Source organism: Sesamum indicum, linkage group LG13 (assembly GCF_000512975.1).
Source record: "Sesamum indicum cultivar Zhongzhi No. 13 linkage group LG13, S_indicum_v1.0, whole genome shotgun sequence".
Lineage (NCBI taxonomy): Eukaryota > Viridiplantae > Streptophyta > Magnoliopsida > Lamiales > Pedaliaceae > Sesamum > Sesamum indicum.
This window is the reverse complement of record NC_026157.1, coordinates 403878-474942: the sequence shown is the minus strand read 5'-3', so window position 1 is coordinate 474942 and position 71065 is coordinate 403878. Positions and strand designations below refer to the sequence as shown.

The 71065-nt window shown below is 34.9% G+C and overlaps 6 protein-coding genes across 9 annotated transcripts; 4 read left to right on the top strand and 2 right to left on the bottom strand.

The window, feature by feature from the left end:
- LOC105175993 (probable gamma-secretase subunit PEN-2) lies at positions 2085-7418 on the bottom strand. The gene is made up of 2 exons (XM_011098648.2): positions 7030-7418; positions 2085-2406 (listed from the first exon to the last, which is right to left on the bottom strand). Exons 1-2 carry the CDS (start codon positions 7322-7324, stop codon positions 2246-2248), a joined length of 456 nt encoding a protein of 151 aa, XP_011096950.1. The 5' UTR covers positions 7325-7418; the 3' UTR covers positions 2085-2245.
- LOC105175992 (NAD(P)H-quinone oxidoreductase subunit O, chloroplastic) lies at positions 12940-17778 on the top strand. Its single transcript, XM_011098647.2, has 6 exons — positions 12940-13243; positions 13373-13428; positions 14119-14184; positions 14500-14541; positions 16848-16907; positions 17554-17778. The coding sequence occupies exons 1-6, from the start codon at positions 13018-13020 to the stop codon at positions 17581-17583; spliced, it is 480 nt and encodes a 159-aa protein (XP_011096949.1). The 5' UTR covers positions 12940-13017; the 3' UTR covers positions 17584-17778.
- On the top strand, positions 18718-24865 carry LOC105175991 (calmodulin-lysine N-methyltransferase). Of its 2 annotated transcripts, none has more exons than XM_011098646.2 (7): positions 18718-18895; positions 18979-19141; positions 19902-19981; positions 22525-22585; positions 22672-22787; positions 23345-23477; positions 24306-24865. In XM_011098646.2, exons 1-7 carry the CDS (start codon positions 18799-18801, stop codon positions 24583-24585), a joined length of 930 nt encoding a protein of 309 aa, XP_011096948.1. In that variant the 5' UTR covers positions 18718-18798; the 3' UTR covers positions 24586-24865. The 2 variants fall into 2 exon arrangements, with proteins under 2 accessions (XP_011096948.1, XP_011096946.1); XM_011098644.2 differs by having other exon boundaries at positions 18964-19141; positions 24306-24864.
- LOC105175990 (thaumatin-like protein 1) lies at positions 41035-42921 on the bottom strand. Its single transcript, XM_011098643.2, has 3 exons — positions 42556-42921; positions 41577-42234; positions 41035-41470 (listed from the first exon to the last, which is right to left on the bottom strand). Exons 1-3 carry the CDS (start codon positions 42611-42613, stop codon positions 41227-41229), a joined length of 960 nt encoding a protein of 319 aa, XP_011096945.1. The 5' UTR covers positions 42614-42921; the 3' UTR covers positions 41035-41226.
- Positions 51873-63822, top strand: LOC105175989 (probable acyl-activating enzyme 17, peroxisomal). 3 transcript variants are annotated; one of them, XM_011098641.2, is made up of 14 exons: positions 51873-52299; positions 53245-53374; positions 53470-53720; positions 55276-55480; positions 55852-55892; positions 57169-57294; positions 59066-59139; positions 60086-60306; positions 61187-61281; positions 61749-61965; positions 62551-62676; positions 62777-62875; positions 63061-63273; positions 63346-63822. In XM_011098641.2, exons 1-14 carry the CDS (start codon positions 52037-52039, stop codon positions 63454-63456), a joined length of 2172 nt encoding a protein of 723 aa, XP_011096943.1. In that variant the 5' UTR covers positions 51873-52036; the 3' UTR covers positions 63457-63822. The 3 variants fall into 3 exon arrangements, with proteins under 3 accessions (XP_011096943.1, XP_011096944.1, XP_020554236.1); XM_011098642.2 differs by having other exon boundaries at positions 51880-52299; positions 62557-62676; XM_020698577.1 differs by lacking the exon at positions 51873-52299 and adding an exon at positions 52384-52525.
- LOC105175988 (protein CHAPERONE-LIKE PROTEIN OF POR1, chloroplastic) lies at positions 64427-68459 on the top strand. The gene is made up of 5 exons (XM_011098640.2): positions 64427-64703; positions 64830-64915; positions 65429-65811; positions 67961-68037; positions 68134-68459. Exons 1-5 carry the CDS (start codon positions 64645-64647, stop codon positions 68282-68284), a joined length of 756 nt encoding a protein of 251 aa, XP_011096942.1. The 5' UTR covers positions 64427-64644; the 3' UTR covers positions 68285-68459.

Sequence of the window (71065 nt, the reverse complement as noted above, 5' to 3'; positions counted from 1 at the left end):
TGTCACTAGCTGTTGGACTTCTTTAGAAGTAAGTTGACTGTCTTTCGTCTATGATTCGACTCCTTCAGTATAGTTTTGGAAGACGAGTCATTCACATGGAATGAGGCCACGAATCGAATGCTCGGCCAACGTGTGGACTGGAAGACACTGATCCGGGTATGTAGATGTGGGTATGTCATATATAAATATAGTTGATGTGATTTGAATAAGGATGTTTTCATGTGAAAACATAAACATTGCAGCAATGCCCTTTCGCAAAAGCATATCATTACATCGACGAGTCGAGTGGGAGCAATTGTAGGAAATCTTCCAGCCGTCGCCAAACAGAATGTAGTTTGTACTTTGATCATAACAATGGATATCGAGAGTGTATCGAGAAGGCGCTGCATAGCAGTCAAGATAACTCTTTAGTACCTGAATAAGGATTTAAGAAACGTTCTTGATGCAAGTCAATGGAGAGTTCATTCTGGAAAGCTATGGCGATACTAGCTTTCAGTTATATGTGAATAGTTATTAGTCCCAATTTGAATGTATATTCAAACTTAATGGTGATATGGTGGCTTGGAATAGTTTCAAGCGGGAAGCCACAATGGTTTTCGCCATGGAAGTCAAAAGTATAGTGACTTTAATAGTTGAATGTGGAGCCTAGCATGGCCAAGCCAGTAGTTACTTGGACAACTAGGCAATGACACAAGCAAAAGGATCGAAATCTCATCACAAATCCAAGAAATATTCTTAGACGCCGCAATCAGTTTGGAACGATGGTAGGAAGAGGTGACGTGCAGTTGGACCGCGTCATTTCAGCAGAAAAAATGGTAGACCCGTGAGACCGAGCAGGTTTCGCAGATTGCTCACTCAAATAGGTCTAAGTGGTATGGGCAATTGCTTTAGGTCAAATGGAAGATTGTTAGAGATGATGACCAGAAAGCCAATTGAATTAGCGGTTTTGAAAATCATTTAACAATCATTATGAATGTGATATTATCTTGATGAATGTAGTAAGCATTCATTTGTGGCATTGTGTGTTTGTTGTGTTTACTATTTACGTTGAACGGTAGTTTAACGTTACAATAAATGCCCACAGACCAATTGAATAACCCATGTAGTTGGGTTGCGCATTAGATGGCAACTATGAAACCAATTTCTGAGGGTTGGTCTGAAACTTTCCAAGTCGAGGATCTCGAGACTAGGCATTGAGAATCTTATAGAGACTTGCACTAAATTTTGCATTCATTGGATGAGCGTCGTGTTTTATCACCGTAAAATGTCGGATGTCAATGCAACTATAGTGGGTGGTTGACAAGGTTGTTAAAGAAGTTGAATTGACTTGCGGGAGTTGATATATGGAAGCCTTTGAGACTTGATCAGTATGACTAGAATTCCTCGCTCTGATAGTATGGGAGTAGTCCTGGGACTTGAGGAATCACAACAGTCACAAACATGGGATGTCTATGTAATTTTAGTGCATTAGTTGACAAGGTTGTTAGTTGATTGAACTGACTCGCAGGAATCGTCATATGGAAGCCTTGGAGGCTTGGTCAGTATGATTTGAATTCCCGGCTCCGATAGTACAATATTAGTTCTTGAACTTGAGGACTCATGACAGTCGCATGCATATGATAGCTATATCTTGGATCTGGCGAGAGATGACTGTTTCTTCGATGTGGTCATTATAAGTCTTTTCCAGTGTAGTCGAATTATGTATTGAGGATGGTGGATTTCAAGATAGAATCCATCCCCTATCATTATATGATAGATATATCTCCTATGCGCTTTGAGATGGATTAGACTCTCTAAGTCTATGGCCATAGCGATTGGTCGAATAGGAAATGATTTCCTTTATCGATCAATAGAGGACATTAAATTTCTCAATAACTATAAGAATATTAATTTCATGGCAATTTGTTTTCCACAACCGTTTGCCCTGTTAAGTATCCTTTCCAAGGATGCACCAAAATACTATTTTCCCTTCTATAATTGTATTTGTCATCGTAGAGCTTCATTACTGTCTTCCAACATAATCAAGGAAGAAAGCCAAGCTTTGACATCCTTTTATCCGACGTGGTCATCAAAGTACCCGTGTATCAAAGAAAAAGCACTTCATAACACCAGAATTCCAATGAAAAATCAAAAAAAAAAAAAAAAAAAATTAAAATGCACTTACTTAACATCCAGGTCCTTTCCATAAAACGAAATACATACTCTTTTCATGTAGATAACGAACAGATAAAAGTACAGGATAGATCTAGATCCATCCTGTCAAGCCATATTTCTCTGCTACATTGTACATTACCAACTCCTTCCAAACATCGCCAAATAGATGCTCCCCTCCAATGGCAAAGGTAAGAGCCCATGAAGACAGAATAGCTGCGAACAGGAGGAAACCAATTGCAGACCCAACAAGATCTGGAGAAACCAGCCATTGATATAAAATTTAGAATACATGAATTGCCAGCCAGGATTGGCAAAAGTTACATAGCAATAACTAACAGGGGTAATGAGACTTAATAAAGCAATTAAAGGAAAAGTCAAAGGCTCAAAGCTAGAAGTCATATGAAAGTTAAGTTTGCACTGCTGTGACCATATGTAAAAAAGGTAGGCCCATCCAGGATGGCTCTTGCCCACCCATTGGGAGAACAATCTTACACAGGCCCACCTCGAGGCAGGTACTCAGTGATAAGATAAACATGGGATTCCTTGTTTTTGCTTCGATAAGATATTTCTGTAAGAAAAAGTCAGTAGTGCCTAAAATGAATGCTCTCTGAAAACAAACATGAAGTCCAAATTCTTCAATCCATTTGTGTGAAACTATTCTTGGCATCATCATTGAAGATAAACATGGAGTTCTTTCAATGACTTCAGAAACCAAACAAATATCAATTTATTTCATTAACACATACTTCTCCATAGCAAATACCAATGGCAACCAAATATTCAACTAAAGTTTGGGCAACGCTGCAACAGTTATGAAATTGTAAAAGATGTAAAATGACAGAATTAGTCCAATACCAATCAGGAAGGCACTAGAAAGTAAGCTCTCATGCAACCCATGGATCCCATGTGAAAGCTACAACTTAATGTGGTTCTGTAATTGGGTTCGTGGTTGTCATTCTTATATATAAAATCTTAAAACATAGTCAGCACTTAATAGTTTGATTATCATGAAACATTTTCGTTATGCTTTTAACTTTCCTGTTCAGTTAGTACTTCATTAATTCAACAATGCTGTCATGTACTTTTGGGATGCAAGCTCTTGTATGCATGCAGAATACATATTAGTTCTTTTGTAAATCTGCAATTTTGACAATAATGTCGAATGCAATTTTCAGAGAAGATTTTCAAGGGAAGATTACAAGTCATAAAGACCATCTTCGTGGATGCTTTCATGATGCAAAAATCTGTCCTGAATATCCTTAATATGTAAGCAAAGACATCAGAAGTTTTGTGGCCAAAGTAGTTGTTGAAGAACAAGAGTACTAGAACCTAATTAACAAAATACAAGACATGCAAACGTCATCTATACTGCTCTCCCATTGAGGGCACATCTTTCGTGCTGAAATTGCCCGAGAAGCTGAAACAGTTGGTTCTATCAATTTGTATTTCACGCAAGATGCTGTTAGAATTATAAAACAAATAAAGAAGAGAAATGGAGAAATATTTTAAGAGGGCAAGGAGAAATGAAACAGTAGCAGGTCAAAAGCGTTGCTGGTGGATATATGATGTCAGCATTCTGTCGATGCCATAACTGTGACAGCTTCAGGCCAACACTTGAAGCCCTTGGCTGATATAGTCACGGTATAAGCCTCCTAACTATCATCATGTCAGGTCAATTATTTGGAGGAGTGGGAAGACACAAATTCAATTTTGAATAACCATGAAGAGTATCAGCTAAGCGTCATTGCTCATTAATGCCACAAGGTTGGGAGCAACTGCTAGAACCCATGGATGCATTAGGCAATATTTGAGTTGCTTATAAGTTAATGCAATGCATCACCAAAAAGGAACATGTGATTCAGTAACCTTGTCAGTTTTAATATTTAATTTAACTGGGAAGGAGGTTATAACCCTAGCCGGCCACTGCCCTACATGTGTGCTGCCACGCTGCTCCTCTGAAACCCTACTAGCACTATCACCTTGCCATTGCATCCGCTTGCCGACATGCCTCTCTTCAGCACAACACACATGGCTGAGCCAACACTGGTCTTCATGACCTTCTTCCAAGCTTCCATTCTCAGAGGCATATTAACCTCGCCTTGCTGCTTCTAAGCTTGAGCTATACACTGTCTCCACCAAGCCATTACTGCGGATGTTCTACACCTAAACTGTAGTCGGTCTCATTCTCTAACCGATCTTTCTACTTGTGATGGGCTGAGTCCCTTCCACTGCTAATGGTGTTCTAAAAATTGTCTGCGGTTCCTTTTCTAGTCGACCTTGCTTTTGATGGACTAAGTGCCTTCTACTGGTGTTTTGCACCTAAAACTAGTTGTCTCACTTGATGTTTCTATTTACACTACTGTGGATGTGCGTGCATGGCATGACGACGCCTTGACCTTCGGTGACCTCCCTTGTCACACTGAAAGACATTCAGAACCTGAAGAAAAGTTTTGACTTCTATTTTTCAAGTTGAACATTCCAATCAAGATCTCCATGTCCAACTTAAGGGGGAGTGCTGAGAATCATGAATTGATTCTCCAAATAATTGTAAAAATCTAAGTGACTTTTGTCATATCTATATGATTTGATTTTGGAGATATTTCCTCCATTTTGTGTTATCCACATATGTAATTGACGTATATAAATAGGTGGAGGTCATATCATTAAACTAAGAGGAGAATAATATGATTTAGGGGCATTTGTCTCGTGGACATCGGTCATATGACCAAACCATGTAAATGTTCGTCTTCTGTTTCTCTCTTCACTTATCTAAAACTCTCGCATAGATCATTGACAACAAGTGGAAAATCCAACTCCATGAAGCCTTGCATACAGCTGGCTACTTCCTGAACTCAGTTCTTTTATAAAATCCAAATATATAACATGATGCAGAGGTTATCCGGGTTCATATAGTTGTGCAATAAGGTAGGTGTCAAGTATTGATGTGCAAGATAAGTTTGTCGTGGAGCTCCCAATGTAAAAAAAATAACAGGTTGAATGCCCATAACAAGAAGAAAAATGACCTTAACAACAAGAAAAATAACAAGAAGGGGCGGCTTATTTGTGTTGCTTTTGGAAGGGAAGTCCTTTAGGACATTCATAACATCTTCTATAAAAGGAGTGCACCAAAGGCTGTTTTCCTAAACCAATTCAATTGACTCTCTTATTAGCATGAGATCCACATCGTAGTAGCAACAAGATCCGCACTTAGATCATTTTGTTTTCTGATTAAATTAAAAAAATTTATTTCCACCACTGTTAGAATCTCGGGGCATATACGAAATTTTGAGAAGACCCCTAATTTCTAGCAGTTTCTTCTTTATTTCTTCTTCCCTCTCCCTCCTTCTACCATGCTGATATTGCCTTCTCTTTCTCTATTCTCTTCTTCTTTGTCCTTTCTTCTTTTTCTTATGTCAAAGGATACTATTCTACTTATTATTTATCCTTTTCTTTGTCTTTTTTTTACTTGAAACTTTGGTAGCTTGTTGATTACTTTATTATGGTTTAATTTACAGTTACTATTTAATGTCATAACTTAATTTTCTAGCTATAATAAAATAAATTTGCTAAAAGGATAAATTTGTGATTTTTCTTGCTAAAATTCTTGTTACAATTTGCTTTTTCTGGAACTTCTGCTAAAACATTGAATACCTAAATCTTAAACTTGTTGATTTTGGTAAAAATACTAATTGTATAAATAAATATATATATATATATATCTCATTTCTGCAAACCTGCGCCATGGTTCAAAAAGGCGCACAACATTGCTGTTAAAAACTATATAATTATCAAAAGATGTTTTGAAGCAATACTTCTAGCAATAGTAAAAATCACAGCATGGGATGAAAATTATGGCGCCTTACACAAAAAGTCATAATAAAATAAAATAAAAAAAGGGATCCCATTCAAGTCTACTCTTATTCTACAAAGAATAAATCAAACCACAGGTTTCAATGGAACCAAAATCTTAAGTTGAATACAGTAGTCCGTAACAATAGGCAGCTCTTTGGGAGCCGTTATATTAGATTTCAATCTGTTATTCAATTTATTTCATCCATATTCATCAGAAGATCTCAATTTGCCTGCTAATACTCAGGTTAGGTGCATCCATCCGCATCGATAATTAGTTTTCCTTATAAAAATTATTGAGCTCTAAATAGTGATAGGGTAGTTGTTGAAGCCTCTTATGAACATACGAGCCTGAACAGGCATAAAAAGCCACACAAGTAATTGAGAGTGATGAATGCTTTAAGTAAATTAAAGAAAAAACTTGTCTCAGGACTGATAAACCACTTGTGTGAATTCTCTTGTTTTCCACTAATTCTTTGTTGCTTTACATTAGAGCTGTACTCCATTCAGTAGTACTGATAGGTAAAGTGTAATGCTAAGAACCGTAGGATGACAAGTATAGATTCCAACCATGACAATTTATTATTATTGCAACCATGGATACGATCTTGATTTCGAATTTTGCAGTGAGTACTAAATCCAGATGTGCAATCAAAATTAGAATAATTTGCTTTTGTGGCAAATTTACTAAAAGGATGATGTTATATGAATCCATGACCCTTCTGATCCCAAAGATTGCTAATAACAACATACAAATACAGGCAATCGCAGCTATAACTTCGTGCAAAAGTCCAACAGATACACGGAAATGTGTGTATAACGTGCATATACTGACCAAGAATTAAATTGTTGACTTTAATTAGGTGGACACCATTTGTCAAAAACAACTTTTTCCCAACAAAATGTTAGAAGAAATTCAGCTCGAACAGTATATACACCAAAGAACGAGTAAATTTATGAAAAACTGGGGAAAAAAACATAATCTAAAAATCACAATGATGTATAAAGAGAGGGAGAGAACCTTACAGCGGCGGAGGTCGGGGTGTGAATCATGAGCATTCGGATGGCGAAGGACAGGCCAGAAATAGAAGCAATTTACGGCCCAGAGGAAAGGCAGGCACAAAAATCCCAATTTGAAAAATCTGCGGGCATGCTCCAGCGAGTCATCGTGGGAGAGGCCGAGCGGGCCATCGATCGTGGGCCATTCGGCCGGCCCCAATCTTCTCCTTGAAGACGAAGTCCCAGGGCTGGTTGATGAGGTTGGAAGAATGCTGGCGGCGGCAGGATTAGAATAGCGGTCGGTTCCTGATTGGTTGTCCATTAGGAGCAATATTCGTGAAAACTGCAAAACTAGTTGCTCAATCCTAGCAAGCTCATCTATTTTGACGGCTGCTTTGGTGGTCTTAGGAACAAAGGATCATTATATTTACCCCTTATGATTTATTTTATGTAAAGTATTGCTGTTTTTTAAATAATTATATATATATATTTATTAGAAGTGTGATTATTATTTTTATATATTATTCTTCTATTTTTAAAAAATTCTTATATATTTTCAATGGTCAACGTAATTATAAAAATTAGGGGTGAATTACAATTTACCTTCTTGTATTAACTAAAAATAGCAAAGATCCTGTGATAGAAGGGTTTAGTAGTCTTCTAAAGTGATTGTTTTCACTTAAAGGGGGGATTAGACGTGATACGGAAAGTGAGGAAAGCTAGCCAAGTAAGGAAGCGAACCCAAGCATAGAAGCGAACCAAGTGGGGAAGCTAAGCCAAGACTATCTCATTCAGAAAGAGGGCGTTAGCTTCTTAGTAGCTACAGGCTCTTGTTACAATTCATTCCCAATCAAAGAGCTGAAAGACCGTGTCCGGTGTGACTTCCTTCACAGTGTTCTAGTGGAGCGTGGCTTCTCTAACAAGTGGGTTTCCCCCCTAATGAGCTGTGTGACTGCTTCTAGCCTCTCCGTCCTTTGGAATGGGGAGCGCACTGCCGCTTTGCTTGCGATTCGCCCTAGTCCGTAAAGAAGCAGAAACAGGCTAGGGTCGGGAAAGAAGCAGCCCCCCTTGCTTATAGCCCACTCGTGCTTTCCAATTAGGAAATCACTCGTTGCGGTAGCTGCCCGGAGTTCGAATCTCTTTCTGGTGAAATGAAAATTCCCATTCGGATAAAGAGATTTCATTTTTACGATGATTTTATTTTTTAACGAAAAGTTGTTAATAGCTATATCCCTTAATTGTGCTTGCTGCTTAGGGGTTGCTGGTGACGATGTCGTCCTATTCGGCTTCTAGCTTCAGCCTCAAATTTGTGCTGCCTTTCGTCCTTCGCTTGCATCTAATAGCTTATAGGCTTCTTTTTAAATAAACTGGAGTACATATAGGATACACCGGTGCTAAAACCTTTTCTCAAGATATCTTCCAAACTCTTGGGGTCGTTGCTCCTATCTAGTACTGGATGCAGTAGAAGGTGCTCTCGAGCGAATTCCCTTTTTCCCCATATAAAAAATAAATTAGCTATTTATCCCCCTCAAAATATAAAAGAAGAGCAAAATACTCCCTTAAGTCATATAGTGTGCAACACGTGCTGCATCCGTATTTTTGCTTAATTTTTTCTTATAAAATGACTTTATGCCTTAAACTTGAACCATTAGATCTTATTTTATATATATTTCTCAACGGTTGAGATTTGATAATCAAATCAATGACTTGCTTCTTTCTTGATTTAGATCAACGATCTATAATGATGTATAAATAAATGGTTCAGATCTATTTGAATTCGATCAATGACCCATATTTATGCAAGATATAAAAAAATTATAAACTATAAAAATAAAATTTTGTAATAATTAAATTGTAAAGTATATATAACATATACATACATATGTAATTAGTAAAAAAAATTAAAAATATGTAAAAAATTCTAGATTGTTGGTTCGCGATTGAAGACGCATGAGGTGGCGACAACAAGGGCGCAGTGGGGCGCGGGGGGGGGGGAGGTCGACGCTGGAAGAGAGGGGAGGCGACATTAGGGTAGGGGGAGAGCTAGACGACGGCAACGACGAGGAAGGGAGGCGGTCGACTGTGTAGGGGAGGAGAGAGAAGTTTATATATAGATATATTATATGTATATGCATATATATATTATAAATATATATATTTATATAAATTATATATATATGAAATATACTTTTACTTTTTGTGTATATTGTATATGTAAAATAAAATCTGGCCCGCTTATCTATAAGATAAGATTCAATAGTTGATAACAAATATACAATAAAAAGTTGATAAAAATAAGAAAAAAAATGTGTATTACACTAGCTTTTGACAGAATGAATTTCAGTCTCCATGCATTAAAAAAAAAAAAAGGTGTAGGCCAATCATAGGACTTGATGGCTGTTTTTTAAAAATTGTTTATGGGGGTCAGTTGCTTGTAGCAGTGGGAAGGGATAAGAATGATAATATGTTCCCAATTGCAATGGTTGTAACACAAATAGAAAACAGGGACACTTGAGGTTGGTTTGTGGGGGAGCTTTTATTTCTGCAAGACAGAAAAGCCTTGTTGAGGCCTTAAAAGATTTAGTGGCAGAAGCTGAGCAGAGATTTTATTTGAGACACATGTACGAAAATTTCAAAGTGAAATTCAAATATGTTGAATTGAAAGAGTACTTCTGAAAAGCAGCCTCAACTGCTAACAAAAGGGAATTTGTGGATTTTATGAAAAAATTGAAGAACTTGATCCAAAAATCAACATTGAAGTGGAACAGATTCTGAATGGCTTAGAAAGATAAATCCACAAGATTGAGCAAGATCCCATTTTTCAATTCATAGCAAATATAATATTTTGGTGAATAACTTATGTGAAAGCTTTAATAATTACATACTTGAGGCAATAGACAAACCGATTATAAGTATATTTGAGTTTATTAGAACAAGATTGATGTCTAGGTTGCAAATGAAAAGAGAGAGAATGAAAAAGTATGGAGGATCAATTTGCCCTAACACCTTAAAAAAGATAAACAAGCAAGTAGCAACAAATGGCTGCAAGAAATTATTTCATTAGGTGGTGGGGTAGAGTATGAAATTGAACACTTCTTAAACAAGTTTGTGGTTGGCTTAGAGAAGAAAATATGTAGTTGTGACATGTTTCAGTTAACAAGATACCCATGTTGTCATGCTTGTGTAGCAATTGTTTCAAAAAAAGTTAGACTAGATGATTATGTCGATGATTTTTATAAGAATTCAGTGTTCTTAAAAGTGTATAATGACATGATACATGATATTCCTAGAGCACAAGATTACATAAAAATCAGATTTCAGCCCTTTAAACCTCCAAAGATTTAAAAGAAAAGGGACAGACCCAAGAAACTCAGGAGAAAGGGCCATAATGAGCTGCAGTCAAAGATATCAATAAAAAAAAGGTTGACACATACCTACAGTAAACGCCTTCAAACAGCCACAACAAGGACAATTGCAAGAATGAAATACATCCAATTTTTTTATTTGTTATGTAACAAAATTATACTTTTTTGTAACAAAATTATACTTTTTTGCAGGCAAATGATGCTGCTTCTGAAGAAATTCCACATAGATCTCAACCTCCCCCCCCCTTAAGCCAGGAGCAACCAAGTACAAAGGTAATTTCAATATCAAGCCAGTAAAATAGAATTGTGCTCTTTTTTTTATCACTGAACCTTTTTTTTCAACTGAATTGTGATCAGAATTTGCAGGCTGCAACAACAGGAACAAGACAAAGCAAAAATGTAATACAACCACCTGCACTAAGCTCCGTAACCCAAGTGTGTTCTTATTTTTTAAATTAAATTTAAACCAACTGAAAGAAAAAATAAATAAGTAATTTACTAAAAATGTATTCCAAATTTAATTCAACAATAAGTAGGTTATCAAGGCCCCAAAAATGCATCCTTATTTGGAAATTTTACTACAACAACTTCTTCAGTACCTACAATTAGGAGATACAACAAGAGGTCAACTATTTCATAAGTCTTGGACAAAATGAAAGAAAGACAAAAGAGAAGACAACATGAGTAGTTTAGACTAGCCTGTTCTTTTTGTAAATGTGGATTTTACTAGTAATATGACAAAACTTGTCTGTAATATAACACTCAATGGCCTATTTTTTTTGTAGATATGGATTTCACTCAAAATTTGTAATATGGCACTTTGTATCAGGTTGCAATCTGTTCTAATGGAATCCAATTTTATATTTTTGTCAATTTTGTTTAGTGTTTGTGTTCAGTTTTTCGGCACATTTCCACTTTCTATTTCAGCTTCAAGAATCCAATTTTAGCTTAATGTTTCTGGAATACAATTTTGTTTATGTTTCTGGAATTCAATTTCAACTTAATTTCAGTGTTAGTGTTCAATTGTCAATTCTTTTTTCGTGTTAAGTGTTTGTGTTCAATTTCTGTATACTCAAAGATTATGTGGAAACAACCTTTGAACATTCACTTTTATTTTCCAGTCACAAAAATTCTAAAAAAGTTAAAATATTACAAATCAATATATGACACAACATATATACTACAATAAAGGTCAATACTTAAACAATAGAGTTTTACAAGTTTAGTTTACATTATCTTCATTTTAACAACAAAACTAACTCTAACACAAAAAGAACACTGCTAACACCAATCCAGAAATTTATCATAATGTTTGGTTTTGTTTTTAACTTGTTTTTGGGTATTTTGTGGAGATAGAGAGAAAAAAACAAAAATAAATAAAAATAAGTTAGAGATAGTGTGTATGTTTGGATTTATTTTTGGAGATAATATAAAATAAGTTTGGTATATTTGATGTTGGGTAATTAGGAGACAAAAAGTACTGTTTATTATCAAATCATATCTTTTTTATATATATTTATATATATATATGTATAAAAATGTATATAGTTTATTTGTAAATGAAGCGAGAGAAATTTTAGTTTTGTCCCCCACTCACTGTTACAAAATACCTAGAAACGAGATAAAAATTGACAAAATATTGAATGCCAAACATTGCTTCGATTTTGGGCCATCTCCGAGATGGCCCAAAAACAAAGCCGAACATAATGTATATTTCTAGCAAATGTTTCTTCTTTGACATTTATACCAATAGATCCACCGGTCTGCAAGTTTAACTCTACTTTCTCACATTGTTTCAATCATACTGTTCATGAAAGCCACGGAAAATTTTTTTACCATTGTGTACTTGAGCATGAAATTTTAGAGGAATCCCACTAGGTGCCCATGTAGCTCTTTCAGACTCCAACCAACGAAAAAATTTATAAACTTGATATCTGCAACAATAATATAATTTAAAAAAATTCAAGGGCTTTGTTTGTGACTCCACTACTCTAATTTCGGCCTTCAAATTGCACCCATATAAAAGTTTAGTTGAGAAACTAAAATCTAGTGATTGTGTGTTTTGTCTTGATTTGCTTTTTTGAAATGAGGAGCTTGGCATTTTCTCTCTTTTTGGAGATAAAACCATGAGAAACAAGTTGAAAAAGGAGGAATTGTAATAGCAGATGAGCTACTACAGTTTTATTTGATGAAGGAGGTGCATAATTGTCAAAGTACAGCATAAATATGGTCCCTCAACTACAACATTCGCGAGTGTGGTACACCTTCGACACGCAGGGGTCTAATTGCTACAATAAAAATTTCACAAGGAGGTAATTTTGCATTTTTTATATCACAAGGGGTATCATCCACATTACTCATATCACATGGGCGCCCTGCATTTTTTTCTAATTAAATATAATAATAATTTTAAATTAAAGTAAGTATTTTTAAAGAGATAGATAATAAATTTTATAATATACACCACAAACAAATTTTGTAATATAAAAATCAATAAACATTTTAACTTTTACTGTAGTGAACTCGCCAGTTCAAACTTGGACAAGCAAACTAACTCATAAAAACTAAGAACACATATACAGATAGAAAACCTTATCCACATAGAAGTCATAAACAGCAGACAGTGAAGAACTCCGCGGCCCAATTTCCCATGGCATTCTCAGCAGCTCTGTCTCAGGGCGCCTTCTCCACCACTTCAACATTCTTACACAACCCAAAGAGGATCCCAATTCCATCACCTCTTATCAGAGCTGTAAAATCCTCAGAACAACCAGCGAATGAGAAGCCTGCAGAGGCCGCCAACGCCCAGAAGCCTCCATCCGGTGCTCAACCCACACCTACAGCAGCTCCCAGGCCCAAGAAACCTGTCTACTCCAGTCAGTATATATATATATATATATATTAATTATATATACGTATATTGATACACACTCTCTTCGTCAAACATGTACATATGATCATCTGCATGCATTCACAATGTGTTTAAATTCTTCTGCTTTGGTCAGTGAAGAAAGGCCAGATTGTGAGAGTTGACAAGGAAAAGTACCTCAACAGTGTGAATGTGAGTTGGTTGTCCTTGCAAAAGTTTGAAGTACAGAGTCAGATTATTATCTTTAACTTTTCTATTTTGTGCTTTGTTTTAAGGTTTAATTAGGGTAAATTAGGTTGATGTCTTGTGAAGTTGCGTCTGGTGATACAAATACCTCATTTTTTTTTGTAAAATTATAAAAGGTAAATTACAACGAATTTTTCTAAAATTTGTTATAATTATAAATACTTTTATTGTTTGAAAAATTATAAATATCTTATTAAATTACAAATATATTAATAAATATTCCTAATGATAGCTCATTGGAAGGAGTATTTGTTGGGATATTTGTAATTCCAGAAAGTATTACTTTTGTAGTTTATCAAACAATGAGGAGGTATTTGTAATTAAGACAAAATTTCAGGAGAGCCTTTTGTAATTTACCCAATTATAAATAATAGTTGTAATTGCAAATAAACACTCTGTTCAATGGTGCAATTCTTTTACAAACACCCCATGAAGTACATCATATTAACACCTCTTAAGGGTAATTTTATAATGGGCATGAGGAGTTTACGTAATTATATCTGACCTCAAAAAGTGCTGGATTCAAAATTCATAATTTAAAATTCATTTATAAAAATATAACCTAAAGGAAAATAACCAACATCTATGAATATTGGATTTACTGATCTCCAGAACTCAATTTGTGTATGTTTTCAGTATTTATCTGTTGGACATCCACCATACTACAAAGGCCTGGACTATATATACGAAGACCGGGGCGAGGTATTGTACTGAGAAATACATCTTCAGCTCAGATAGAAAATGAGCTCTCATGAAATTTATCATAATCACAAATACTTTTCATTGTTTGAAAAATTACAAATACCCTTCTAAAATTACAAAAAAATCCTAATAAAAATCTTCTTATGACAACTTATTATAAAAAATATTTATAATTTTCAAAACAATAAAAAAATATTTATGATCATTACAAACTTCAAAAAGTCCATTGCAATTTACACTTACAAGTTAAGTTTAGTTTTTAACATTTGATTTTAAGACTTGGGATCTCCCAACTGAGACATCATCTTACATCAGGTGTTGGACTTGCGCATATTTGAGACCGGCGAATATGCACTTGTAAGTTTTATTTTTGCATTTTGTTTCTGTTTTCCTTCTATTTTCATGCCTTTATCTTTCTCTTTAACCATATATTGATCATAGTTCAAACTTCAAAGTATCCACTGACATATATAAATAGTAAAAGTTATTTTTTTCCTTTTTTTAATTTTACCCTTTATTAGATTTAGTCGTATAAGTATACTGGTTAATTAATTAGCCCTGTAAATTTGCAAAATGATGGCAAATAGTCCTCTGGTGGTCGAGAATTTGTATTTTGCTCGAAAAATATGGCATGGTAGTTGAGTTGTATAATTTTCTGGGGATTTTAATATTATGTGGCTTTGAACATGACTCAAAAGTATGTAGAACATGTTTTGGAGGAAAAAAAATCTCTTTTTCTCTCCCACCAAAACTCCTTTGCTAACTAACAAAATCCGTCTTCTCCCCCACCGTTCTTCAAAATCGGTTGAATATGTCTTCCATAGAAGGATTCCTTTTCTGCTGTTGTGAAAAGAGGGCAATAGTAAAAACTTTTTTGACTAATGAAAACTCGGGAAGAAGATTCACAATAAAACCCTAAATCGGACTTATTTTTATTATTTTGCAAATTTATAGGACTACTTAGTTAATGGGAATACTTATAGGAATAAATTTAATAGAGGGCAAAATTAAAGGACGAAAAAATAATTTTTCCTATATAAATACGGGGAAAATTGTATTTTTCGTGCTATCTTTTATGATCAGTACAATTTTCTTCACACTAGTTATAAAATTCTCATTAATGAACCTTTAAGTTACAGAAACTCTCACTTTTATGAAAGATTGAATCAGTATTTTGACGAAAAAGACACATGCTCCAATGTGGCCTTTGTCCAGGATACTAACAGAATCTGACGAAATATCAATATGTTGGAATAAGGTTCGAACTCAAAATCCCTTATTGACTTGCATCTAATATCATATTAAATAACTATTCTATCTTCATGCTGTTAGAGAGGAAAAATATTTAATATTTAATATTTTAATATAGTATTCTAAATGACTTATGCCGATTATATCGATTATAATATTTTAATATTAATTCTAAATGAATCATTATTATTTTTTAGTAATATATCGATTTAACAAATACATTAATATGACGAAGCAAATTACATCTATTCAATAAATACATAACTATGATTAAGAATATTAACAAAGTACAAGAACTCAATAGCTCACATAAAGTGATATTATGTGGGACAAATACCCATACGTACTTGAATTCATGATTTTGAACTTGTTCATAAAATCTCATTTTGAGCCTTAACTACTAGACTAAGACATCTTTGGTTCATAATTGCTTTTTCTCACACCTGCAATTCTTAGTAACTTTGGTACTAAGAGAATAGGAAATTCACATCTCATCTATCGGTCACTTGGACAAACTGATTAACCCCTAATTATATGTTTTACATTTCAACTAAATCTGTGACAGACATACTCTGGAGGGCATAATTGCACTTTTGACTTTTTAATTATATTTTTTTGGTATTTTTAGTTCTTTTAAAATTGTTAGAATTACAAAATAGCCTACATATTTTCAATTTCGAGAATTTAATAGAAGTCATTCCACTGAAAAATTTAAAAGCAATTGGAAAGTTTCGTGTGCCTTGCACGTGCTAGTTGAAGAACGACAACGGGTGTTTAAATTTTTTGGCCAAATGTGTCCTAAGTTTACGAAAATTATAAGTATGCAGGACTATTTTGCAATCCTAATAATATAAAGAATAAAAATGTGAAAAATGCATAATTAAAGGATGTAAATTGTAATTAAGCTTACTCTGTAGCATAATTCTTGGGTTACTCGGGTGAAATTCAAATCAGCCTGTCATAAAATAGAAATAGGTACAAAATCTCGTGAAGTAAAAAAAATATTAAAAAGCGTCTTAACATTTTGAAAAAGAAGCATTTAAACCCCGTTTCACCTTGTCGGTTTCTCTACCCATGCAATTTGTGATCGAGTTTCATGTTTCGACCTTTATCTTATCTATTGTGTCCTCATTTATTAACTAAAAGGAGAGTAACTTTAATGGTAGTTAACAAAGGCACATATCGACCCAAAGCCACAAAGGCACAGATCAATCCAGAGCCACTTAGGCACAGCTCCATCCAGGGATCAGTTACCAAACCATAAAAGTTAGTTCACTAAGAACTTTTAATCGAAAGAACAGAGAAGAAGAGATGTCAGGGTATAAGATTTCAGGTTCTTATTGAACCGGAATGGAACCTGGTATTTATAGGGACAAGCCAAACTTTTCAGTGAGTTTTGGTTTATGATGCAGATTGCATGGGTTGGAATACCAACTGCACCAGCTTGGCTTCCGACAGACATGCTTATCAAGGTAATTAATTGGGATAATTACACTCCGTTCTCCTTAGGTTTGGTGTAATTACACCTAATCTTTTATGACTTGAGAAATTAGCACCCTTAAGATTTCTTTATGTATAACAAATAAGTCCCTTTGTTAGTTAAAATTCAGCAAATTTGCTGATATTAACAAAAAAGTCAGAAAAAATCTATATTTACTCCCAATTGACTTATTACTAATTTATTGTAGATTAGATGAGTCATTTTATAACCAAATTATCCTCATATGTTTTCACGCGTTAATGCATGTGAGAAGGTATATCTTCACTGTTATAAGTGTAATTTAGAAAAAAAATTATTTGACCTGCAATGAGTCAGTAATACGTCAATCGAGGATAAATATCAAATTTTATTCAACTTTTTTGTTAATATCAGCAAATTCAGTGAATTTTTACTAATAAATAGACTTATTTGTTAGACGAAAACAAACCTCAGGGGTGCTAAATATAATTTTTCAAATCACAGAAAATCTAGATTTAATTATACCATACCTTAGGAAAAGGAAGTATAATTATCCCTAATAAATTAGTAGTTTGAAATTATAATTGACTCTTCATATCTACAAACTTTGTTTTTCTTACTCTGTTAAATCTTCATTAATTTTGGTTGTCTTCCTGCAGTCAGATAAGCTCGACTACGAAAGAATCTAACAGAGAGGGGTTCAAGACCTATAACTTTGTATTTTACAGGAGACAGATGTCAGAGTTGTGGTGTACTTGAACTTTTATCCAATTAAAAAAGGATATCGGGTAAACTATATAGCCCGCATGTTAAGTACCCATGAACATATCAACAATGGTAATATTTTGAAAATAGCATATAGAGTTCCTACCCAATTTACAATACTGAATATTCCAAATTCTATTACTTTTTTCTAGATAATTACATTAAAACTCCTCTATACTATGTGAAATTAGCTGAAAACTTCCATATGTCGATGAAATAAGTAAAAGAACTCCTGTATTATTATAAACCCTACTAAAAACTTTCTTCCCGATAATAATAAAAGAAGAGTGCATTACACGCGTCAGTTATGCGAATATGGATATTATCTTTTCAACTTTTAACAATTACTACAGTGAAAAATGATCAAAATACTCCCTTTGGCCTCTATTACACTTTATCACAAAAAATAAAATAAAATTCGAGCTTGTAATTTGGTGTAAGGTAATTCTTACAAACTTCTTTCTTTTTCCTCAACTCGCACTATATTTGTGTCGATATATGTATTAAAATGAACCAAAATACATAATTTAAACACATCGATTGTTATATATTAATACTTTGGATAAATTACATAGAAACCCCTTGAGGTTAGACCAGTTTACACAACACTCCCCATCTTTTGTAAAATTACATCTACACCCCTATTAGTGTGTTAGTGTAATATTTTTCACGTTTGTGTAGATTTTACATTTGTAGGAGTATAATTCTAATTACAATTATAACTTGTATTTTGCAAAAAAAAAGAGAGTGTTTATGTAATTTGACTTAATCTTAAGCGATGTCAACAATATTAATATACAATAATCGATGGGTTTCTATGTCAACAACACCCCCCACGCAATTTAGTGTTGCGTTCTCATACTGTAACAAAAGATTGCAAAAAGACATTGCCGCTATGAGTGCTTCCTTCCGCGTAATAGGATACAAATTATTATTTTATTCATAGTTTGGTCAAATAAAAAACATATGTTTGAATTAATAAATTGTTAATTAATCAATTAATTAATGCCTTTTTAAATTAATAAATTTATGTGATCCAACGTTATTAAGGTTTTACTCTATTCTGCAAAATTAAATTCAAGTTCACAATACAACAAACGGCGTCGCTTGTCAGTAGCAGCATCCAAGAAACGCCAGCAATGGATACCGATCACTCGCAACCAAACCGGAAGCCTTCGTCTTTGCGATGGCAAATCCTACGCCGTGCCCTTATCCGCCGTCCTTCATCTGATCCTGGTAAGCATGCGATACCCACACTTACTCCCTAAAGATTTGATTTTCTGTTTACTCGCAAAGATTTGCAGAGAACCTGTTTGAAGAAATACGTTTGAATAAAGTATCACGAAGAACAAGAATTGGGTTTAATTTGATACCATGGCACGTGGTGAATGAAGTCGGGGAAGATTCAGATTCTTTTCCGAAAAGAGACGCTTGGTTTTGCTACACATTGCCTCTTCCTAATGCTCCTAAGCTTTTCCTACGGTAAGTCCTTGCTTCAATGTGTATGTTCATTCTTCTTTTTGCTTTTTCTCTTAATTTTATTTGTCCTTCCCGTGCTTTCAATTTGTTGAGCTTGAGGTGGGATCTTAATTAGTTTTATTTCGCATTCTTCTTTTCTTTTTTTTAGATGATGAAAGTACATTTGGGCTGTTAGGTTCATGCCTTATATCCTCCACTTTTTCTGTACTTGCTGTGAGTTTGTTTTCTTTCATTTTGTTGGCTTGTTTATCCTCTTTTCTTTTTCTTTTAATTGTTTTCTGGTGGGGTGGAGTTGTAAAGGGCGACGGTTCGGGTGGGGATTAAGCCTTTCAATTTTCATTTTGTATAATTTTTTTCTTTTGGACAAGAGAAGTATAGTTACACAGAGGTGCAGATGCACACAGAGAGCCATGCACATGCTTTAATATTGGAAGTATTTGAAATTTGAGTTCACTGAGAATGGCTTTTGTCTGAAATAACTTGCTATATATTTGGTTTGTGCTGGTGAAAAAAAAACTAGTGATTTTTTTGTTGGTGTGGTATTAATGTGCTCATTTTGCGTTTTATGCTGTAATAATCATTAACTTCTTAAGCATTTTGTTTCTTGTTTTATCCGTCTCTCTGTATCTCAACAAAGATTAGTCCTTGTGGAAAACTTTGTAATTGGTCATAGCTTGTGGCTGTAGTTATTTCATAATCAGAGAAAGTATAGTTAAGTTTCTGTTGGGAATGTAACAACTGCTATCATGTGGAGCTCGTGCAGTCAAAGATGTGAAGATTGTGTCGATCTCAATGATTTTGAAGTCTGTAATAGATATGACATTGACAACACGGGACTTGTCTGTAAGTAGAAAGCATCTCATTCTTTCATCTGTTTCATAGAACAATTTGCCCCTGGGGCAATCCCTCTGATTTGAGCGACACAAATTATTTCTTCAATCTATATGGCTTGTGGTAATTACAGTTTTTAAATCTGTTTTTGTTGAGTATCAACTACGTTCATTGGAGTATTAGGATGCTAAAAAAGATAACAAATAATCTCAACTACAAATAATGATGTTCACACATCCAATAGGGGGAATATTAACCATTTTGTAACATAATAAATGTGAAGATATGCCTCTGGACTTAATTCAAAACATCTGAATCTTCTACTTTCTTTAAGTCGCTAACCTTGGTCCCTACTACTCTGTGTTCACATGCTTGCATCAGTGAATTTTTCTTTTTCAACAGTCTCGAGTTGAAGAGCACAATTTTCAAGGTCAAACTTAGTTAGCACTAGTGCAAATTGATATATTACAACCAAATTTCAGTTTTGTAGGTGAAACATATAATGACTGCAATCCATATCCACCCCTCAGTAACGTTGTAATTGGTTCATTTTTGGAGACCTCTCAAATACTAAGAACGTTCCTTTTGCTTATGTTTCTGCCTAGCCCATTTTTGTTTTCCATTGTTTGGAAAAATAAAATTGCATTTGGGAGCCCCCTTCCTAGTGGAATGACCCATTTGCCAGACTTGTTTAGTAAGATAGGCTAGGAGCTGAAACCTGCTCGCTTTCAAACCTAACACCCTAACTAAAAAAACCTTCTGCAAATAGCGTTTTCCTTCTCCTAAGTCCAACACCTCTTTCATAGCCTTGAACCGTTTCACATCAATGCTGCGCGTCTTCATCTTTCCTTGTGCCCTTTCATCTCACTCTCTCATACCAATGGCCAATCCAAGCAAGACCACTTTGACCACTCCCCTTTCCTCCACAGACCCCAAATTCCTCCCACCGGAGCTGTCCATTTATTTCCCTTTCAGGAGTCCTCCAGTAAGAACGCCATTCCTCATCCGTTGCCAAAACAACTCAAGGTACTTTAGAAGGGATGCGATTTTGGTTATACCCAAATGGACTAGGTCAGTTTCTGATAGAAGTTTATGTAATTATCAAACCCAAACGGTTGAATTAATTCACTCAAGGGTAAAATTGGATATCCATTACCTATGTTGACATGATAAACTCTGTTGTTTATCATCAACGGTTGGGTCTATTGTTAGATAATAACAAATAATAAGGGTATTACATGTAAATTCCTACACTTGACAAACCTCAAGGGAGCATGCTATAATTATCCCTTTTTAGAATGTGGTAGAGGAAGGGTTGAATTTAGAGGCACATTGTCCTAACCTTTGATGCTACTGATGACTTTTTAAAAAAAATCATTTTCTTCATTGATTCTTCCATCTTGTGGTTAGAATCCTCCAGTTGCTTTTGAATCTCAAGCTGATCACTAACCTAGTTCTGATGTCCCTCCATCATTTCGGCTATTTGTTGCTCCAGTATTTCCACCCAAAATATGTCTCCAATGCCATTATTATGATACCAGAAATCTCCAAACACATGTCACTACCTAAACATATGTTGCTAACTTAGTGTGAGAGGAATTAGGGAGAAGCATGAGAAGAAGTTGAGAGGGAAGAAGAGTAGAAGACGAATAGAAGGAGAGGAAGGACCACAGAAAGAAGTATTATTACTTTCTAGAAATTGCTATCACATGCGTGAATCCCGTTTTTATACATTTGTACCGGTACAACCTAACTAGCCTTACTAATCTCTCTTAACCAACTAAAAAACTCTGCCACGTCCCACGGGTCAGCTTGGAACAGCTCAGTTAGTTGATCTATCGTCAACTATTATCATTAAGCCTAACTATCTAGTATGATCTTTCTCAAAATGACATTGCTCCACTGTAAGCCTTCTTCTAAATGTTGCTCCACTTACTGAAATGACATTGTTGAATAACCATGATTAACTTTTAGAGAAGAGATCATTTAATATTTAATATCTCTAACACGTCCCCTACATGAAGAAAGTCTTCTTTTTGTGAAGCCTAGCACACAAAAATCTTCTTTATAATTTAGTGATGATAAGATTCTTGCTTAGGAGCTCATGTTTCTCCTAGCTTTGTAACTTCAGTTTTCTATACTTCAAGGCATCATTTGCTCAAGTCGTGTTGTTCCTTATTTTGGCACTTCTCTACAACAGTACAACCTCCTCTTGGAGTCTGTATTGGTAAACAATTTGCTCAGAAAGACTTTGTACCAAGCAGTCGACTTTTGTATCATTGAAAAATGGCAGAAATTGGATGTATCATCTGCATCGACAGTTCAGATTTGGTTTTTGCATCTCATCCATGTGTTTTTCAGAAGAAACTTCTTGTTGAACTATCAGAAATCTTTTTTCCTACTAAATTTCTGAAGTTGCTAAAACTTGGTTCATGAAAATGACATTCGTTATACTCAAACCACTCTATTCTGCCCAAATGCTACCAAAATTACATACTTCTGACAGCATCTAAATATTTTATACCTAAAGTTCCTGGGTATTTCCTTTTGAACAGGTCAATGGCCTTCTGAGGATGTACTTGCTTATTATGCCATGTCACATCTTGGTTGCTTCAGGTTTACTATACAACTTTTTGATTCAACTTCATTGCCTAATGTCATTTTTGGCGGATCTGTTTCTCATTTCTTCTCAATGTTTCTAGGAGTAAAAGAGTAATTGAACTCGGATCAGGTTATGGATTGGCTGGTTTAGTTATTGCTATGGCTACAGAAGCATCAGAAGTTGTTATATCAGATGGAAATCCTCAAGTGGTTGATTGTATCCTTTTGACCTGATTTATCAGATGTTAGAACTTAGAAGTAAGGATCTTGCATCAGTTATCTGCACGGTGTATAGTATTCTTTTAATTAGGCATCTTTCTGTTTGCTTGAATGACAGAATTTGCTGCATCTTGCCATAATTATGGCGAAGTACTTGCTGGGCTCTTAGAACATAAATTTGAGAAAATTGAAAATAGGAAACAGGAAAATAAAGGACTATGAATACTTAATGGTTTATAACAAGTATTGCCATGTTCCCGAGAAGTATCTACACCTCTGTGCTATTTATTGATCCAAAATGCAAAGAATATTATTCTGGTTTCAGCAAGCTTCTCAGGTAGAGTATGTGTGAACTTGTATGGCATACAGTGTGTAACATGCCACCACAAAGAGCGAAAAAAATGGGTGGTGCAACTTGCAAGGGGAAAATTTCTAAGTGTTTTGACTGAGACTCTGGAGTTATTCTATTGATTTTGACTTCATTAGTTTACTAAATTTACCACGAGCATTTTCATCAAATCCATTGTACATAGATTGGAAATTCTTAACAACCAGATATACAGTGTAATATAGATGCCAACTCTGCTTCACTTGGCAGTACAAAAGTGAAGTCAATGATACTGCATTGGGATCAGTATGAAGTCTCAGACATCCCGGGTACCTTTGACGTCATTGTTGCAAGTGACTGGTAATTGGTTCTTTTATGCACAAAAGTTTAATTTTCTTCTGGAGCATCTACTTTCCCTCAGTGCATTACCATAAAGCATACCCTTTATTTTGGAAGCTTGTAGATTTCTGGCTGCACGCATAAAAATATTATGCGAGAACTAGAAAATGTTTATTTCAACTGAATGGATGGGTATTGCACATAAGGCCTAGATTCTAGTAAGTTTTGACTTCTTGTGAGCCTCTTGCTCATGCATCTGATGAACATATATCTAGATCATTCACTTGCTACAGTTTGAAGCCAAGAAAAAGCCACTGTCAGCATTCGTCCCATATGTTACTTTTTGTTGGGAATTGTTGTTGACAAATTGTAAATGTGTGTTGATACTATGAAAAGAAAATAATTACAGGATACAAGATTTTGCATGGTCTGAAGAATTCTCCTACGTTCACAATTATTCAAGATAAAGATCAGTGTCTTCTAGGATAGTTTCCTGTGAATAACAATAAAAGGTCACTGCCAACGATTTGTATGACGAAACCTGTGAAGCATCGTAAAAGTACAATTTTACTCCTATAATTTTTTTTTCCAAGGACAGGCCCTGAACCCCTACACTTTTAAATGCTGGGCTCTGATGTAATGTTGGTGCAGGCTCTGATGTAATGTTGGTGCAGGCTTGACACTCCAAACAATTTTGAGTGTCCAAAATTATGATGTGCCAATCAACATGGATCTTCTATAATAACTCACACAATGGATGGAATAGCTGCATCTGCAGGCACTTGCCTGAAAGCATTTCACCTCACTTTATCAAAGTCGTCTATTTGACTTTTCCTTGTCATCTTGCAGCACTTTTTTTAAGGAATTCCACAAAGGCCTTGCTCGAACGATCAGATGCTTGCTAAAAGAAGATGGTCCCTCTGAAGCCATACTTTTCAGCCCCAAAAGAGGCGATTCGTTGGATAAGTTTCTGGTGGAAGTTAAGAATAGTGGATTGCACTTCACCATAACTGAGACCTATGATACAGAGATTTGGAGACGGCATAAAATTTTTGCTAATGGAGATCCCTCGTGGCCTAACTACGACTCAGATCATTGTTACCCTTTATTGGTCAGCATTACAAGGTGAACTTTTTGATGTCTGCTTTTCCACCTTTTTTTCCTGCACTTGCTTTTAGCTTTCGCTGGGGTTTATTTTTAGGCAGAGACCCCTCTTTCCTTATAGTTACTATATAAAGCTGTGGGAGAGCATTCACTTGGAGTAGCTTCTCCTTCAATTCCAGAAATTCCGTGTTATTTGTTTATTATGCTCAAGATTATTTAACTTGTAGGGGGAAATTGTATTTTTGACTTTCAAGTCCCATTGCTTAAAGAATTTTCGAAAATAGTCCCATAACATGTAAAAATTTTCATTTTCAGCCACCCGTCAATTTTCATTCAGAAATTGACGGAAAAAACCACCTTCAAGTCATGTGGCTATTATCTTTTCAGAATGGAACTTTCATGTGGTTTTTGCCATCAATTTCCTAATAGGAGTTGATAGGAACTCCTAGAGGGTGTTTGGCTAAGTTTTTCTAAATATTTATATGCTCATACATTTTATAAGATGTTGAATATATTTGAAAAGATTTCCTAAAGCGTTTTAATAAAATAAGATGTTAAAACTTATAACATGTTTTCACATCGAGTGTTTGGGATAATAAGTTTTTTTGTTTTAATCAGTAAAATATCAAAATGGACATGATAATATTATAATCAAATAAGTAGCTATTTTTGGACATAATTTGTATGTAAATATTTCTAAAATATTTTTTAAAAAAAAATAGTATACATTGATTTAAGTCAAAATAAAAATTTAATAGATAATTTTTTGCAAAAATAAAAAAAAATAATGAATTATTACCTAAATTTTTTAAATAATATTTATGTATGTTTATGCTAGTCGAATATTAACATAGATATATAATTGATATCTTCTTTGTTATGCAATGATTATTTTTAGTATTATAATCTATAATATCTGGAATTTATATTTATTTCAATAAATATAATATCAATAGCAATTATTTTTGTATAATTATAATAATTTATTATTACAATGAAGCATTCTCTTTTCTTTTCTCAATGCATGAAAAATTAAACAGTAATAAACTTCTTATAAAATTTTAAAAGAGTATGTTGTGTGTGAGAGATAGAGAGAGGGTCGATATGGATATTCTCGTCTTATGACATATTCATCTTTTGTAAAGCTCACAAGATGTTTTTAAAGAAGTCGGATGAAGTAACTTCTTAAAGAGCTTATAAAATTTAAAACGATTTATTTTGAAATTTTATAAGTTATTTAATTAAAACTTTGCCAAACAAATTTTTGGAACTTCTTTTACAATATTTTAACGAGCTTAAAGCTTAGCCAAATCCCCTTTAAATGTGAAATCTATTTTTGAGAAATAATGGTGTGAAAGTGTACAATAGAGCCCAGTAGGAAAAAACATCAAACAAAAAATTATGACAAAGAGTTGACAGGATGTTCCAATGTTTTACTTACATCATTGTATGCCACGTTTTATAAGTGATGCTATGACAATTCTTGGTAATTGATTATCATAAGTTTTCCAGATATTTTTGAAGTCCCAATCGTTCCAAGGCGTGTGTTCACAATTGTAATTGAAATATCTCCCTAGTTTTTGAGTGATATTTCGATTCAATCGATACTTTTAATATAATTAAAAGTAATAAAATAAATTGTAATAAATTCACAAACTCGCATAAAGTAACATGATTTTTTTATTTAAACGATGAATTTTATAATTAATTGAAATAATATTACAAGACAATTACAACAATCACACCCTGATCAACAATATCAAGTAAATACAATCTAAACAACACATACTATTACAGTAGACAAAACGTATTATGCAGAAGAACAACACTCCAAGCATGGTTCGCACCCATAACCTTTAAAGTCATGCAGTCTTACTTTCGTCAATTAAACTATACAACGTGTTGCGTGCAATAGATTGAAGAATTTCAAAGGTAACCTAATTATGAAACACTCATCTCATGTACTAAACTCTTGTTCCATATAAGAACTTGTTTTCATTTAAATATTTAGACTCTTGAGTGATGTTTTATATTAGGGTAAATTGTATCAGATACTTTCTCTGTTTAAACTTAAATACACAAATATCTACTGAGTTTTGAAAAATTACAAGAAATCGAAATCTCTCAAAGATGTACTTAAAAGTTTACTAATGATAGGAAGTGTTTCTATAATTAAACGTAATTTATGGGGTGTCAATGTAATTTACCCTATACATTATGCATGTGTTGCTCTATTACTTTTGTGAATCCTTACTAAAAGATTTCCTTAAAAAATTTATTATCACTTTATTAAAAGTATATAGTGGATAATATAAAACATAAACAAATTATTTCGAAAAATTCATATTTTAAGGGTTAATTATAATTAAACTCCCTTTAAAAATATAAAATTACACTTTCTTCCCAAAAAAATTTAAAATTACACTTACAGCCCTCCCCCTCTAAGAATTCTCCACTCGTCCCCATTTCCTTAGGGTTTGGACGAAAAATATTGATGTTAGCAAAAATTTATATAAAATTTCAAATTTATTCTTCATACAATATTTTCATGTAATAATTTTGTAAGGAAAGACATCCAATGATGTTAACCTCATTCCATATATCTCTTTATAAGTACAAAAAGTATATGGGAATGCTAAATGACGGGCAAAATTAAAAATTTATGATTTTTTTTTTTTTGCTAACATAGTGTTTTTCGTCCAAGTATTAATAAAAAGAAGTCAGGTGTAAATTATGATAATTTTTAAAGAGGATGTAAGTATAATTCTAAAACTTATTCGAGAGAAAGTGTAATTTTATATTTTTAAAAAGAGCCTCGGTACAACTACCCCTATTTTATAGTATAACTCATAATAGTAGATAGATAGAGTAGTAGTGCAAAAATATTCGGAGGTGGATTTGGAAATTTTGAAATGCAAAAGATTCCCCATTTTCCTGACTTCTTTTGGAACAATATAATAGAAGAGGGATTCTGGTAAGATGATAATGGATGGAGGGATGGATGCTGCCTATTGCCTAAAGGCAAAAGCAGATTCTCTTTGGATCAAATTTATGCTATATATTTGCCCTTCATATGATTCTCCTACACACCCAATCTTCCCCCCACTATATGGTTGCACAAACATTTCCAATTAAGTGATCCAATCACACTCTGTTTACAAGTGAGCAACAGAGGGCAACTGCTACTTTAACTCTTTTTTATTTTATTTTATGCAATATTATACTTTTTAGTCTGATAAGATGAGGGTCGTCAGTTAAAGTTCCTCATTTTATAGAGTTGATGATTAAAGTGTCAAAATTTTAAATGAATTGAGGGATTTTGTCTTTTTCTGAATTGTCGTTAGAAATTTGACGAAGTTTTGTCGTGTGACCATCATATGCCAGTTAGTTAATTGTTGATGTCCCACTTTTAAATGATGGACTATATATGGAGACCTCTTTATTCAATGAGATCAAAAGTGAGAAATCAGTAGCTAATTGACTCCATGGTCACATGAAAGATTTTGTCAATTTTCTAATGTCAGTTTTAAAATGATGAAATTCTCAAAATTGTAGATTTTTTTGGGACTTAAAGTCCATTTGGTTCAAGTGAGAGGGGAAGTGAAACGGGAAGGAGAAATAAAAAGACAAAGGAGAGGGAAAGAATAATAATTTTCCTTTAAGTTATTTGGTATGATTGGAATGAGAATAAATCTCGAATAGTTCTCTTTATTTGGTACTAGAAAAATACATATAATAGATACAGAAGAAAAAATTAATTTTTATAATTTTATTATTTTACCCTTTCTCTTTATTTTATATTAGAAAATACAAGTTAATATTATACTAAAATAATTATATAAAAATTTAAAAATATTATTAGTAATTATATTCATCATGTAAGAATAAATAAGAAATTATTGATAAAAATACTCATCAAAATGAGTATTGTGTATTTATTCTAAATTATTCAATTTTGATACGTTCAAAAAACGCACAAATGAAATAACTCGTGGACTTGAGCTCCCTTGTGGGAACCTGAAAAAAAAATATTGGCACCCGTAGGCCCAAGTCAGTATGCAAGTTTAAAACAATGTCGTTAAAAAGAAGATGCAAAAACAAGACAACAAGCTATTCAAAAGAATGCGTGAAATATGTGTGTATGCCAGAAATTGCTTGTGTCTTTGAAAGAATGTCCCTTTTCTTAAGGGGGGCAAACCTATTTTTATAAACGCAATCCCCTAGCGAGGAGGAGTCTCACCTCATAGGGAGTCAGGGAGGAAGTTGCTAGTGGATAGGTCTCCTCAAAGTTTTGGTGATGGTTTGAGAGGCAAGAGAGTCCACATTGGCTGAAGGATCTCGATGAAATAGGAGTCCCGCTCTTTTGGGAATTTGGCCACATGGACATCTTTATCATCTCCTAATTGAGTAGTTATTGACCACTTGGACAAGTGCTCTTCTGTTATACAGGGTGGTGTTGGGCCCCACGAACTCTCAGGTCAATATTTTTTCTCCTGGGCCCTAGCTGCGGGAAGGTTCCTAAGGACCTTCCTATGGCTTCTTGTTCCATTGGCCTTCTTGGTCTGAGCGTTGGGCTAACATGTAGACTGCAAATTAGGCTGCTCATTTATGGTCATATCATTCAGTGCCCCCACTCTAAGGAGAATGAGGCCCACCCAATCCTCCTTACATTAGAGAGCTTTAGGGGGTGGGAAGTCTCCCCCTCCCCCAAAAAAAATCATTTTGGGAAGAACATCCTTACTTTTAAAGGACTTAGCGAACATCCACCTCGAATTTTGGATCTACCTTGTTGGATGAGATTTGATGATTGGGGTCTAGCCTGCCTTAGGGAGTGCGCTCGTGTCCGCCACCTCCTAACCCTAATGGGGGATGGTAAGCACCCCACAACATGACCCACGTCTTGGGTAACTGCCTAATGAGGGGTGGTTATTTGGTCAGAATGTGGTTGACCACTCTTTATACTCTTCATCTCTTTTTTTTAGTATTATCCTTTCCAGTTCATCCGCTCCCAACATCTAGGAGAGAGATGTTTAGCTTTGGAGGTCCTACATTTGGCATACTTTTCTCCTTACTCTCATAAGTTCCTTCTCTTACTTATCTTCTTCATCTTCTTTCCGAACTATGTGTAGATTTATGGCTTCTTTAGGTGGGTCTGCGCGGCTTGTGGGTGAATGGGGATCCTCTAATGATTTTTCTGAGGCCACTTCTGGGAGAACAAACTCTGACTTGCCTGCTATCGGCAAGGCTCAGAATACAGGCTGAGGCGGGCTACCGCTACTTAATGTCGTCTATTGGATGAGTCCTTAGAGGAGGAGGATGAAAATATTGGGGAGAATAAGGAGCAGGGTTCCTCCCCACGGGAGGAGGAAAAAGCGGAGCCTAGGGCGACAAACGACAAGGTAGAGAAGGTGGTTGGACCTACTATGGGGGATCAGGCCATCTCTTCACTCAAGCTTGCCGACGTCCATCGCTTAGTGGAGGAATATGGGATCTCTTCGGACTATATGATTTATATCTCTTCCCCTGATAGTTAACCGGACTCCCTGCCCCCCCAATTGTTTGTGTTTTTTCACTTTCCAACTCTGGACAGGCCTTTGTTTCCCTGTTTCTTGCTTTTATGAGAAGGTCGCCTATCTCTTTCAAGTTTCTCTCAACCCAGTTGGTCCCAGCTCCTTTCATTTGTTAGTTAGTTTTGTCATGGTGTTTCGGTTCAATAGTTCCCCTACATTAAAGAAAAGAATTTTTCAATTAAAAGGATATGAGCTTGGTGTCTTTCAGTTCAGTCCCGCCGTGGGTTGTGTTTTTTGTCCACCCCCAACGCCCCTAAACACAAGAGAGACAACTTTTTCTATATCTTTTCCCCACCAAGTGGGTCTTCTCTAGAGGTGGATTCATGATCTTCCTTCTACTGCTTCTTTTCATATAAGGGATAAGACTACTGTCTTTTCTCTTCTGTTGGAAGAACTAAATGTCCATCCTTCTAAGTGAGCCTTTGGGTATTCATTGTTGGCTTTCTGTATTTTACTTATCTTTGGTATTTTGTTGGTTAACTCCTATTTGTTTCTTTTCACAAAGAGGACCGTGTTTGACAAACTACTCAGGGATCATGCCTCAGAGAACCTAGGTGGCTGTTCTACAGCTAGTCCTTCCTCCCGGGCCCCAAAGGGACTCTTGGCTCTAGCGAATCAAAGGGAGTGCGTCCTACCTCTGTTGCCTCAAGGGGATCTTCTAAGAGGGCAAGAGGGAGCTCCTCAATTCATGTTTCTTTGGGTGTCCCCCAACTAGACCCAATGCACTCTGGAGCCACGCTTCCCCCTCTTCCCCACCTCCTCATGGTGTAGGTGGCTCCTCTTTTAAGCCCCAACGTCTTTCTCCCAATTGAGGTCTTTACACATGCCAGCTCTTGGTGCCTAACTTTATTTTTGAACTATTACGAGGGGTGCTCAACTTTGGAGATTAACACTCCTTGTCTTCCTTGCCTAAGGAGAATCTGGACAAAATGTTATCCTCTCATGTTGCTAAGGTGAGCCATATGTTTTTCCCCTTGCATTTTCGAACTAAACCTTTTTCTGTTTATAATTTTTCTATTTCATGTTGTTTACTGGGCCATGGTGCTGGGGAGTTCCTATCTTGCCCTTAGATTGCACTTTCTTCTCCCTCAGGGGACAGAAAGAGGAGGAGATTGAAGGATAGAGTGGAGCATTTATTGGTTGAGAAGACCAAGTGAAGGAGGTAAAGAAGAAGGTCGTGGGGAGATATTAGCCGGTTGAGAAGGAAGTCAAGAAGCTGCAGAATGAGTTCTTAGCTCTTAATGAGACTAAGTCACAAACGATATTGAAGGTGGCAGAGTGGACTTGCCTAGACTTCCCCAACTTTGACGAGGGACAGCAGTATTTGGAATCGTATTGGTAAAGCCGCCTCCCCCAATACAAAATGTATGAGGATTTTATCAGGGAGGTAGCAACGATAGCCGGACCCTTCCTAAGGTATGACTTCCATGCCTGTTGGTAATAGTGTGCAGTGCATGGGTATTCCCTAGTAAGCAAAGAGGCAACCTTTCTAACTTTGAGGCAATCTTGGATGGTGCCCCCACTCTTATCAAGAATCCTCCTGCTCCAACTGCCAAGCCCACTGGTTGATTCAGGTAATAGGGTGCTCATGTTTTGTCCATTCTTAATAATATTTTCCAATAGCTGCATGAAATAGATAAAAAATACTATCCGGACGACGATCTAGACCATCTACATGAAGCAATTGAAGAAGAGTCAGTTCCTTTTGTATGGGGCTCCCTTCTATGGTCAATGCATCTGAGACTATGGAGGTAGAGGTCCCAAGGAGAGAACCCCTTAGAGCAAGTTCCTGACTATGCCCTTGCCCACTCAGAAAGGCATGCTACTGGAGTGGTCACATTCTGTGGGGCAAGAAAAATGATTATTCCACTATTCCCCTTAAAACAATTTCTTCATTTTTTTGCTATTTCCCCATTCTGGTGTGGGGGTGAGATAATTTTATTTTCCTTAATTTTATGAATATTTTTGTTTTGCCCTCCACCTACAAGTTTGGCTGGAGGACAAGTGCATCATGTTTTTACCTTTATATGTTTGTGCTAAAGGCTTGCCACCTGCCTATTTTGTTGGATTGCTGGTGATGGGGCTGGACGCCCTGGCCTTGTCCCGCTACGCTTGATGTTTCTTGCATATTTCTTTGTTTCCTGTTACACGACGGCAAAAGGAAGAGAGAGTTTGCCTAAAAATTTATGGCGAGTGAGGCAAAATTACCTATTTTTACACTTTTAAAGTATCACTGATCACCCTAGGGTTCTGTTGATAGTTTGTGTTAGGGGAACGTGGATACTTTAAGTGAGTGCCTGTTTTGGATCATGGGCTTGGATACAATGATGTTGCTTGTTTTAAATCCAGTCCTTTTACCTCATATAGAAGTCTAATAGATGCCTTGCAGGGATAGCATCAAAATTTTGCTTAACCCCAATGACTAGAAGCGAGTTAGCTTCATCACGTTAGGGGGGACCTATTGTTACATTGTTGTGCCTTTGCATTGAAAAATGCAGGTGCTACCTACCAATATCTGGTGAACCGTATGTTTCAAAAGCAGCGAGGACATAACATAAAGGTCTACATCAATATCTGGTGAACCGTATGTTGGTGAAGAGTCGGCAAGTGGACTAGCACATCACTAACCTAGCTGAGCCATTCAGCATGCTAAGTACCACACTAAATTGAATCCGACTAAATGTGCATTCGGAGCCCAAAGTGGTAGATTCCCATGATAAGTGGTTAAAGAAAAGCGGATCTAGGTCAATCCAGACAAGATCCAAGCTATTTAGAGGATGAAACCTCCTACAACCTCAATGAAGTTTAGAAACTAGATAGTCGCATAACAGTTCTTAGTAGGTTTATATCTTGCTGAACAGAGCGCAGTTTACCATTTTTCAGAGCTCTCTAAAAGACCATGAATTTTACCTATGATGAGGCGTGCCAAAAAACTTTCCAAAACATGATGGCTTACATAGCTGAGCTACCCCTGTTCACCAAGCCATCACCACGCAAGTCTTTGTACCTATATCTAGCTGTAAGGCAACACGTAGTGAGCTTCGTACTCATTAAAGAAGAAGACGGGAGCCAAAATCCATCCACTATGTAAGTAAGTTATTACATAGGGCCAAACAACAGTACCATGAGGTAGAGATACTAGCCTTTGCTTTAGTAATAATAGCATGCAAGCTACATCTTTCTTTTTTATCGCATTCCATTGTTGTGTATACTAACACTCCCCTACGAGCAACACTGGGTAAAGTTAAAACATTAGGTAGGATGATCAAGTGGTATGTTGATCTTAGCAAGTATGGCATTTCCTACTAGCCTAAGATAGTCATTAAAGCCCAGACACTAGTTGAATTTGTGAATGAAGCTACTCCTGCTGAGGAGGATGAAGAAAAATGATTTCTTCATGTTGATGGCTCCTTCATCCTTGCTAGCAGTGGAGTGGAATTATCATCACCAGCTCGAAAGGAGACGAGCTAAGATATGCCTTAAGCTTCAAACTCAAAGCCTCAAATAACAAGGCCGAGCATGAAACCCTCATAGCAGGTGTCAAGATGGCACAGGATGCAGGAGCTAGGAACCTGATTGCCTACTCTGACTCCCAGCTGGTGGCCAACCAAGTAGGAAGCATGTACGATGTCAAGAAAGACCAAACGAAGTAATAACTCAAAGAGATTAGCGAGCTCACGAGGTGGTGCCAGTGGGGAGGAGGGGAGCAGGCGACGACGATTTGGGGAGGAAGGGAAGGGGCAGGGGGGCTAGGGAAGAGATGGGCGCAAGGATGATGAGGGTTGGGGTAGGGAGCAGCAGGGTGCAGGGGGCTGGGGAGGGGGTTGGTGGCGGAGGGGAGTGAGGGGCTGGGGAGGGGTGGGCATGGGGAGGACGAGGGGAGGCGATCAATGGAGGCGCTTGGGGAGGGAGATGGGGCAGCAGCGTAAACCTAAAGGGTCACAAAAGTTCTTAACAGAATTTGGAGAATATAGTATCAATATTGCAAACTATATTAAATCATAGTATCAATATTGTAAGGTGTAACCTTAAATTGTGGTAGCAAAAAAATAATTTTCTCATTTTTTGTGCTTCTTGTTGCACGACTTAACAGCCAGGCGTAGCACACGTGGCGGTACTATTAAAAAGCTCTAGTGGAAATATAAAGATAACAAACGGAGTCTATATTTTGGTACCATTTCAAGCTATTTTGAAAATATAATACTAATATTGAAAAGTATTCTAAATTATGACAGTAAAAATGTAATTTTCTCAAATTTGGTAGAAGGTCTACAAACAACGTGGCACACGCACTTTTGTTTTTATATAAATAATTTGCAATGAATATCATAAATATAACATCAGTCCACAAAAGTACAGACCTCATTGTTCAGCAATGATTAGGGCAAAGTATATGATGTATTTTTCTATTAATATTTCTATATTATTGTGATATGATGTTTGTTCTTGGTGTATTTATGATATTTTAGGTGCTTTTATGAAAGGAAAGAAAGTTGTAAAAAAATGGCTAAATTGTGAAAAAAGAAATATTTCAATAGCAGCGCGGACAAAATAACCTGTGACCACGAGTTATTAGAAATCCGCAAAGATAGAAACTAATATTACTTTTATCCGTGCCCACATGCTATCAAGCAAACAGTAAGCGGCAATTGAAGATTTCTAGGTTGAGTGTTGATATGAAACTTGTTGTCGCGCTACTTTATTTCATTGTATAATATTTTGGAAGTTTGGTAGGAATGGAACTAAAAAAGAAAGAAAAGAAGGGTAATTGAAGGCAGATTCCTTGTCCCTCATACCATATTGAGGAACTAGCATTAAAAGAAAAAAAGAGGCAAGAGAAAAACTTTTTGGCTGGAGAATTCTTAAAAGACAAAGAAGAAGACGAGAAGACAAGTGGAGGAGCGAGATCCGACGCCAGAATGACAGACCGTTCACGCCCAACTTTCAACTCCTTGAATTCTTCTATATTTTTCTCTTTTGTATTTTATCTAGATAGGATGAACTAATTTAATTTTTGCTAAGGCTTTTGGAAAGCCTAATGGGACAATATTTTAAGTATTTTTTTCAGATTAACCTACAACTTTGCTTTCATATGTTTTGTAAATTATTGTTCTTATTCCTATAATTTGAAAGTTTGATCATCTCTTAGATTGAATTAATTATGTTGATGAACTGGAAGGGAACTCGGCATAGTCGATAGAAAAATTTGTAGTGTGAATTGAATAATATGTTGACACACATAGGCATGATTAATCTGGTTGCATAGGTTGTTCACATATCTTTATGCATTATTATCACGAGTTTTAGATTGGAGAGGTCTACTATTTCCTTGATAATAATAGGTTTGGTATAGCTCGAGAGAGTATATCAAATTAATTTGGGAAGAATCTCAGTATAGAAAACACTTGCTTTGTTAGATTAATCTGTTAAATTTTATATTCATTGGATCAATTAGGTGGATTTATAGCCTCAGTATCTTTCTCACTACTAAATCTTCTCAAATACATTCATTTAATTTATTTTAGTTAGTAATTGCTTTTCATAGTCATAATCCACCACTTGATTCTTGATCATCCAAATAACCACAGATTATTCATAATTTTGATAATTATTTTATTTAAATCCACGTAAAATCAATATTTATCTAATAGCTAGTGCACTTAGTACTGACCCCTACATATTTTAGCAACCAAGGAACAAGAAACATAATAAACCATGCCCACTAACTTGCAACCAACATTGACAATTGACTATTGTTGGAGAATACTATTCCTCAATAAAGTTCAATTCTTTAATAAAAATATATATAAAAAATTAAACTTTCTTCAAAAAAAAATTTAAATTATATCTACACCCTCTTTGAAAATTTACTGTTTTACATCAGACCTTCTTTTGTTAGGATTTTGACGAAAAATGCTGACATTATAAAAAAATTGTATAAATTTTTAATTTTATCTCTCATTTAATATTTTTATGCAGTAATTTTGTACTTACGAAAAAAAAAATATAACTGCATTTGACATCACTCATTATATATATTATATTTATCCCTTTATAAGTATAAAAATATACATGAAAATAGTAAATTAGGGACAAATTAAAAATTTATGTATCTTTTTTTTTTGCTTAAATCGGTATTTTTTGTTCAAATCCTAGCGAAAGAGGATCAAGCATAAATCAAGAATTTTTTAAAAAAGTGTAAGTGTAATTTCAAAACTTTTTAAAAAAATATATATAATTAATATTTTTAAAAGAAATTTAAATATAATTAGCCCTATATATATCATTCGACATCGTGGCTCTAAATATTTTATTCATAAATTTATCGATCCAAATATAATATTAAAATAATTTATATGAATCCAATTGAGTTTGCAGGGCCACTAAATTTCCATTGGACAAAGGGAAATATCACTTTCCACATGTTGTGCTCTTTTTTTGTCAAAATATTTTGAGCATTAATTCAACCAATGATCATTTTCTTCTATCTCCATGAAAATTACAGCTCCTCTTTTCATGACATAATTTCAAGAGTGCGACGTTCAAAAAATGTAGTGCAGTCATTAAAATATCTCCAAAACCTTACGCACTTCAGACCATTAATCACAGAAAAATATCCCATTAATCTTAATCAATTCCTTTCTCACTTTGTCATCATTATGTCATAAATTAAATTAATTAATTTACACTAAGAGGGTTTTTTGATAAATTTATAAATTTTTTAAAAATATTTATAAGATCTTTTACATTGTGTTTAGAACGATAGATTTGGATCGAAGAATTTCAAATCAAAATAATAAATTCATCAATTTTATTTAAATGAATTCGTTCGACAAGAGGTTTCGATTTTTTTTTACTATATTCTGTGACGCTGCGATGGATTTCAAATTTCATTTATTTTTTATTTTTTTATTTTTAATAAAATAAGCTTATAAGATGAAAAAAAAAATAATAGACATCATTTATAAGCTCTTATAAAAGTAATAAAGAGTTCCAACTTTATTTTAAAATTTTTATTAATTTATCGTTAGTATAACATATTACAAGTTGCATGCTCTTATTTTATCCAAATACATCAAATGACTTAAAATATATTTTAAAACACGTATCCACTGACAAATAAATAGGTTCGTCCCTTCATAATAAAACTAATTATCAAATATCCTTTGTCTTTTGTAGAACTGTAAATATACCCTTAAAATTATAGTCGTAATAACAAAATTTTGTAAATACCCACAGAGTAAATTACATCGACACTCCTCAGAAATAGTATTTACAATCTTACAAAATATAATATATATTTATATAATTAAACCGACTCTTAGAAAAATATTATTGTAATTTATCCTGAATAAATTTAGGCAAACATCCTCCAAAACAGACTTTAACTATTATATATACATGGGAAAAAGTATTATTTTAGTCCGCTAAATATGCTTAATTTTAATTTTAATCCGATAACTATGTTCATTTTTATTTAGGTCCAGTAACTTACGAAATTGTTAATCCTCTAGTAGATTTTCGGACTAAAATTAAAATTAGGCATACTTAGCGGACTAAAATAATACTTTTTCCTATATACATGGGTTAAATACACTTGCATTCCTGAACTATTCTTGGCGTAATATTATTATAAACTAACAAATGTAATACTTATCTCGCTGGTTGGACAAAATTGGCCCTCATGCTTGATAATTATATTATTTTCAATATATTTTAGTATTTTGCACATTAAATCATCACCAAATTATTTTCTAACTAAAAAGTTTAATGAGTGAAGAATTTAAATTAAAATTGAAGTAATAAGTAAATATATATAATAGATACACAATAAATATAATATCCCTAAAAAAACCTTTTACATGAATTTTTTGTTGTGTATTTATTGTAGTTATTATTAAATTTTTTCTGTACTTATTTTATAATTCAAACTATTTTACAAACTCAAAAATTAAGTAATGAATGAGCACAACAAATACACAAAAAAAAAAAAAAACATGTAAAATATCTTATTAATTTGGTAATAAATTAAGTTATAACTATTTAGTTTTTTAAATAAAAATGAGTAATAGAACATATCCATTTTTTAAATATATTTTCTTAAAAAAATATGATAAAATTATTTATTAATTTTTTCTTAAAAGTATTTAACTTTCGATTAAGCATATAGATATTTTTTCAATTTCTTTTAAAAAATATATATCAGCTGTTGGAATATTATATATATTAATTTATGACCCCATTTTTATTTTGAATTCTTCATTTATTAATTCTTTTTAAGTTAGAAAATAATTCAGTAATGATTTCATGTCAAAATACTAAAGTATATTGACAATAAAATAGTTATTCAAATTGTAAGGAGCAATTTTATTCGACTTACCAACGAGTAAGTGTTATATTTACAAAAAAAATAAAGGAAAAAATATTATTTTAATCCGCTAAGTATGCCTAGTTTTAATTTTAGTCCGATAATTATGTTCATTTTTGTTTAGATCTAGTAACTTACGAAATTGCTTACTTTTAGTCATCTGGCAGATTTTCGGACAATTTTACTCCTATGAGTGCATATGGACTAAAACTGTCTTTCAAAAGTTGCATAGGGGTAAAATTGTTCGAAATCCGTTAGAGGACTAAAAGTAAGCAATTTCGTAAGTTATTGGATCTAAATAAAAATAAACATAATTATCAAACTAAAATTAAAATTAAGCATATTTAGCAGACTAAAATAATATTTTTTTCTAAAATAAATATTACATTAAAAATAGTTCAGACGATAAAATATAATTAACATTAAATAGGTGACATTATCTTTTAGGCAATCATTATTGAATGAAAGAAAATGCGTTATGATGAGAGTATTAGTGATGAGTATCGGCACCAAAAGGGATAAGAAAGACAAAAAGCTAAGAAAGTGCCAAAGTTATTGGCAGACAAACACTCGAATCTTAATGTCCTCTCAAAGTGCTTTCCTAAAAAAAACATTTACCTTAAAGTCGCACTTTTGGGCCTCTCTCTCTCTATATGCTGAACAAGGGAATTTTTAGAGCCCACATGGAGGTAAGAAACTTCCTCTCTCCCTCTTGGTTTAGGCATGTTTGTAAAAAAATGTACTTTCTGGTGAGGGAGTATTTGCGAGAGCTTTTCAGAATTTAATTTTTTTAAAAATATTTTTTTATAAATAAATTCAATTTTTTTTAAATTATATTAGCTTTATTATAATAATCTTTATTTTTTATTTATTTTTAAATTTGCACATCTGAAATTGTTATTAGAGTTTTAAGATAATTTAACATTAATAAAATGTGATATGAAAAACGAGCAAAAAAATTCTTTATGAAAAATAAATAACAAATTATCCCTGTATTCTGAAAAATAAAGCAAATTACCCCTATTTAAACCATTGATAGAGGCGTAATTTACTTCATTTTTCAAAATACATAGAGTAATTTACTAATTATTTTATAAAAATTTATTTATTCATTTCACATATTATAAGAGTAAATTACATTTAACCCCTCAAAATTATCTTGGGAAAGAATATAACCACCTTTTTCTCGTATTTTTTATATTCCTATTTTGGTTCCATCTTTCTTTTTCCCTTTTCTTTTTTACACCCCCCCCCCCCCCCCTTGTTCTTTTCCCTTTTCTTCCCCAACTTTCCGCATTGTGTTCTCCTTTTTACCTCTACTTTCCCATTCATTCCTTCTGAATTCCTATTCTTCTCCCCCACCCCCCACACCGCATCGCCACCACTCTCCTCCGCCATCAGCAACACTCCATCCCACCCACCAGCAGTCCTTTCACCGCCTGTTACTTCTGTTTTTTGTTTTACTAATAACGATGAATGAATTAGGGTTAAATACGAAAGTACACTCCTCCCAATTTTTTTTTGAAATTATAATTACACCCTTCCAAAAAATTTCTGTTCACATTTGACTCATTTTTCTTAAGGTTTTGAGCGAAAAATGCTGACATTAATGAAAAAAATTACATAAAATTTTAATTTTGCTCTTTATTTACATTTTCAAGTGTATTTTTTGAATTTATAAAGGGATAAATAGAGTAAGTTTAGCATCATTATTTCTTTATAAGTCCAAAATTATTGCATGAGCATGTCAAACAATAGTAAAATTAAAAATTTATATAATTTTTTTTTACTTGCTAAAGCAATATTTCACATACAAACCCTAACAAAAAAGGATCAGGTGTAAATAATGAATTTTTAGAGGTGGTGTATGTGTAATTTCGAATACTTTCTGGGAAAAGTACAATTTTTTATTTTTATAAAGGGTCTAAATATAATTAATCCAATAAATCATAATGAATCATTTCGATACACTGAACAATATCTCAATTCAAAATATATTAATATGACTAATAATAATAAAGTAAGACAAATCCACACATAGACTTGTAAATTTAGGCTTGGATTTAATTCTTCTAATTAATTAAACTCTCCCTCAAATTAATCTAATTAATTTACAAATTCAAAACCTATCAAATCAATCAATCAATCAACTTAGTGCAATACCAAAGCTAATCATCCAAATAATTAATTAGTTGCAAGTTTAATTAATCAAATTAGTTTCATATACACCCAAATTAATTAATTATCTAAATTTCAATGAATTAATTCAATTTAAAAAAAGATAAATTGAACCAAGAATTGATTATCTTTTATTTTAACGATCAATTATTATTAATCAGAATAACTCGATTACATTTATTCTCGTCAAATACCATTAGTTAACAAAAAGAATTACAATAATTATTCTCTCATCAACAATATCATATAAATAAAATTTAATAAAAAATATATTATTAACTTAAAATCTAGAATTAATTGACTACTTCTCCCAAATTTAACCCAAAGCATGGTGATCATAATTGAATCAAAGTCAGAGTTGTAGAGAAGCTTGATTTGGAAATATTTGAGAATTCCCTTTGTATAAATTACATTTAGATCCACCGGATAAGATGTTTGTTTGGTAATCTCTATGTGATACATGACTGTCTGATTTCACCTCTTTTTTCCTGTTGTTTCTCCAAATGGAGCCATACATTGTTCAAGTGAATCCGGGTCAAGCCAGTCAATGTCACGGTACTACTACTGCAGCGAGATGTACAATTGGAATCATCAGTGCCACTGCCAAGAAAGAATGTGTTCTACTTGAGTCTCCAGTTGCCAAATCTGCCAACCATGACCCATCTGCCAAGATGGCCTCCTGGACCGACCCTGACCCTGACCCTGGCCCGGATTCGGATTCAGATGCGGGTTCGGATGAAGACCCGAATCCGGAGCCAGCTGCGGTAGCATCATCTGGTTTGGATGATTTTTGGCTGCAAAATGAAATTTGATTTAGTGAAAAACTAGAAGAAAGAATATCAGAAATGGAGTTTTGGTGCAGTACGACTTGTACATTGTTGCTGCATTAGAGAGTTGTACCTAGGAAGGGACGGGCAGAAGGTGATGACATAATCAGCGGCGGTGCAGGTGAAGGTGCTGGTGGCGTCATCGTAGGCGTAGCTGTAAGACTTGGGACACGCGTTCTTAAACAGCTGCGAGTACATTGACGGCTTGCACGTCGACGGCGATCCGTACTCGCCCTTGCAACAGTACTCCGGAGTGTTGAATGCGTCGCACGCGCTGCGACACGCGCCGCCGCCTTCGGTTCTCAGCTCAGCCGGGCACCTCTGGTTCAGGTCCTCCACGCAGCCCGTAGACGCGCACTGACCCGACCCACCCCTGACGTCAACCATGAGCGGCAAGTTGTACCCATCGACAAGGCTGACGTCGTAGAAGTCCATGGAGCCCGTCCCGAGCGTGAACTCCGCCAGGGTGGCTGCAGTGGCGCCGGCACCGTTGCACTCCATTTGGCCGGAGCCACAGTCTCCGGTAGCGCAGGATCCGTGGCCTGATCCATCGAAGGTGCAGCCTGTCCTGCCCCAGAAGCGCCCAGACCAGCCGGTCGGCGCCTGGAAGGCTCGTGAGCCACCTTTAGGGAGCTCGAATCCTGTGCTCTCCAGTCTTGGGCTGCCCAGAATTGCCGGCCAAATTGTCTGAGAACACTTGTTTACAAATGTAAATGTGGCGCCCCCAACTCCTGCACCACATGGTCACGATCAGAGTAGGGTTCAATCGACTGAGATCAAAAAATCTAAAACTGATCACCAAATTCCAGCGAAAAGAACAAGAAATTAACATCACACTCAACCAAATTTGTGAAATAGAACACGCTCAACACCGAAAATGGAGCTTCAGAAGAACTCAGAGCACCAAAATCAACAAACCCAGATCACCCTTAGAAGTAATACGCGTCTTTTAGCAGCAGTCGCTTCGTTTCAATCCAATAATATCAAACGAATTAGATACATTACACTCAATTCACTCAAAATCTTGAGTAGGTATATGTTTGGTGCTGTACCTTTGCTTTGGAAAATGTGGAGCAGAATGATGAGGACGACGGCGGAGGAGGAACCCATTAAAGATTTTTCCTCCGTATAATATTCCTCGGAGTTGGGGAACGAGTGAATTGTGGGAATAATTACCAGAACAGAATGATAAACCAATCAGGCAACGGAGGAGTTCTTTGGTTAATTCGGCGGCGGCGGCGGCGGCAGCGGGGAGGAGGAGCAGCAGTATATATTGGGCACTGAAGCAATAGGGGAAGAATATGAGCAACGAATGGAGAGGAGTGAGTGGGGAGGGAATCTTCATTATCTGCTCTCTCTTCCTATATAGAGGCGCGCACACACGCACACTCAAGAGATACCCAATGCTTTCTCCAAGGAAAAAAAGAGAGGGTGAATCACCATTTCGTCCCTCTAATATATTAGTAGGTGTATATTTTTTTTTTTAAATAAAACAAATAATAATAAATAGAATGACATTTAAAATACATTATTATTTTTTTTGGCATCTTATGTATATTTTATTTTGTGGACAATTGTAATGACTTTTTTTTTTCAGTTTAATAAAATTTATTCTCATTTGATATTAGAAATACAAATTACCTTCTTTATAGAAAAGAAAATATTAAATTATTTTTCTGTATTTTTTAAAATAGAAAATGAAATTTCGTGTCGTTCAAACACTTCCCTTTTTATAACTGGGAGAGATAAGGGGGGAGGCGAAAGGGGTTGGGTTTATTTTTTCTTAAAAATATTATATATTATATATGTTTTATTTTTAAATAAATATTTATAATAGTAATTTAAATATTATTATATTATATATATAATACTTAAATATATTTATAATAAAAAATAATATTTCATTCATAAAAATCATACATAATCATAGAAGGGACGTGTGCACTACACCACCTCCTTCAAGGTGATAAATTACTTCATTTTTAAAAAATACAAAAAAATAATTTAATATTTTATTTTTCATAAAAAGTATTTTACACATATCCGTATCACATGGCGATAACTTACATTTTTCTCCTTTTTCATTATACATGGTTATATGATTTTAAAAAAAAATTAAATTTTATTTACCATGCAAAACGTAAGCGTAACACCATTTTATGAAAACCAAATATACGAATTTAACTTCTTATTTTTTTAATAATTTACTCCTAGTCACTGGAATATTTCGCATAATGTAATTTAAATTTAATTAGATTGAAGGGTCAGACTTTAATGAAAATAAAGGACTATCACAATATATTTAAAAAATAAAGAATTAAAATGGAAATAAAAAAAAATGGATTTACCCTATACATAATTTAAGTGAAATGTGATTGGTATGAATGTTAGGAAATGGGGCAATATGGGTTGGATGCTAAAACACCATACCCACCGGTTGTTATAAGATGTGATTGGAGTAGGGATGGTGGGGCCATTTTCTTACATATGATGAGACCACGTGGCAGAATTTGGGTTTATCTTGACAATTTGTACCTCATGCATTATGATAACCAAGTACCCCGGCTGCCATACTTTACTTTTGCAACGGAAACATCTACAAAATCCATGCCCTCTTACACGAGGCCAAATTATTTTTATATTTTTCAAGGATAATTACATTTTTTTTAAAAGTTTGATCTAATTATATATAAAATTTTTATGGTTTGAAAATTATATTTAATATTTATGAAATTTTATTTTTGTTTATTAAATAAGTTCCTCTATTAATCAAATTTTATCTAATTTTGATGATATTAAAAAAAAATTGAATAACAATTCATATCTACCTCCCGATTTACTTATTACTGATTTATTTCAAGTTAAATTAATTTTGGTATGATCAAATGATGGTTGTAGCTTAGATATGGCAAACGTTCAAACCATTGAAATTACTCCAGCACTACCACCACCGAATGGATGTACAGGTTCAAATGATGCTTCACTAGATACATGTATAAGAAGGTTGCATTTCGACAACCTCAAGGAAAGACAGCAGATATTTTTTAAGTCAGAGTTGCTCAAAATCAACTTGGCATGTTAAAGACGGCTGTGTTTCTATTGATCTGAAACTAAAAGATGAAGGTCTGTTGAAATGGATGAGTAAGAAGGAAAAAGAAGAATGTGTATGCCAAGGAAGAGAGAACTGAAGCACAGGTGATTTGATTACTAACAAATGAAGAGAAAGTTGGGAGCTGAGAAGAAATCGGAGCAAAGAGACAATTTTGATGGCACAGATGATAAAATGATAGGAAGTACCCTGATTTTGATGTTACCATAGATTCTGAGAGGTATTGATGTGGTCGAGGATTTTCTGCTAAAGGATAAAATTGGGTTTTTACCACGACGCGATTGCGCACCAGATGGATTTTGTTGAATACGAGGCAAAAGAGAAGGTATCTCTCATTACCTTAGTAATTTATCAAATAGTTCTCTTAGCAACATCATTATGTGAGTTGCTGATTGCCTTACCACATATTCTTACATCACTAGAAAAAATATGACTTTTTGCCATAGTTACTTACCATTGTTAAAAGCGAAAAATCGTGAGGAATACTAATTAACCAGAGTTGTACATTGACTATTATTAGCCGTTGTTTCTACATGTAAGACCAAGATATTAGTCATAGCTAAAGACCATGGCAAATGCAAATGAACAGTGGTAAAAACTGAAGTTTCCAAATTGGTTTTTGAGAGTCATAGAAAGCATTGATTTACCATAATTTTTATGTGGCTTTCATAAGCTCCATAATCTTATTTTGAAAGCTTGTTTTTAAAATAAGATCAATATCTCATAAATTCTATAACATCTTTTGAGATATCTCAATATGCTTAGCCAAACAGCCCTCTAGTTGGAAATACCTGCTGTTATTGGATGCAATTCTTGCAACCTGTTTTGCATTGACATGCCACTCGGCATAGTCAAAATTTTGCCGTCTTCTTTAGCTCTATTCTTCTTTCCTTTACTCAACCAATTGGTATTTTTCTTTCTTTATCTAAGGATTAAATGATAGGAATTCGTTTAGGTCAAAGTAATGTTGTTTCCTTTATTTTGCAGCATGATGCAGCTGTAGAAAAGCTTGCAAGAGAGGTAGAGTCGACGTTCATCGGGTCAACAAATGTGAAGGTAAAACATGCTCCATAATGCCTACTTTCTTGTAGTTGTATAGTCCTGGCCTAACAAGCACTTGTACACTGTGTAAGGACTGCATGTTAACTGACGACGATGATGCACCACATCTTAAGGTGGAGCTGGAGAACTCCAAAAACCTACAAGATGAGGCTGGTGACAAGGATTAGTATCGACTATATTGGGAATCTATAGATTTTGAACAAATTAATATCGAATCAATTATGTATTTGGTTTGTTGTTTATGAACACTTTAAGCGTCAGGGTAATTCTTGTTAGAATAGATGACCAGAAGGCCAATCAAATTAGGCTTTTGTAAACTAATTTTGACAATTTTGATGTAATATAATATCTATGTTTTGAGTGAAAGTAATATTCAAATTACTGCTTGATTCTTTTGTTGTGTTTACTTGTTGTGTTTACTTGTTGTGTTAATATTTACTTAACTACACCACAAAGTCCACAGACCAAATGGATAAATCTAAGGGGTTAGGTTGCGCATTGTTTAATGGCCATGAAACCAATCCCTGTGGATTCACCTGAAACGTTCCAAGTTGAGAACCTCTAGATAGGGTATCGAGTGTCCTAAAGAGACTCGCATTAAGTACTGTAGCGTGTTTCGTCGGTAGGAGATGTAGGTCGTCTATATAATTTTAGTGAGTTGGTTGGTAAGGTAGTCGACTAACTGAACCGATTGGCAGAGATCGTCATATGTAAGCCTCCAAAAGCTTAATCGTTATGACTGGGAATCCTGACTCCAATAGTACGAGATTAGTTCTCGAACTTGAGAAACCATGACAGTCACATGTACATGATGATGTAGCTTAGATCTAGGAATAATGTCTGTGTCGAAAGATATGGACGTTATAAGGCTTATTTAGTACAGTCAGAATGTGTAGTGAGGACGCTGCGTTCCAAGAAAGAATCCGTCGCCTATTAATATCGTGATAGTAGCATCATCTATACTCTTTGAGACACATTTTCCTAAAAGTCTGTGGCCATAGTGATTGAATAAGTGGGATAGATTTTCCCAAGACAATTCAGTAGGGTAAACGGATGGTCTCGAGTTATTAAGTATAGATGCCTAGAGTTCAAGATGGGAACCGAACTTCAATTCCATGCCTAGACTAAGGCCGGGAGATTGTTGATGGAAGGATCTTACTCGTATGAATTTGGTTGCCTAAATGTTCATCTATATTCACCTAGTCTCTAGTGCCATGGACTATTGCTAGACAACCACCCATGGTAATGGATCTAATTAATGGTGTTGGGAACACACCCAAGTCTAGCTAAGGGTGAACCTAAAGAATCACACACTACCACTATAATGGGATGGAATTAATTTGAAATTAATTCTAGAAAAATTATATTAATTTAATTGGACTAAATTAATTCTTAGAGATAATAAATGATTGGATAATTTATTTAAACTAATCCATTGGATGGATGACTTGAAATTTAATTAATTGAATTAATTGAAATTTTAAATTAGTCATTAAAATTAATTGGATTAATTTTATTAGGCTTGATTCAATTTATGAATTGGATTCATAAATTGATGGAGAGATGAAAAAGCTTGGATCTCTTAATTGGATTAAGGATTTTTTTTTTAATGTTGGACTTACAATTACTAGATTTAATTAAAGTCCATTTTGACATGGTCTTGGTTTAATTTTATTTAATCAAGCCTATTCAATTAAATACAAGTCCAAGACTTCGGTTGGACCTTGTGTAGCTTTAGGAGCCAAACCTCTCCTTGGAAGTGTGTGTAGCCGAGTTGGTGCCGTAGGGTGCACCAAACTTGGCCGCAAGGTGGCTTATGTTAGAATAAATGCTCACAAGCCAATCAGATTAGCCTAGGATTTATTTTATTTGAACAATTTAATCGATATTATATAGTATTATTTTAAGTGAATAAAATAAGTATTCGCTTATTTTGGCATCCACTTTATTGTGCTCATTTTGTATGTCTATATTTTACTTAAATATCATAACAAAGCCCACAGATCGATTGACAACCATGCAATTGGGCCACACATTGGATGGCGGTAATGAAACCAACTGCTAAAAGGTTAGGTTCAAAACGTTCCAAGTCGAGCACCTCAAGAATGGGCATCAAGAGTCCTATGGAGACTTGCGCTAAGAGTCCCATTCAAATTGATGAGTATCGTGTTTTATTGGTGACAGACGCGGAGCGTCTATGTAATCTTGGTGGGTTGATTGGCTAGGTGTTGAATCAATTGAACTGACTCGCGGGGATCATCATATGGAAGCCTTGGAGGCTTGGACGGTATGCCTCGAATCCCCGACTTCGATAGTATGGGAGTAGTCCTCATACTTGAGGAATCACGGCAGTCATGTGCATACGATGATTGTATCTTGAATCTGTGCAAGAGGTGACTGTGTCACAAACACGATCATCATAAGCCTTATCCAGTGCAGTCAGAGTATGTAGCAAGGACAGTGAGTTTCAAGAAGAGGATCCGTCCCCTGTCAGTATGTGATAGAGGTATCTCCTATGCACTTAGAGATGTGTTCACGCTCTATTAATCTGTGGCCACAATCGTTGATCGAATAGGAAAAGGAGGTTCCTATGTCGAGAAACTTGGTGTAACGCGATCTCAACTATTAAGCATAGACGCCTAGTACAGGATGGGAACCGACACCTAATTCCATGACCTATACTAAGGCCGGAAGACAATAGAACGGAAGGACCGTACCCATATGGATCTGAGAGCCTAAATATTCACATGGTAATTCACCAGTCTCTAATGTTATGGACCGTTGCTATACGGCCACCCATGGTAACGGGCTTTCTGATTAAGAATTAATCAAGAATTATTTAATTAATAATGTGTTAGATACTAACCCAAGTTTAGCTGAAATGTGAACCTAAAGAGTCACACACAAATCACCGCAAAGGAACAAGGAATTAATTTGAAATTAATTCCATAACTAATTGGATTCATTGGATGGAAAAAGGCCCAAAAATAAATTAATGGCATTAATTTATATTGGGCTTGTCCTCATAGTTTAATAAGTTGAATTTTATTAAATAATAAGGATAATTTGGGTTTATGTATTTAATTAGATTAAATATAAATTGGGCTCAATTAAATGGATTTTTATTAAATTGAATTTAAAAAAAATTATTGGGCTTGTATTTTTAAGGATAAAAATCGGCCAAGCCCATTATTTTGACCCAGTGAAAAATTTCATGAAAGAAAATAAATGGCTAGCAAATTGTAATTTTGGAAAGTACAATTCTAGCCATTTTGGGAATCTTTTTATTTGGAATAAAGATAAATATGCCTTGTAGATAATAGAATGTATTTTAGAAATATTCTTAACTATCAAACAAGGTATATATATAAAATATAATTATTTGGGAAACAATTATAATCATTATTACACAAAAAAAAAAAAAGACCTCCTCTTCCATTGCACTCGGTCGCCCTCTCTCTCTCTTGCACAAGCTGCAATTTCTTCTCTCCTTCTCTTCTAGCAAAGAGGACGTAGAGATCCCGACTCCCATGTGGTGTGGTTGAATTAGAGGGCTGCTACTTTGGAGCCTCAAGTGAAGAGCATTTCAAGGGACCGTGAAAAATGAAGGTATCGTTTTTCACCTTTATGTTTTTTGGTTTTGGTGATTTTCCATCAGCCCCGTGTTCGTTTTTATTTTAATACATCAAACACTCGAAAACTCCAAAGGTACACGCCTTGCATTGGTTTAATTTTGCATTTAATTTTTGTTATTACGCATTTTTATTTTCACCGCTTCCGCTAGCACGTTCCCAGGCCGTACCACGCGATCCTTGAAGTGGTATCAGAGCCCGATTTGATATAGGGGCTGATGATTATGTGATTAACGTGTTTTTACGGCTTTTTGAAGCATGTCTTTATCGTTTTCCATTTAATGGTTATATGATAAAAATGGCTCATTCCTTTTGCAAATTATGGATGATTAAAGCATATATAAAAATTTGGAATTTTTCTGGGTTTATGCTTTATTTTGTTGTTTCACATTGAACACAAAAAAAAAGGGAAGAAAAATTGCAGCAAACACTGCTGCTGTCAACGGATAGTGCGCGCACCGCCAGGCGCAGTAAGCAAGGCGTGCGCGAAGGAAGCGCGCATGGGTAGGGCTTGCGCGTGCATGCTAGCAGAGGGGCAGCGCAAGCGCGTACCCTGTAGCGAAAACAGCGAAGGCAGTGCGCGCTGCAGGTTGGGGGACACTAAAGCATGGTTATCCACTCAATTTTTCATGAAGGATTTGGGTAAGGCTTCCTACATCCTTGGGATAAAATTTTCAAGGATAGATCTAAAAGGATGTTAGGATTAAACCAAAACTCATATGTTGAGAAAGTCTTGAGGAGCTTAAAAGATGTTGGGCATCCCCTATGCATAAGTTGTAGGCAACATTCAGTATGTTGTGCAGTGCAATAGGCCTAACGTCGCTTATGCTTTGAGTGTAACGAGCAAATATCAAATATATGCCGAGGAGGCACACTGGATTGCAATCAAGACCATACTTAAATACCTGAGAAGGACTAAAGATATGTTCTTGGTCTATGGCGGTGGAAAGCTGATACTGGAAGGCTATAGCGATACTTGCTTCAAGTCGAACGATGATGATGTCAAATCACGATTAGGATTTGTATTCAAGCTTAATGATGGTGTGGTAACTTGGAAGAGTTTCAAGCAAGATACCATAGCTGATTCCACCACGGAAGCTGAATACATAGCGGTTTCAGAAGTAGCTAAGGAGGCGGTTTGGATGAAAAACTACATCCAAAAGTTGGGTGCGGTACCTAACATTGCTGAGCAGTAATTATCTTCTCTGATAATAATAGGGCTACAGAGCAAGCTAAGGAATCGAGATATCATCATTGATCTAAACATATTCTTACATGATACCATCTGCTTAGAGAGATGGTGGGAAGAGGTGACGTTCCGATGGCCCAAGTCAACTCAACAACAGATCCGTTGACCAAGCCGATGTCACAGATCGCTCATGCACAACATCTTGGGAAGATGAATTTGAGCCAAATGAGTGATTAACTTTAGGTCAATTGGGAGATTATTAGGATAGGTGATAAAAAAGCCAATCAAATTGGGCTTTTGTAGACTATTTTTGACAATTTTGATGTAATATAATATTTATATTTTGAATAAAAGTAATATTCAAACTACAACCCAATTCTTTATTGTGTGTACTTGTGTTAATATTTACTTGACTACACTACAAAACCCATAGATCAAATGGACAAATCCAAGGGGTTTGGCTGCGCAGTGATTGGCAGCCATGAAACCAACCGTTATAGATTGGTCTGCAACATTTCAAATTGAAGACTTCGCAATAGGGAATCGAGTGTCCTAAAGATATTTGGACTAAGTACTACAACCGTATTTCATCGGTAGGAGACATAGGTCGTCTATGCAGTTTTAGTGGGTTGGTTGGCAAGGTAGTCGACTGACTGAATTGACTCACAAGAACTGTCATATGGAAGCCTCCAAAGGCTTGTTCGGTGTGACTGGGATTCCCGACTCCGATAGTACGAGATTAGTCTTCGAACTTGAGGAACCATAGCAGTCACATGCACATGATGGTTGTAGCTTAAATCTGGCCAACAATGTCTGTATCGAAAGATATGGACGTTAAGCCTTATCTAGTGCAATCAGAATATGTAGTGAGAATGGTGCGTTCTAAGAAAAAATTTGTCCCATATTAATATCATCACAATGGCATCTCCTATACGCTTTGAGACACGTTTTTCTAAAATTCTGTGGCCATAGTGATTAAATAAGTGGGATAGGTTTCCCCGTGACAATTCAGTAGGGTAAACGGGTGGTCTCGAGTTATTAAGTATAGATACCTAGTCTAGTATGGGAACCGAACCTCAATTCCATGCCCTAGACTAAGGTTGGAAGACTGTTGATGGAAGGACTTTATCCGTATGAGTTCAGTTGTCTAAATGTTCATTTATATTCACCCAATCTCTAGTGTAATGGACTGTTACTAGATGACCATCCAACAGACTATTTCTTGTTATGAAATAATTAATTAAATTAAATTTAATTATTAATATTGGGAATACGTCCAAATATAATTGAGAGTGAACATGAAGAGTGACATACTACGCCGATACTAGTACTCTTTGCTAAATTCCGTGAGCGTAGGAAGCGTACACGTATACCGTATACGTTTCTTTCTTGATTTTTATTGTTGGCCTGGGTCAATTAAAAGAAGAACCTGTAACCCAATCATCAGTTCCATCATCAATCTCCTGTCTCCAGCATTGGATGAACAGAGAGCCAAATTTTTCTTGCTTCTGCAGAATTGTAACATAGTGGAGCTTTTGGGTATGGGAAGCGAGAATTACAAGTCCCTCGACTGTATCACCACCGCTGATATAGCGGCCTTGGGCATAGCCTATGAGAACGCCGACGAACTCCGCCGCCAGCTCGCCGGAATAATACAAAATTGCGGCTCTGGAACCCCCCAAACGTGGCATAACATCACCAAGCACCTTCTTACTCCGGAGCTCCCTTTTTCTTTCCATCAAATGATGTACTATGGCTGCTACAAATATTACGGGCCCGACCCTCCTGCTTGGTCGCCCGACCCGTATGTACCTCTCCATTTTCGGTGTTGTCTAAATTCACTGTGACTACTACGATTTTAGGTTCACCAGTTAATAATAGCTTCCTTTTGTGCGTTTTTCTCTGAGATTCTGCAAAGGTGCTTAATAAGTTTTTGGCTGGACAATTTAAGTAGTGGAAGAAAGGTGATTGTTCGGATCTGCAAGTAATAAACACGTAAAGTCTTGGTAGTGAGGTGTTCGCTGATACTGGTAATTTTCTGACTAGCTACTTGTTAGTAAGAACTTCTGTATAGGTAATGGTTAATGTGCAATTGTTAGAGAAAAAGAAGTGAACTATTGGGGTAATGTAAATCAAGTACTGGAACCGGAGAAAAGGTTTGTGTTGTGTGCACCGAGGCATAATAAGTGGAAGAATCTTAATCAAATATGACATCCTTAGAGTTATTGACTTTTTGAGCTTGAAAACTAAATATGCATGAGGCTTATTTTCCTAGGAAGTCCTGGAATAATTGTACTTATGGTTTTATTTGTCTACTGACCAGAACATAAAGCCAAATTTCTTGCGTGTGACGGGTAAGATGGCTATTTCTGTGAAATGACTGCAGAAATGGCTTTCCCATGTATGGATATAATGAGATGTGGAGGAGGTGACTGACAACCATCCAAAAGAGAAATAAGAAGTTTGGATTTGAATGGTAGAAGCTAAGCAATATTAAAGAGGTGCTTGGTGCTTGTGCTTTATAATTGTATGCATCCTGGATACTCTGGATACTATATAGAGTAATTTACTCTGTAAACAAGATACTGTATCAAGATTTACTGAATTCTAGTTTTTATTGGAGGACTGAATGACACAACCAGATGTAACTAAACCCAAGAAACAATGAAGGCAAAGTAGAAGAATATACTCCAAAGAGTTACAAAGTCAACCTAGTTATTAATATATGTTCTTAATACGCTCTATGCAGTGATGACGCAAATTTGACAAATGTTGGCAAGCTACTGGAGAATCATGGAAAAGAATTCTTAGAGTCAAAATATGTGGATCCTATTACAAGCTTCCTTGATTTTCAGGAATTTTCCGTCTCGAACCCTGAGGTTGGAATAAATTGTTCCTCATCATGGTCCTTAATTGTTAGAAGAATGTTAGTGATTCGCTGTTTTCCATTTTATGTTTTCCTTTTCTTTGTTAGGTTTATTGGAAAACTATATTCGGAAAAATGAATATCTCTTTTTCGGTTCCTCCCGTATGCATTTTGCATGAGGATTCTACTCACCCAGGGGGTCACTGGCTTCCATGTGCAATGACAAATCCAGCGAACAATTGCCTGAGTCTGAATGCTGAGAGGACTCTCGAGGATATTGCTGTGATATGGCGTGATGAAGGAGATGATGAATTGCCAATAAATAGGATGACCCTCACGGAGTTACGCAAATCAGTTTGGTATGCTATTCTTTTGAAGTGTTCCATATTCTTAATTATTTCTTCCTGAAGGTTTGTTTGTGGATGTGACAGTTTGTAATATTTGCTACAAATATACCTGTTCCTTATTATCATGAAATGTATACAACTCTTAGGAGTGTTTGAGAAAACTTCTACTTGTAGAGAAGTGCTTACTATAGAAAAAATTGGAAGTTGCAGTTCAATGAAAAATTAGGAGTGTTTGTAAAACTAGTGAGAAGTAGATAAAATGTAAAAATTATGAGTAGTTGGGAGAAAAGCACTTCTGAAAGAGCTACATTGATTAAGACCGTTTTGCACCTAGATGCTATTTTTGCTTAACATTTGCACTTCCCATTTACCAATATTATTGTTTTTGCTAAAAACAATCAAATTTATTTTAATTAGTATATTTCATTAATTATTTACAAATAGTTATTTTTTTTATTATAAGAATATTAAGTACTAATAATAAATAAATATTTAATTAAATAATGTTCCAATTAATTATAATCATCAATGCAATAAGTAAACTTTTAGGATTGTTAAAAAAAATTACTTTGTCATTAATTAATCACAACAACTTAGTTCCTATTCTATAGTACAGGAATAATATCAAATAATGTAGAGCATAAAATATAAACATTCAATATTATAAATTGTGATATTTTAAATTTTAATCGTCCTGAATAATTCAAACTATTTGAAGAGCACAATATCAATTCTATATTTGTTAATCTGAACTCTGAAGAATAAATTGAAGGGTAATTTTGGATTGTAAGTATTATAACGAGGGTAAAGTAGTACAAAATGAATTAAAGTGATTTATAGAAAAGCCAAAGCAACCAGAATTACCCTTAAGCTGCTTAGTTTTTGGCTCAAAAGTATTTTTTTCCTAAGTTTAAGAAACAGAACCAGTCTCCCCAACATTTTGAAAGTGTTTTTTTAAGCCAGAAGGCGAAAATCATTTCCAAAAGCTGGCCCAAACTATCCCTTGGAGTGAAAACAATTTTAGAAAATGACATGATGGATATAGCGTTTTACTCATGAAGTCTTACTGGACATCCTTGCAATAGAAAGTGAAAGTGACTTTATGACTCAAAGTGTCCGCTTTGACTGGTGAACCAAAAGTAAGTTTGGTGTCCATTAGCAAAAATATTAAATGGAAAAGAATCCAACCTTTAGTTGTTTTGGAGGTATTCTGTATGAATTTCCTATCCACAATCATACTTAGAAGTGATATCCACTTAGAATGGGTCTCTTTTGGCATTAGTTTAAACAATTTTCTCTATCATCTAGTTTTGGTTGCATGTTTAGAGCTCTTTCTACTTCTTCTGCCAAAGCCATCAACCTTTTTATGTTTCCAACAAAGAATCACTGGTTCCTTTCATAATTTGACAGCATATTGTTTGTCTTATCTGGTTTCAATTGCTCTCTGGAGTTCTGTTAGGAATTGGATCCCTCCTACATATATGACGAAATTGTGCTATTATTTTCCTAAGAATTTGAGACCTTAATGTTTAGATGATGTGAAACTCTGTTTAAGACTTATTTGTAGGCTTGTTGCCCATGCAATAGAAACCCTGAAATTGGAGAAAGGCTCTGCAATTGCCATAGATATGCCCATGGATATTAACTCTGTGGTGATCTACCTGGCCATTGTACTTGCTGGTTATGTAGTTGTGTCCATTGCTGATAGTTTTGCACCAGATGAAATATCTGCAAGGCTCAAAATATCGAATGCGAAAGCAATTTTCACTCAGGTGACAATTCCGTTATTTCTCTATGCATTAAGGATTATCATATTTTTAATGCCCGCATAAAGTCTTACCTCTGTTCAATAAGGTAGCAAAATAATCCTGAATGCGTTTCATGGTTCAAAAATTCTGCAATATGTTTACGAGATGGATTATGTAAAAATTTGGGCTTAATTAAAACTACATTATTTTACTTGAACATTAAAAGGATTGTAGTGATCATGTTTTCAATTGTTAGGATTTAGTTGTGGCTTTCTAGTTGCAAAATATTTATTTGATGCGTTTCCTTTAGTCAGCTGGGCTGTGTGGTGCATCCTTGATTCTTACTCTCACTCTTTTGTTGTATAATACATTGGAAATCCAACCATCATTTCCAGGATCTCATCATTCGCGGTGATAGAAAACTTCCTTTATACAGGTAATTCTCTCTCCCTCTCCCTGCTTGTCGTTTGTCATGCGTTATGAGTCTTACAAATCTGATTTAGAAGCTCGTGGCAAAAAGAATGGGTTTCATTATCTGGGTCTTTAGCACAATCAGTGAATATAAAGCAAAAGAATTATCTAATAGGCTCTGGAAGGAATTCCAGGGCAGACCCAAACCCAGTAAGAAGTTACACCAGCACTTTTATGGAATAAAGAACCCCGAACTTCAGCAAACTTCAATTTACACTTTGATGGATACAGAACCCCGAATTTCAGTGAAATATTGATTTATTAGTAAAACCTTCTCCGGCTTTTGAATTGAGAATGCATGTATGACTCAGTCTTCTCAAATGAATAAAATTTCATTCAAGCAATGGATGGGGGGGAACTGAAAAGACTTTCTCTTATGAAGATTTTCATTTCTTAACAATATCCACATATCTGCCCAAGCGGGATGCCTTAGACACTGGAAATGTAGATCTAATTGGAGGTATAGCAAAAAAATAAAAATAAGGGTAAATTACATTCTGCCATCTGAACTATGCTTGTTTTTATACATTGACAGCTAAACTTTTTTAGTGTCAATTTGCCGTCTCAACTTTGCGAAATTTGCACTTTACCGTATATGATCGGTGTTTTGCTGATTTTTTTACCGGAAAAATATCACATGCTATGCATATGTGGAAAATATCACATTACATAGTTCTTAAATATCATATGTGCACTGTATGTGATGTTTTTTTGACAAAAAACTTGATGGAAAAATAGTTATAAATGGCAAAGTGCAAAATTTCGTAAAGTTGATGTGGTAAGTTGACACGAAAAAAAGCTTAGATGCCAAAGTGTAAAAACGGTTATAGTTCGGATAGCAAAATGTAATTAACTCTAAAAATAAGAAAAGTGCCTCCCAGCTATCTGAACCTCTAAATGCGGCAAAAGTTGCAGTTGTCTGCTGCTAAGACTCAGATGTTATTCATGCAAAGAAATCCACCCCTTAACTCTGAGGGCCTGACAACATACTCCAATATAAAACAACCATTCCATCTTGGTCAAACCAGACAAAAAACTTTGAATCCTCAATTTAGTTTGTAATGTTGTACTACTGATGTTACGGTTGGTAACATTACCCAGTTAAATGCATGTGATCTTGATATGAAACTTATGCAGATACGGCTTAGAATCATGACCCCTCCTGATTTCTCTACACTTTTTATTGATCTTTTCGTTCTTTCATCTGTGTTTCTCACACGTATTTTATCGAAATACTGCAGTAGAGTTGTTGATGCTCGATCACCAATGGCAATTGTAATTCCCACCAGAGGCTCCAGTTTCAGCCGGATATTGCGCGATACTGACATTTCCTGGCAGAGTTTTCTTGAGAGAGCATATGCTTCCAAGTAAGCATGCTAGTAAAAGTTGTGGCTGATCGAGTCACAATATGTTCAACTCTTTAATCTACAGGGGGCGTGATATAAATCTAATCTAGATATTGTTTAGAATGCATAAAACCCAATATTGTTCAAATACTATTTAGGGAATTACACACATACCCCTAATAGTGTAACCTAAGTGCTATTATAACCTCATTATTTGAGAAGTTACTAATATCTCTGGTAGTGACCTCCATCCAACATTTGACCCCTCCTCCTTTAGGATTTAGTAAAAAAATTATATGAACTTCCAATACAAAGGTAGGAAATGAATTTGACCTAATATAACCATTTTTTATGGAAAAAATGCCCTTTGGATTGAGTTAGAAGCTCCTTTCAGTAACCTATGGGAGTAATTGTAACTTTTAGAATTCGTAAGGGGTTAAAATGGTGAAAGTTCTCAAGGTCGTAAGATCTGTGTGCTGTAAATAATGAGAGAAAATTACAATCATGATTCTAAAACCTTGTAATAATCCAAGTACTTTAAATTTTATTATAAATTAACACTAAACATTAAATTAATTCCCAATTATTTTTAGTTGGTAAGAAAAGCTCCTTTAGTTGGCAAAAACAATTATTTTACTTTTGTAATTGTTCCAAATTTCTTAATGATTCATTAACTAAACTGTTCTTTCATTAGCTGATAAATGCAAGATACCCTTAATAAACAAGAAAATAGCAAAAGTTATCTAAATATATATTTACACATATACTTTTTTAAAATTAATTATATACAAGTTTGTAAATATACAAATATTGGTTTTGCTAAAAAGTATATTATATATATAATAAAATATATAAATGTATATATTTTTATATAGAAGTATATATACATGTATGTATGACTAAGGATTGGGCTAGATGGCGAGAAGAGCAAGTGGGGCTGGTGGCCATGTTCGGACAAGAAGGTTGAGATGTTGGGATGTTGGTGCTCGGTTGGTGGTAGTTAAACGTAAGATAGATTAAGAAGAGAGGAAAGTAAAACAAAAGAGAAAAATAAAAGTAATTTTTTTTAATTTTAAAATATTAAAAGAAAAAATATTTTATTTGATATTTAGATTAACGTCTTTTATAAGATTAAAATATTAATAACCCATCATTTCAATTTTTAAAGTAATTTTGTCTCTTCTTTTTATAAGATCAAAAGAAATAAAATACAAATCTTTAAAATTAACATTAACACCCTTTATAATGTTATGGTGAAATGGTTATTCCATCATTTCACTTTCCAAATTTATTCTTATCTTTTTTTCTTAAAGACGGTAAGGATAGTTATAAAATTTCCATATCGGCTTCAAATGGCTACACAGTATGTCAAATATTAGGGTTGTATTGGTAATTGTTCAAACAATAAGGTGATAATTGTAATTAAGCCAAACTATACTTCACCCTATTATTTGTACTTCTGATTTGGTTAGTGTCACAATCTTTTGTATCTAAATTCTGATAAAATCTTGACAGTTAGAGATGTTCCAGCATAGATTTCAGTACTTTCCATTAACTGTTGCATTTAGACATGGAATATGACATTTTAAATTATGCACATTCATCACACTGCTTCTTATTTGTGAAGGTAAATGATTTGTGTTTGACTTGCCCCTTAAATCTAGCCGTGCCTTTTTATTTCTTCAGTGGAGGTGTCAGTTTAGCCTATTCTCTGTTTCAGTAAATGAATCAGAATCTTTTGATGCAATCTGCAGTTTTTACGCTCTCATCCTAGTATGATGTCCACTTGCAGAGAAGTTGAGTTTGTTGCTGTTGAACAAACAACTGAAGCATTCACAAATATTCTTTTCTCGTCAGGGACTACAGGTATTTCAGGATCAATATTATCTTACTTATGTGGTAAAATTGAGTAGTCAAGGACTTCAGAAGAAATATCTTGTCCCCTTTCCAGCATGTGCAATGTTTTCTACCATCAAAGGATCACCATTTTGAAAAATTCTGAACAATGATGCATGAAGGCTGAAAAAATATTCTCTTCAGTGGCTTTCTGCAATCTGATGGAAGGTTAACTTCGTGGAAGTTTGTTCCTCCTTATAATGGTCATTCTACAACTCCTCTGCAAGTCAAAAAAAAAAAAAAAAAGAAAAAGAAGAGGAAAGTTGTGCATATAGATGGTGGATCTCTTTCTTGTTTCCTACAATAGGACAAAGTTTCTTCATTCGCTCTCTCCATTGCATTTGCACCTTCTCCTAGTAGCATTCTTTACTAGGGTTTATTGCATGCACCCACTCTAAAATAGCATAATTACATTTTACACCTCGAAACATTGGAATTACATTTGGACATCCTCCAAAAATGCTTTACAATTGCAACCTTTCCCTTGGGGGTTTGGATGAACACTGCAGATATCAACAAAATTATTTTTGTCTTCTAGTCTTTTAGGATTAAATTATGGAGAAGAGAGATGCTTAGAAAAGTAATATGGAAGAAAACAACGATGAGCCTTGAGGCCTGGCCTCATTTCCGAAGCTACATGTCAACGTGTTGAAAGTACATTTGCCTCTCTTAAAGTTTTGTGATGTTTGCTAGATGCAGCAACCAATGAGGAGTGGTTTTGGTAATTAGGCCGAGTGTCAAGGAATGTGGATGTACTTAACCCTTAAGTGAATACTGTAATATAAGAATATCTTATAATAGAATCAGCACTGAATGATAGTTGACAACCTCGACCTCCTTTGGTGTAATAATGTTGAAAATGATTAAATGTAAAAGAGACCAACTACATTAATAAGGGGTGGTGTTTGTGCCTCAGGGGAGCCTAAGGCAATCCCGTGGAATCTTGCAACACCTTTTAAAGCTGCTGCAGATGCTTGGTGCCACATGGACATTCGCAAAGGAGATGTTGTCGCTTGGCCGACTAATCTTGGGTGGATGATGGGTCCTTGGCTTGTCTATGCTTCATTATTAAATGGGGCTTCAATAGCTCTATATAATGGATCCCCCCTTGGTTCTGGCTTTGCCAAGTTTGTGCAGGTGATATTGGAACCTTTTATTCCTTGTACCTGGCATTGTTTTGACCTAATTTGCGATGTATATGAAGATATAAGTGATGAAAGTTATCTTTTGTTATTGTCATATGTGGACGAAATGGTGCCAGTGAATGTTCTAAAAGTTGACATTTGAATGTTTCTATTTAAAGAAGGCTTTTCCTTTTACTGCAAAGCGTTCCAGCTCACTTGGTCTATGTCGTTAAGATCTGTGAACAAGAAAGCTCCTTTCTAATTGTTGAATTATATGATATATATAATCATGGGTGTGTACCCCAAACCTCAAAAAGTAGAGGTGAATATCTGTCTGAAGTTAGTCGAGGAATTGTGGATCACAGTCAACCTCAAACCTGTTGATACATAATTGATGCATGCAAAAACTAAGGTTCTGTTGCAGATTCATGCTGTTCACAAGATATGACTTACAGACAGTTGAACATGAACCTTATTTCAAAGCTAGCCATGTTTAAGGGTACTTCAGATCTCTATTTTTGCTTTTGAAATTTTCGATTCTCTAGAATGGTTTTTCAGCATTACTCACCCGTCAAATCATCCCATTACATAATTGCTTAGCAATGAAAAAGTGGAGGTTCTTATTTTCTCTTTTACCTACTTGTAAGCTCAAACTCCTGGATCCCTACATTTGAAAATGTGAAACAACAGAAGAAATTGATAAGCTTATTATGAATGGTAAAGCGAATATAAAGACAAAGAGGGAAAAAGTCTTCGTGGAGTGATTTCTTAATTTATGGCAGTGGATTTGTAATTGTTTCCAGGCGCGTCGATATTGAATCAATAAGTCCCTACAATGACGTTGGCTTTACCTTTGTTATTTCACTGATTGAAATCCAAATGCTACTTTTTAGGACGCTAGAGTAACAATGCTGGGTGTTATCCCTAGTATTGTGAGGGCTTGGAAAAGCGCTAATACAACAGCTACTTATGATTGGTCAGCCATCCGGTAGGTTGGAATTATTTGAACCATAAATCCATATTTTGGATGCTGTTAACGTTAGTTTGTCTTGAAAGTTTTTATAAGTTGCAGCTCATAGTTTGTAATAGATTTGTTGTTGTCATATAATGATGCATTTGCATGTTATTGGATGAGCATTCATCCTTCCTAGAATGGACAACAAAAACTGAAATCTGCACACTTGATGTTAAGGTCTGAAGACATTAAGTTGCTAGTCACTATTGTAAAATAATATTTCCACCATCTGAAAGCAGTGAATGAGGTCTGGCTACGATAATATTCCCTTACTAAGGAAGCATGAAGAAGGGTTCTGATTAACTGGAGTTATAGCATTTTAAATGTTGATTAAGCTCTCCGTGAAACTCCTTTTGTCAGAAGTGTTAGCTTATTTTAAGTGCCATTAGTGCTGTCATAGATGCCTAAACCCAGCCTAATATGTTATTGATTTCCTGTAGTTGCTTTGCATCCACCGGTGAAGCTTCAAATGTGGATGAATACCTCTGGTTGATGGGGAGAGCTCGATACAAGCCTGTGATTGAGTATTGTGGTGGCACTGAAATTGGTGGTGGATTCGTTACTGGTTCATTGTTGCAGCATCAATCACTAGCAGCTTTCAGCACTCCGGCGATGGGCTGCAGTCTGTTTATTCTTGGCGCTGATGGATTTCCAATAGTAAGCACTGTTAGATCTTTGATCCTGAAGCAAAGAAAAGAGATGTGTTATGTCAGTTGTGTATGCCATGATTTCATACTTGCGAAAAACCTAAGAGTCACGAGAAGCATATCCAGACTTGTCATACTTAGAGTTCTGGAGGATGAGCCTTCTTATATCTGGTCAAAATATCTGAAGGGCCTAGCTATTTCTTTAGTTGCATGAAATTGGAGAATAAATTCACATGCTTCCTTTGTCGAGGTGATATTATGTTGCACTTCAACTATAGCAATTATTGCAATCTCGAATTGATTGGAAATTGGCACTATTAGTCATAGCATGCAGTCTTGGGTAAATAGGAGGTAAGAATAGAATGTATGAAGTGCAAAGACAAGGAAAAGAAAACATTTTGGACTGGAGAAAATTCTGAAGTTAACTTAATCAGATAGAAGCGGTAAATTTGGGAACCATCCGCAGAGAGAAGAAATCACATGATGGTCTTCTATGTGCTTGCCCATTGCTAATTCCGTGAATCATAAAGCTTGTGGTTTTATCTCCATTGTAAATGTTAATCCAACTTATAATTTTTGTTGTTTTCATATGGAGCCACAGAGTGGACCTGGAATTGGTGAACTAGCACTTGGTCCACAAATGTTTGGAGCTTCAAGCACTCTACTGAATGCTGATCACCATGATATCTACTTCAAGGGAATGCCAGTTTGGAATGGGAAGGTCAACTACTTGATCCTCTTGCTTCCATTTGTCACTAATTTCATGAATGGGCTCCTGTCTCTTTTTCCTAACAGTATCTTATCTCATAACTTCCTAACAGTTTCTCAGAAGGCATGGTGATGTCTTTGAGCGCACGTCAAGAGGATACTACCGAGCACATGGCCGTGCTGATGATACTATGAATCTTGGGGGTATAAAGGTGTGCAAAGCTTCACGATCTTGTTTAATTAATGAGAGATTGTGGGAATTGTATAACTGTGTATAAGATCCATGTTTTGAGTCCTTTTAGGTAAAAGTGAGCATCTATGCACTTCCCCATTTGGCTGATTTTTCTCTAGATCGATATGTAAACCACTGATTTAGCCTTTTTCCTTCTCCATTCAGGTGAGCTCAGTTGAGATTGAGCGCATCTGTAATTCAGTCGACGCTGGTGTTTTGGAGACGGCGGCAGTTGGAGTGCCACCTGCTGGTGGTGGACCTGAGCGGTTGGTAATTGCCGTTGTCTTCAAGAATCCTGACAAACCAATAACGGACTTGATTAATCTGTCTGCATCTTTCAATTCAGCCCTGCAGAAAAAACTAAATCCTCTATTTAAGGTACGGCATATTTCTAGAATTCTGCAGTTAAAACTGGTGTTGGTATCTTCTCATAAATGCCAAACCTTGCAGGTGTCCGAAATCGTTCCCCTACCTTCTCTTCCAAGAACAGCGACAAACAAGGTTATGAGAAGGGTCTTAAGACAGCAGTTCTCTCAAGGTGATCAAAACTCCAAACTGTGAAACAAGGTTAACGAATTTAGTTTCCAGGGCCTCGTTTGGGGATATGGATCGACCTTTTCTTCTCAGGCATAATATTATAGGAAATAATCTGAACTGAAAATATGAAGTTGGTGTTTTTTCAATTGAATTTCAAATGATGAGAAGAAAAATTTCACCAACTTGTGGGAATTTGAATGGGTTTCGGAACTGTGAGAGTTCACCAGACAACTGAAAAATGCCATATCTATAGATGCCAATTGAAAGATTACTTGTTTTTCAGAAACATGGTGGTATTTGTATGTATAGTTTCGTACTTGGATTAGGAACTTGCCCTTTAATTTGGTTAAGTAAAAGAATATTCCTAGTAATTTATTTTGTATTTGAATATGATTAGTGTTGGAAGGTCTTAAATATGGGTTTAGGTATATTGAGAATAGTATGTCATGTGTTGGGTAAATGGTGTGTCAAATTTGCAAGATGCTGAATGTTGGTAGAACCCACATTAAACAAAGGACATGGGATAAAATTAGTGCATTCCCATTGTGGAGAGATATATCTTCATTGTTATAAAGATAGGTTAGTCTGGAAAAAAAATATTTTGACTTGCAAAAAGTCAATAATAAGTCAATTACGGGTAAATATCAATTTTTGTTTTACTTTTTTGTTAATATTAGTAAATTCAATCAACTTTGACTAACGAAGGAATTTATTTATTAGACGAAAGTAAATTTCAAGAATGCTAAATTTAATTCTCCAAATTATAAAAAATTTAAGTATAACATCAAATTTTAAAAACGAAGAGTGTAATTATCTCATTTATGTCGCATTGGGATGTACCCAAACTTTTGTTTATGAAAAAATAAAAAGCAAGCACACGTGCATCAAATATTGTGATCCCAGGGGGAGGCAAACACAATTACTTGAAAATGAGGGGGTGTAGATGTTATCCAACGGAAAATATATGGTCTTTTTGTAATTATAATTATATCCAGAAAGATGAACTAAGCAACAGATAATAAACCCACAGGAAACAACTCTTCGTCTTCTCTCTCTCCACGCGACCCCAACCGTAAACGTATTTGGGGCTGCAAGCTGCTTCTTTGCTCCTCGAATCCATGGCGTCTCTGTAATCAGCGGAGCTCCGAATTCCGAAAACGGAAAAGAAGTTTATGCTTCGGATAAATAGAGTAGGATACATTTTCTGGTCTCATGGCGGCAGCTCTTCTCTCAAACCCTACCCTGTCTTCGTCTTTCCTTGGCCAGCGACTGTGAGTTTGTGTTTACTTTTATCATCGTGTATTTTGCAGTGATTTTGTAATGGTGTGGGGATTAATTAGGGGCTTTTCTTGTTGTCTGACACCTTTCTTTGTTTGTATATGGTGCTCTTGGTACAGCTCAATTCGAGGCAATTTGAGAAAAATTACGCCTTGCTGCTTGGGTTTTAGGAGCGCCAGGTGTGCGGCGGATGCCCCATATGAAGGTGAGTTTTCAGAAGAAAAATATTTGCAGCGGAAGGACCTTCCCTCAAAGAGGGCTTCCCGCTAGGGAAAAGAAAAAGAAGAAGAAGAGGGCTCCCCACTGTCAAAGGGAGCGACATATGTCTTGAATCTTAAAGTCAATATATTCTAATTATATTCTTGAAACGTTTTATTTTCTTCAGTTTTATAAGGATGCTAATTATTTTAAAGCTGTCCATTATCTATGTATAAATTCTTTCTTTTGCTTCTGGTGTATGTGGTTTGTGAACATGTGTATTTACTTTATCGTGTTTATGTAGTTTTAACATGAGGTATGAAGAATTTTAAATGCTATTATACATTTCAATTAACAGTATCCATGTGCAAACCTTGGGGTCTGAGGTGTAGGTAACATATGCTGCTGGCTCTTGTTATTGTTTACTTTCACAAATTCTTAGGTATAATACTGTTTTCTCTTTTATGATTGGATAAAAGAAAAAGTTTGAAGCGTAATCTTCATTTTTGAGTGACTGTAGGTAGCCTCACAAAATTCCCTAGATTGAATGTCTGGGATCCTTATAAGCGCCTGGGTATAACTACTGATGCTTCTGAGGAAGAAGTTTGGAGTGCTCGGAACTTTTTGTTAACCCAATATGCTGGCCACGAGAGAAGTGCTGAATCAATAGAAGCTGCTTTCGAGAAATTACTCATGACCAGCTTCAGAAATAGGAAGAAAACAAAGATTAACCTGAAAACCAGGCTCCAGAAAAAGGTTGAGGAATCCCCACCATGGGTTAAGAACTTGCTCAGTTTTGTGGAGGTTCCTCCTACTGTGATCATTCTCAGACGGTTATTCCTATTTGGTTTCATGGCTTGCTGGAGCGTGATGAACTCTGCTGAAGCTGGACCTGCTTTCCAGGTATTTACATGGCCATTACATTTGCAAAGATGAAGTTTTGGCTCACCTCTGACTGTGTCCTGGGGAGCACAGTATAATTCCCCATAGCTGAATATAATATTCTATCCAGCTATTTGGTTTTTCGGGCTTTTTCAGAGGCTTCCAGTTTGGGAGCTTTTTGGGGCCCATAAAATGGAAAAAAATGGATGAATAAGGGGAAAAGAGGGGTTCTGGATCCTTTGAGACCATTTTTGGCTCCATTTTCTCCATATGATTTTAATGTTGTTTGTAGAATGAAGTTGCTGGTAATTAATTTTATGAATGGTACAAAAGTTTTTTCTGTTTGTGGATTGAGACTATCTCGATATTTATGCATAGAGTAGTAACATGGAAGATATTAATCCACTGCTCAGGAAGAAATATTAGTAGTTGATGTGATTATAGTGAAATTTTAGGCTTTCTGGACTTTAGGAGAATGAAATAGCTAAATCATATTGTTTATGGCATGTTAGAATTGCCAAGAAATACGTACCGCATGTTATTGGAGACCTAGGGCAGTTCATAACTTCATATGATATTGGTACTGTGAACAATTGTCCTACCTTAGTATGTTGGTATGTCCTACACTTTGGATTATCGGAAACCTGATACAGGTCATATGGCGATAGTCAAATGGAATTTATACTTAGAACCAGATGTATCATAGTTGTGAAGTTGTGAACTTTTAGTAGAATTGAATGATTATACAAAGATAAGGTTCTGACTATTGAAAAAAGAAGATATAGCTTTCTTAATAATTCATCATAGAGAATACTGCTGTACTGGGTCTGTTGTTCTTCATGAGGCATTTCATGGATCGATATATATTCGCTATTGGATTGCATTGAAATAGATTTGTTCTCTTCTCTATTGTATTTTATGAGATGCCTGATAAAATGTTCTTGTTGAGATACTGTATCAATCATTTTATTCACAAAATTAAGGTGTGCACCATACACAATGGAATTTTGTCAATGCATGTATAATTGGATTAGACTTGCCTACAAGTCTCACTTGGCTGGGTCATGAACATGAACACGAACATGTCTTTCTTGTGTTGGTAGAGTACTACCAGAGCATCTAAACGTCTACACACCTTAAATACGTGGACTTGATCTTTGTAAAATTATAAATAGAAATTAGGCGAAATATGTATTTGCAGTCACCTGGAGAGAGATCTCTTATTTATTAAATCTTCTGAAGAAAGCAAGAGTCCAATCCAATAAGGAATATAATCCCACACAATGTAGAATTAGAATCTATTCAAATATGAATGCCGATTGGATCATGGGTCAGCCCGACCAAATTCCGAACAGATACTAACATGAATATATTCTTGTGTGATATCAGAGAAGCTTGTGACATACATGATAAAACTTCCCTTTGTGATGCTATCTTACTGGTAATCCACATGATCTCATGCATGAAGCAATTGCTGCGTTCAAAGATAAACTTGACGTCATTAATGTGTAAAACTTGTTTTCTATTTGAAAGTCAGCCAAGTGCAGCTAAGCTGAAACATTTGCCGAAACGGACATATGTATGTACGTAAACATATATATATATATATCCAGTAAGCTAGAGATTTGTTGGTTTCATTTTAAAGCAAGCAAAAATACACTACTTGTGCAGAAGACATTAGGCTAGAAAATATGAAATGCTTGGGTGCTGCTTATGGATTTGTTTAACTGAAAATTTTGGCATAGACAAGAATTACAAAACCTCTCTTTGAGAATTTTGAGAATATTTAGGAAAACAGTATTTGTTCCATTGAGCACCAAAAATCTATGCTTTGGATTGTGGAACAACCCAAATCAGCAAATAGTCTGCCATGATTATTCAATTTAAATTGATTTCAATCGAAGAAAATAAATAAAAGAGCAAGTGGAATGAAAAGTAGAGTGACATTAAATCAACTTCTACTTTTGTTGGCATTAATGTGAAGATAAGTGTATGTGGATGGACTTAACATGCTTTTGCATGACTTCTACTTTTGTTGGCATTAATGTCAAGGTAAGTGTATGTGGATGGACTTAACATGCTTTTGCATGTCATGCACCTGTATGAGTTAATATTCAATGACAGAATTTGCTTGCTGGCATATATTCTTACATTTTTCTTCGGTCTGCAGGTGGCATTATCTCTTGCAGCTTGCATATACTTCCTCAATGACAAGAACAAAAGCTTGCCTAGAGCTGCCATTATTGGGTGAGTTTGGTTAAGTTAAGAGTCTCGTATGCCATTTTTCTGGGTCTGTATTAGAGTTTGATAATTTACATGTGAAAATTTCTCATACCATTGCAGATTTGGAGCTCTCGTGGTCGGTTGGATTTGTGGTTCTTTCTTGGTTCCACTCATTCCATCAACTTTATTGCAGCCTACTTGGACTCTTGAACTTCTTACATCCTTGGTTGCATACATTTTCTTGTTTTTAGCCTGTACTTTCCTCAAGTGAAACCCAAAATAGCTGAAATTGTATCATCCTTGTGCAATTTAGAAATTGCAAAAGATGGTTTAGAAATTCCATTTTTGCTTGAATCGGGATACCATTGTTTTTATCTATGTACACTCCATCTCTAACAAAACACTATTGGTCATTATACATGTAATCTTAGATAGTCTTTTCTTTACACTTGTTCTCCGACCAAGCTCTTGTTGCACCTTCGCTTCGCTTTGTTTCGCATTTGAATGCTTGATCACATGTTCAGAAAACAGAGCAAGTTTTTGAAATTCAACTTTCAATTTCACATAGTTACTAATAGCATGCCGGGGCGCCAGACTGAAGCCTTGGCTTTTACATTGGATTGGGCTATTTATTTAAAAGAAAAATGAAAGAGAAGAAACCTAATATTCTTCGGTTTCGCTCTGGTGTAGTAACATTTCTGTTCCTTTTGTCTTCCATTTCTTTCTATAATGTCATTTTTTTTTGTGTTTCTTTCCGGATGCTACTACCACTTCTCTCTTTATTCCCTTTTTTCTTTGTCCTTTTTTCGATGCTTTTCTATCAAGTCCGACTATTTCACCTCTTATTTATCCTTTTCTTGTTTTCTTCCTTGAAATTTTGGGAAATTGTTGATTACTTATATTTTTGTGTGTTGCTTATTGTTTTAGGTCATAACTCAATTATCTTGGTATAACACAACATAATTTGCTAAACAAATGATTTATAGTTTCCTGCCAAAATTATAATTTGCTTTTTCTTGAAATTTTTGCCTAAAGAGTTTAAAATCTAATCTTTCAAAAATAATTTATACATTTATGCATTTAATGTTGTTTTGAAGCACGCACTATCATAATGCATTATTGTATATAATTTTTGTTTTATTTTTTTTAAGTTGAATATTCTAATAGTTTTTTCATACTTTGGAAACTCTAAAAAAAATTTATCTTTGATGCGTATTGAGTTCCAGCCACACCACAGGTTCGAAGAATTTTCATGAAAATTTTAAATTATTAAGGGACTTATATTCAAAACAAAAGTTAGTACTCCTATGCTTAAATCAGTAATGAGTTACTGAAGAAATGAAAGAGAAATTTGAATAGAAGTGAGAGTAGATAAAAAGATTTTTTAGTGTTGGACTGTAATAGTGTTGGACTGATTTCTTCAGTAACAAAAGATAAGTTTGAAATACATTAGAAATCGAGAAGAATAAAAAATTTAGTATGAGAGTAGATATTACCAAAATGATTGCACCAAAGGCCTATTCATAAGTGTACATGGAGCAAGGTTTACAAGGTAGTTGGAGAGTCATTTGCCATTTGAAAGCTACTCGTGGTAGCTATCTGACCGAAGAATCCATTTGTGATATTCATATTAACTGAGATATGACTTTCTGATGAAGTCTTGCCCAGTTTGTTTGAAAATCTGAGAATTTGTTACTGGTTAATAGTTCGATTGCAACCAAATTACTAGGAGTTTGTTGAAGATCTTTTAGCATGACGTTTTTTAATGTGTCAACAGTTTTATATGACATGTCCGCCTTGTTGTATGTTGACTTGTCTTTCTGAAATGGGCTTATTTTTTTTAGTCTGCAGGATTAGTAAAGATAACAAAATAGTTTTATGGGCTTTTATCTCCCTGCTCATGGGTCAGTGGATCCTATCTGGCTAGGCTGCTTAGTGGGAGCCCACCTCCTAATGAGTTATTGAAGAAATGAGATTTTTTCTCGATTTCTAATGAGTTACTAACTTTCTCTTTTTATCTACTCTCATCAGTAATAGTGTTGGACTGGTGGAGTAAAAAAAAAAAATAGTCTTAGAAAAAAGATTTTTGTTGCATGTGTTCAACATGTAGGGTGATATCTACTGGCTTATTAGAGGTATTGCCTTGCTAGGCTATTTTTGTAAGGAGAGTCCTTTCGCCTAAAGGAGTCTTATGCATGCGGACTTATTTTAATATATCTCAGAAAAGTAATCAATGATGATTACAGAAGATGGAGAGAAGAGAGTCCATGCCCTGCTCATAAGACACAAATTCCATGATTGGTGGAGCCTTGATAGCTAGAAAAGAGAGACACTAAGTCCTATGCAGATGGGACTGCTAGCTGTTGGTATATTTAAGGTAATTTTTTCCTCTTTCCATTCGGACACTTCCTTTGCTTTTGGGTAAGTTTTCTTCCTCCTTTCTTTTTGATGCCCAGTTTAGACGACATCGACTCATTTTCGTGTGATACCTGGCGGTAGTGGTGGGAGGTAAAGAAGGAGGGAAGAAGAATAAAAAAAAATTAAGATAGGTAAAAAGTATTAATTTTTTAAAAAATTTAGTAAAAATGATTTGATTTATTTAAAATCTAAGAATAATAATAAAACGAATCTATTAAAATTTATTTAAATATATATAATGGTAATTTCAATTCTTTTCTTATATGTCAAAACATGGTAAAACAGACTCTTGAATACATAAATAATAGTAAAAACTATAAAAAAGAAAAAAGAGCATCTGCATTTTAGACGCGTGTGTGCTACTCGCGATTAGTTTCTAACAGGGAGAGGTTTTTATGTTGTATTTAATATTGCACATGGAGATTTCACATAATTTCATTATAACAAAGTGAATATTATGCAATTTGTCATTCATTTATTATTATTTTTAGGAGCAATTGGCATTTTGTACCCTTTTAATTGAGTTTATTTCCACTTTGCACCTTTAAATTAAAAAATTGGTACGGTAGTTTTAAAATTGTAACTTTCTGTCTATCGCACTTTTTATTTTTCTTTAATAATAATCTATTAATCA

What these genes read in the sequence shown, in the direction of transcription:
- LOC105175993 (XM_011098648.2), bottom strand. Translation starts at nt 7,324, where the DNA reads ATGGACAACCAATCAGGAACCGACCGCTATTCTAATCCTGCCGCCGCC. An exon ending in ACACCCCGACCTCCGCCGCT is followed by an intron (nt 2,407 to 7,029) that starts GTAAGGTTCTCT and finishes TGGTTTCTCCAG; the next exon opens with ATCTTGTTGGGTCTGCAATT.
- LOC105175992 (XM_011098647.2), top strand. Translation starts at nt 13,018, where the DNA reads ATGGCATTCTCAGCAGCTCTGTCTCAGGGCGCCTTCTCCACCACTTCA. An exon ending in AGACCGGCGAATATGCACTT is followed by an intron (nt 14,542 to 16,847) that starts GTAAGTTTTATT and finishes TTTATGATGCAG; the next exon opens with ATTGCATGGGTTGGAATACC. An exon ending in CGACAGACATGCTTATCAAG is followed by an intron (nt 16,908 to 17,553) that starts GTAATTAATTGG and finishes GTCTTCCTGCAG; the next exon opens with TCAGATAAGCTCGACTACGA.
- LOC105175991 (XM_011098644.2), top strand. Translation starts at nt 18,799, where the DNA reads ATGGATACCGATCACTCGCAACCAAACCGGAAGCCTTCGTCTTTGCGA. An exon ending in TGACAACACGGGACTTGTCT is followed by an intron (nt 19,982 to 22,524) that starts GTAAGTAGAAAG and finishes CCTTTTGAACAG; the next exon opens with GTCAATGGCCTTCTGAGGAT. An exon ending in TCACATCTTGGTTGCTTCAG is followed by an intron (nt 22,586 to 22,671) that starts GTTTACTATACA and finishes CAATGTTTCTAG; the next exon opens with GAGTAAAAGAGTAATTGAAC.
- LOC105175990 (XM_011098643.2), bottom strand. Translation starts at nt 42,613, where the DNA reads ATGGGTTCCTCCTCCGCCGTCGTCCTCATCATTCTGCTCCACATTTTC. An exon ending in CCACATTTTCCAAAGCAAAG is followed by an intron (nt 42,235 to 42,555) that starts GTACAGCACCAA and finishes CATGTGGTGCAG; the next exon opens with GAGTTGGGGGCGCCACATTT. An exon ending in TTCTGCCCGTCCCTTCCTAG is followed by an intron (nt 41,471 to 41,576) that starts GTACAACTCTCT and finishes TTCATTTTGCAG; the next exon opens with CCAAAAATCATCCAAACCAG.
- LOC105175989 (XM_011098641.2), top strand. Translation starts at nt 52,037, where the DNA reads ATGGGAAGCGAGAATTACAAGTCCCTCGACTGTATCACCACCGCTGAT. An exon ending in AGAAAACTTCCTTTATACAG is followed by an intron (nt 55,893 to 57,168) that starts GTAATTCTCTCT and finishes GAAATACTGCAG; the next exon opens with TAGAGTTGTTGATGCTCGAT. An exon ending in TGAATCTTGGGGGTATAAAG is followed by an intron (nt 62,876 to 63,060) that starts GTGTGCAAAGCT and finishes TTCTCCATTCAG; the next exon opens with GTGAGCTCAGTTGAGATTGA.
- LOC105175988 (XM_011098640.2), top strand. Translation starts at nt 64,645, where the DNA reads ATGGCGGCAGCTCTTCTCTCAAACCCTACCCTGTCTTCGTCTTTCCTT. An exon ending in TCTTTCCTTGGCCAGCGACT is followed by an intron (nt 64,704 to 64,829) that starts GTGAGTTTGTGT and finishes CTCTTGGTACAG; the next exon opens with CTCAATTCGAGGCAATTTGA. An exon ending in CCTAGAGCTGCCATTATTGG is followed by an intron (nt 68,038 to 68,133) that starts GTGAGTTTGGTT and finishes ATACCATTGCAG; the next exon opens with ATTTGGAGCTCTCGTGGTCG.